The sequence below is a fragment of the Centroberyx gerrardi genome, chromosome 7 (genome assembly GCF_048128805.1).
Source record: "Centroberyx gerrardi isolate f3 chromosome 7, fCenGer3.hap1.cur.20231027, whole genome shotgun sequence".
Taxonomy (NCBI): domain Eukaryota; kingdom Metazoa; phylum Chordata; class Actinopteri; order Beryciformes; family Berycidae; genus Centroberyx; species Centroberyx gerrardi.
Window position 1 is genome coordinate 16,859,242 of NC_136003.1, and position 71,507 is coordinate 16,930,748.

General features: G+C 42.8%; 5 protein-coding genes and 1 pseudogene across 5 annotated transcripts in view; 4 read left to right on the top strand and 2 right to left on the bottom strand.

Moving 5' to 3' along the window:
- Window positions 1–3,041: 3,041 nt before the first annotated feature.
- On the bottom strand, window positions 3,042–15,997 carry LOC139928620 (uncharacterized). The gene is made up of 3 exons (XM_071921234.2): window positions 15,989–15,997; window positions 14,731–14,911; window positions 3,042–5,017 (listed from the first exon to the last, which is right to left on the bottom strand). The coding sequence occupies exons 1-3, from the start codon at window positions 15,995–15,997 to the stop codon at window positions 3,819–3,821; spliced, it is 1,389 nt and encodes a 462-aa protein (XP_071777335.1). The 3' UTR covers window positions 3,042–3,818.
- Window positions 15,998–16,782: 785 nt separating this feature from the next.
- On the bottom strand, window positions 16,783–19,303 carry LOC139928621 (uncharacterized). Its single transcript, XM_071921235.2, has 3 exons — window positions 19,275–19,303; window positions 18,943–19,121; window positions 16,783–17,978 (listed from the first exon to the last, which is right to left on the bottom strand). Exons 1-3 carry the CDS (start codon window positions 19,301–19,303, stop codon window positions 16,783–16,785), a joined length of 1,404 nt encoding a protein of 467 aa, XP_071777336.2.
- Window positions 19,304–23,609: 4,306 nt separating this feature from the next.
- LOC139928596 (methionine-R-sulfoxide reductase B1-A-like) lies at window positions 23,610–26,461 on the top strand. Its single transcript, XM_071921201.2, has 4 exons — window positions 23,610–23,767; window positions 24,549–24,691; window positions 24,993–25,107; window positions 25,924–26,461. The coding sequence occupies exons 1-4, from the start codon at window positions 23,713–23,715 to the stop codon at window positions 25,941–25,943; spliced, it is 333 nt and encodes a 110-aa protein (XP_071777302.1). The 5' UTR covers window positions 23,610–23,712; the 3' UTR covers window positions 25,944–26,461.
- A 955-nt stretch (window positions 26,462–27,416) lies between these two features.
- LOC139928597 (methionine-R-sulfoxide reductase B1-A-like) lies at window positions 27,417–28,346 on the top strand (annotated as a pseudogene).
- An 18,565-nt stretch (window positions 28,347–46,911) lies between these two features.
- Window positions 46,912–60,269, top strand: LOC139928598 (heparan sulfate glucosamine 3-O-sulfotransferase 6-like). The gene is made up of 2 exons (XM_071921203.2): window positions 46,912–47,774; window positions 58,596–60,269. Exons 1-2 carry the CDS (start codon window positions 47,233–47,235, stop codon window positions 59,212–59,214), a joined length of 1,161 nt encoding a protein of 386 aa, XP_071777304.2. The 5' UTR covers window positions 46,912–47,232; the 3' UTR covers window positions 59,215–60,269.
- A 7,076-nt stretch (window positions 60,270–67,345) lies between these two features.
- Window positions 67,346–71,507, top strand: part of narfl (nuclear prelamin A recognition factor-like) — a 5,887-nt gene continuing 1,725 nt past the window's right edge. Inside the window, exons 1-8 of the mRNA XM_071921253.2 lie at window positions 67,346–67,411; window positions 68,638–68,733; window positions 68,855–68,998; window positions 69,119–69,248; window positions 69,463–69,597; window positions 70,594–70,712; window positions 70,951–71,080; window positions 71,173–71,245. Of these exons, the coding sequence (XP_071777354.1) occupies window positions 67,346–67,411; window positions 68,638–68,733; window positions 68,855–68,998; window positions 69,119–69,248; window positions 69,463–69,597; window positions 70,594–70,712; window positions 70,951–71,080; window positions 71,173–71,245 (893 nt within the window). The remainder of the gene's footprint in view (window positions 67,412–68,637; window positions 68,734–68,854; window positions 68,999–69,118; window positions 69,249–69,462; window positions 69,598–70,593; window positions 70,713–70,950; window positions 71,081–71,172; window positions 71,246–71,507) is intronic.

A 71,507-nucleotide genomic window follows, 5' to 3' on the forward strand; every position in this document is an offset into this window, starting at 1 on the left:
CACCGTTTGCCATCGGAGTAAAGTAGTAGCCTGTGCTCCCCTCGTGCCTTCCCGCCTCTAGGAAGAGCTCGGTGTAGGAGGCGTCAGCCGAATACAGAATAATCTGGTTATTAGAGTCCTGGCTCGAGCCTGGGCCAAACTCTAATCCAGATTAGACTTCAGCAGTCTGCAGCTGACAGCGCGACACCATTTCTCTCGTCTCTGCACTCACAGCGTCAAAACACAGACGTGAGTTTGCCTGCGCTCAACTCTCCCTCTCTGCCACCGCAGTCCTACGCAGACTTATGTAATGTATGCCTGGGAACTTGCACGCCAGAATCACTGCTCAACAGTCTCTCTCCTATATAAAAGCGAGCATATCCTAATTTTTCATTGATCATAGGAACAAAGTGGGTACATGTTTCTATGGGATAATGAGATATGGAATAGTATGAGTACATAGGGATATAGTTTATCAGGGTTTTCCCACTAATTCCCTCATTCCCAATTTCATAACAAGCCATGGATCTAATCATAAAGTGATGACATTATGTTAAGACAGCATGTTACTCTGATCTCACTATTGAGGCCTTTACAATTAGACTTGCTCTTTCAACATTGTCCTTGCCTAATCAGAGAGATGTTGTTCCTTTTCTAAGCCATCAAGTTTCTGTGTGAGAGAAATACACGTAGACAGAGTGAGGGAGACAGAGAGAAAGGGAATGGGAGGGGGAGGCAGAGAACAGCTGGGTTTTAGAATATAATGGATTACACTACTTCCTGCTCATCTCATCCAGGACCATCGGGGCAGCAGGGGAGTAGTCCAAACACTGGCACCGAGACAATAACCTGACCTTCAGCAGGCAGGACTTTCACCTGCTGTCTGCACTTCCTCACACAGGCTAAATTTATGTACAGTTTTACACACAGGACGTCCAGTAACACCAAAAAATGTTGCTGCTATACATCTTATAAGCAAGAGGTCATGATATAAACAAGGAAATTGATGGTATTTGTGGTACCGTGCCCGTGCAGTTTTTGCTCTTACCATTTGTCTTTGTGAAATGCTTTTATTATCAATAGCAGGGAGAGTATCTGTCCTCACCTTCACTTTGAAGGTTGGTACATTGTGCTAGGCTCCTCGGTGAGAATGACAGAGAAAATAAATCTTACTATACTGAAAAATAATGTGAATAAAATGCTATCTTAGGGTAGATCAAGTTTAATATCATTGCATATAGAATGTAATGTAAACTCGCACACACAATTTTAGGTGTTTTGTTGTGTTATTTTGTCATTGTGTTTTTGCCTTTTCAAATGGATTTTGCCCTGTTCTGAAAAACCCAGCTGCCAGCCAGTCTATGACTTTTCCTAATATGGTAATCAGTATTTCACAAGATAAAAAAACCTGCATGTCAAAATTGCCAAGAAATTGTGTGCATTTATACTTATTTCAGCCACTAGGTAAAAATGAACCCCACCATGTTTAGATATACTTAAGAAATTAATGCTTAACCCTATGAACGTTTAAAATTTGCTTTATTTTAAAGAATGGTTTGGGAATTATAGATAAAAGTGACCAATTTTAAGTGATTCCTATTCATGGTACTATACAGTTACCATACAATGATTGAAGTTGATGAATAGTTTTTCTGTTGATAATCAACATGATATTTGTTGATTCTTTTACACATGCCCTGCTGAAACAAATATGTTATGTTTTGGGGGTAATCTTGGCTTTTCTAGAAATAAGTGTTTTGTGTCACCTACAAGGCTGAGAAACACTGGATAATGGAGGCTCATGGTGACCAAACTGTCACAGAAGCTGGTTTGGCAGTGGTGTATTTACATTACAGCTTATAATTTTTTTTGTCATTCATTTATTCACTGTCCTTAAGTTTATCTCTTTGAGGAGTCTTCTTTGGTGCTGATAACAAATGACACAAAAGATGGTTTCTCACCAGTGTGGGAAAATCAGTGTCTAAGCTGTTACAGACAAGTTGTAGATAAAGATGTGGCTTTTCAGCTGTAGCGCATTAATTATGCAGTTTGTGGCAGAATGTCTCTCCCCCACACTACAATGATATGGTTTCTCACTTGTGTGTGGCATTTAATTAGATTGATGAATCTGATTCGGAATTAGTTTCCCTAGTGAGAGTCCTTAGACACACAAATAGATACAGTACTTTCCCAGAAATCTTTTCAAATGGCAAACAGTAAATGAAATATAACACCACTTGACATCACTGCTATGAATTTGCGGTTAAGACTCTTCACTCTTCCACTCTGGTAGATCTGTAAGGCCTTTGGTGTCGTTTCCTGAGACTCTTCATCTGTCTGGAGAATCTTTGTATCATTGCACACTTTAGCAGTGCAGTGATATTGCTAGCGGTAGTCTTTAAAGGTTTTCTTGCCCTTTTCTTTTCCACCTCAGGCAAATGTTAGGGCGGCATATTCTGCCCACTGATTGCTCCAATTATACTGGTCCTTCCGCTGTTAGGGAACAAGGATTATTTCCTTTCTACAACCTTCAAAAGGGCAAAGCTTTCTGGGACACTTTCCGCTCTGCCCCCAGTTGGGCTTAATCACACACACTCCATTTATGTATCTTTCCCGTATCAGAAACAGAAGGAATACTTCTTCCAGAAAATATCCGAGACATAAAATATTTAAATCCCTGTGAGGGGTTTACATTCAACAAGCACTGACATTATGACAGCATTACAAATACAATGTGTAGCTCAACTGAATGTACATACACTGCATTTGAGCTGGTGTTCGCTGGCCACTGAGCACCGAATGCCTTGGAACTGCATCTTCCCCATCATGCTGTGAATCTCTCAGGCATTCATGCCACATCAGTGAAGTTAAAGAAGATCCACATGTACCACCAAGAATCTCACACACAAAGTAAAAACATTGAAAAATTGTATTCTCTGATACAATGAAAACTGATACTGTTTTATTAGAGTATTATTATTATTATTATTATTATACTAGAGTAATAAACAGTGCACATCCACAAACGTACACACACAGAGTACATAAAAATTCTTCCACAGTTCAATAGGAAAATTAGTTATCTATATCTTTAAGTTCTACATAAGGCCTGCAGTGGTAGCTCAGAGACTAGAAAAATAAATGAAAATATAGATATGGAAAATGAATAATAAACACTCACGTGCCTTAAAAACTATTGCCAAGCAAGGCAGTGAAGCCCTGATTGCTCCAGTGGAATTACACAATTATATTTGGTGTAATTGGAGATAAATATAATGTTAACATGAAGTGTCTGGCTGCTGAACATTAGATTATGTTATCAATAGGTGAACCACAGGTGTGAGCAACATCATGTAGCTTTCAATCCAGCTTTCATTTAGACCTTCTTGGGTAATTTGGCCTCCAGCTCTCAGTGATATTGAAGGATAATTTTGGCGTGGATATTGCCACCTGCTGGACTGGCCAAAAAAGAAGGAACTGACTATAACAGTGTAGTGTGACAGGGTGGTGCAGTGAGTACAGAGCTTCATCTGGAAGACCTGGGTTCATACAGAAAAGAACCTGGAGTGATTTCGGAACATGCTTAGTTTGTAGTTAGTTGTTAATTGGTCAAGAACGTCTTTCATTTTGTAGAAAAGAAAGAGTCATTTTCTAACTAACTTTCTAACTTCTAACAAATGCTACTTAACTACTACAGTATGATTAAAACAGAACATTTGTCACAAAAGTGTTTGTATGCTGAGAAAAAAGAAAAAAGCTTCCCTAAAGGTTCATGTAAACAGCTTAACCTGAATAAGACCTTAACCAGAGTATGACCAATAGCTGGGCAGCCATTGTTGTCATGAAGTAGTTTCCCTTTCGTGGCTTTTCAAGTGTGCCTTCAGATTTGGAGCAAATCTGTATCGCATGCCACAAACATGGCAGCCGTACGGCCGCTCTCCTGTGTGTGTTCTCCTATGTCTTGTCAATTGTCCACTCTGCCGAAAATGTTTACCACAAATATCACAGGAGTAGGGCTTTTCTCCTGAATGGTATCTCATGTGTATTTTGAGGTGACCGCTAGTGCTGAAGAGTTTGCCGCACAAATCACAATGATATGGTTTCTCCCCTGTATGACTTCTCTTATGAATTGTAAGATTCTGGCTCTGACTGAACGCTTTGCCACAAATATCACAGTGATACGGTTTCTCTCCTGAGTGAGTCCTTATATGAACAATGAGATGTTCCTTTTGGAGAAATGCTTTGCCACAGTCTTGACATGTAAACTGTTTTTTTAACCCTGTGTGCATTTTTGAATGCAGTCTCAGAAAATGGATTTTGGCGAAAGTTTTGCCACAAACATCACAAAAATGGTTTTTGCTGTGAGCACATTGTAAATGACTTATCAACTCTTCTGTAGACTGGCATGTTTTACCACAAACACCACAGTCAACAGTCTTGTCATGCATTTTTATGTGCTTCATTAAAGAACCTATGTACTGGAAGGCTTTGCCACACAAATGGCAAAAGCTTCGGTCTGTTTGGCTTTTAGCAGAAGAATCTTCATAAGGCAACACTGTAAGTCCCCCCTGCTTACTTTGTCTTTGCGCTATCTTTGCTTTCCGTTTCTTTTTCCTTTTTGCTGCTCCTTTGCTCTTCACCCAATCCTCATCATTGTCGCTGTTCTCACTCTGAGCTTCAGAACAGTCTGAAGAGAGAGGCTGCAATTCATGTGTAAATTCTGTCTCTGGTTGATCTTGCTCACTTTTTACAATATCAGGAGAAGGAAAAATAGCCTCTTGTTCCTGACTGTCAATGCCAAGTTCCTCCTGCTCTTCTTTTATCTGTGATATCTCGAGGTCTGTCGGAAGCGTGCAATAGCTCCAGTCTTTATTTTCTGTATCAGCATTGGTTTGAGAAGGTCCTGGGACCTCAAGCCTCAGACTGAAGTTCGACTCTTCTCCCATCTCAAGTGGTGTTGAGGGTCCTGGGTCCTGCAGCAGAGTCGGGTCACACTCCTCTCCAACCACGGTGCTGTTGGCCTGTGGAGGCTCTGCGGCTACAAAGGAGATGGAGGCAAAAGTTACCCAACAGGCTAATGAGGGAAGCGATGGAAGTGAGGTTGTTTTTTTACTCAATATGAGCACAATTGGCTGGCCAGTAGGCCTAAGCTAGGTGGGAGATGAAGGTATGAGCGTGGGTGGGCCCACTGGTGGGCCTTACATTAGCGAGGCAAGTTCATGGATTTCGGTTGGTAGGTCTGGCAAGTGTATCTAAAAAAACAAAACAATGGATATTCGGAAATGGCTAAAATCAGAGAGCACTTCCAATTCCTCTAACACAGTGGAGAAATCAGATTCTTCCTCCAAATCAGAGACTGCACCCCAACCTCATGTTAATGGAGATGATGGAATGCAGTCTGACGCTAGTGCTAATGCTATTGCTGGCATTAGCTTTACTACTAACCTTGCTGAAACTGCTGGGACTGGTAAGTTCTGTTTTATTTTTTTAGTTATAGCCATTGTAAGCATGTGTGTGTGTAGGTCCACTGTGGTATTTTAAGAGTTAACCTTGTTGACTGCTTTGCACTTGTCTGGTGTTACGCTGGAATTAAATATTGTGAAGCCTTATTTGACATTTTGGCTGTCTTGTGTTTAGACTGTGCATTGTGCATCTGCCTTTGTTCACTGCTTTAAATTATAAAGCCTCATTTGATATCTTTAGGCTGGTTGTTATGCATTTAAGGAGGACATGAGGAGGCATTTCCTACCTTCAAGTGCAGCCATTGTGGTGCCAGCTTCTCCTGTTTGGTTGTTGTAGGCCTGGCATCTATTCATTTTCTGAAGTCAATTGTTTGCAAAAGCTTGTAAGTGCGCCTGATTGGTGCCAATTTTTCTCATCTTGCTGTACAAAGTCTGTGCTGTGAGTGAGCCAGTTTTGATGCCACCTGTTAGAGCGTTACATTAACCATAACGTCCTGCATTCTAATCATTACTTATAATAATAATAATAATAATAATAATAATAACTTTATTTGTATAGCACTTTTCTAAAAACAATGTTTACAAAGTGCTTTACATACAATAAAACCCAAAAGCAGCAATAATAGAAAATAGGAATAAAAGGTAATATATGAGGTAAACAGGTACAACTAAAAACACACAAACAAACAGATACAATTAAAAACAGATCGAACTTTACATAAAAGTGTGTGCCGAATTTTTTTTAAATAAAAAATAGGAATAAAAGGTAATACAAGAGATAAACAGGTACAACTAAAAAAAACAAACAAACAAACTTTAAATAAAAGTGGTTAGAATCCCCCATGCGCCGCAGTGACAGCCCCGCAGACCCCAGGCACTCCAGCCGCCAGGCCCCCAAGACACCCAGCGAAGCCCCACCCCACGCCCCCTGTAGCACCCGCCACTGATGCAAACAGCCCACAGGGCATCCCCCACAGACCCCACGATCAAGCCGCCCCCACAAAAGCCGACAGGTCCCAGACCGGGCAACTGCACCGGCCAACCCACCAGAGACAGCACCCGTCTCCACAAACCCGCCAGCCGACTGCCGCCCCAAGAGACGAAAGCCACCCCAAGCACGACACCGCCAAGAAACCGAAGACCGCCACACAAAGGTGCATGAAATCCCCAGCCTCCCGGCAACCCCACGCACGGAAACAGCGCCCATCCCCCAAAACAACAACCAACCGCCGAGTCAGGAGAGACGAGCACCGCCTCCAACAGACCGACCAGCAAAACCGCCCGATCCAAACCCCATTGAGCCCCCCCGTGGGAAACAGCCCGAACGCAGGGCCTGTGAGAAATGCCCCACAAGCCAATCGCACCCATGGCAAGCGCCGCAGGAAGCGCGTGGCGAAACCCCAACCGAGAATCCCGAAAGCCCGACAGCCAGAACGCCCAAGGCCAGCAAAGACGTCACCGCTGCAAACGGAGGACTCCCGATGAACAGAAAGTCCGAAGAACAGAACAGCCACCCGAAAACAGAGGCAGCAGTCCGCAACACCATCAATACCCAGGCTGCACTCCCCGACCAGTTCAATGCCACCCCAGCGAACAAAAGCACCGGCCTCCCCCAGGAAACACAAAGACCCCTCAGTGATTCCAAACTCCCGAACGGCAGTGCATAGGGAGTGATTCACATAAAAGCCTGTTTATATAAGTGTGTTTTTAGAAGGGATTTAAAAGATGAAACTGATTTAGCTAGCCTAATTTCCTCAGGCAGGTAATTCCAAAGTCTAGGCGCCCTAATAGAGAAAGCGCAGTCACCTTTAGTCTTGAGCCTAGACTGTGGAACAGCCAAAAGGGCTGCGTTCCGGCTCATAAAGAGTTAAGAGGTCAGCAATATAGCTAGGGGCTAGACCTTTCTGTGCTTTAAATGTAATCAGTAAAATCTTAAAATCAATTCTAAATCTTACTGGTAGCCAGTGCAGATGTGCTAAGACTGGGGTAATATGGTCTCTACGTTTAGTGCCAGTTAAAATTCTAGCTGCAGCATTTTGAACAAACTGGAGACGTGAGATTGATTTTTTACTGAGGCAGGTATAGAGAGAGTTGCAATAGTCTAGACGAGATGAAATAAAAGCATGAATTACCTTCTCCAAATCAGCATGAGATAAAAATGACTTGATTTTTGATACATTTCTTAGTTGAAGGAAGCAGGACTGCACGACTCTCTTTACCTGCTCCTCGAAAGTCAGGTCACTGTCAAAAATTACTCCTAAGTTTCTGGCCACAGGCTTTATATTAGATGATAAGTCACCTAGATCATGTAAAATAAGATTTCTTGCGTTGGGCTGCCCGAATAAGACTACTGTAATTCCTCTAATAGTGGCCCGGGCCTTTATTTACCTCAACTGCAGAGGGTACCAGGCCTTTATTGGAAGCAGGCTTATATTAGAGACAGGCCTTTATTTCTAATTCCCTCTGATAAGTATATTTGCTCATATTTTAGTAGGAAGCCTCCTTGTTTTCTGATCTGCTTCTGTTGGGGTACGTTAGGTAGACGTTTTTTTTGTTACTGCAATGCATTACGATAATTACGGTAATCGACGACGGCATGCTCCAGAGACTTCCGCCGGCCGAGCCATCTTGTGGCACTTGTACGTTACTACAAACTACAGTTACAAACAGGCAGTTTACCGGTATCCACCGTTGTTTGCATGTAAGCTGAAGCTAACTGAAGCTAACTGAACCTGGGTGCCGATGTGTTCCCGGTGATCCGGCCAAGATTTCGGCAGAGGTCCCGACGCCGATGCGTCACCGGGCGTCCGGGGCTTGGATTGGGAGGATCAATGCGGGCCGTGGGCGCGGTGGAGAGGCAGCGGCGGAGAGAGGAGACGGACACGGTCCAGCCATATACTAGGTTTTGACCTAGTCTTGTTTCCTTTGTTTTTTCCCCCGGCCTGTATTTGAGGCCGGCCTTTATTTGTTTGTGTTGACCACGGCCCCGACCATTATCGGAGACCCGGCTTTTAATTGACTACCGGCCACTATTAGAGGAAATACGGTATTTCAGTTTTGCTTTCATTTAACTGAAGAAAGTTTTGTGACATCCAACACTTAATGTCCTTGAGACGGTTTCTGAGAGTATTAAAGCAGTTGGGATCATTATGTCTTAAGGGTAGATATAACTGTGTTGTCAGCATAGCTGTGAAAGGAAACATTATGCTTACGAATTATATGACCAAGTGGAAGCATGTAGAGGGAGAAGAGGATGGGGCCAAGAATTGAGCCCTGTGGAACCCCACAGGTGATGTCTGCTGTGGTCGACGATGATTTGCCTATTGTGACAGAGAAAGTTCTATTAGATAAATAGGATTTAAGCCAACTCAGTGCTAAGTCTGAGATACCTACCCACTGTTCAAGGCGCTCAATTAAAATAGCATGATCTACGGTGTCAAAAGCTGCACTCAGGTCTAGAAGGATTAAGACTGAGCATTCTCCTGCATCTGCTGTGAGGAGGAGGTCATTAGCTACTTTGACAAGGGCTGTTTCTGTGCTGTGTAATGCTCTAAAACCTGAATTTTTCAAAAATATTATTATGCTTCAGATAAGATAATAATTGGGTAAAAACATTTTTTTCTAAAACTTTTGATAAAAAAGGCAGTTTGGAGATGGGTTTAAAATTACTAAGATCAGATGCATCAAGGCTGGGCTTTTTAAGAAGAGGCTGAACTACTGCATGCTTAAAACTAGAAGGAAAAGTTCCTGTGGCCAGAGAACTGTTGACAATAGACAGAATACTAGGACCTACTGTGTCAAAGACATCTTTGAGAAATTTTGTTGGAACAACATCAGAACAGCAAGTAGAGGACCTCATTTGAGAGACAATATCCTTTAAAAACAATAAAGAAATTGGTTGAAAACCATTTAAAACAGCTGAATTTTCCAACATAACAGAGGAGTCCCTGTCAGCAGGTGAAATCTGACATCTTATATTTTCAACCTTGTGAGTAAAACAAACTAAAAATTCCTTCAAGGCTGTGGCTGGGGGAGGGGCTAATGACAGAATCTATGGCTTGGAACAGAACCTTAGAGTTGTGACAGTTTTTAGATATAAGGTCTGAGAAAAAAGCAGCTCTTGCATCCTTAACCATTTTCTGATATGTGAGCATTCGATTTCTCAAGATATCATGGAAGATCTGTAATTTATTAGCCTTCCATTTACGCTCAGCTTTTCTACATTCTCTTAGAGAGGCCAGAGTTGTATCGAGCCACGGAAGAGCTCGAGGTTTTGACCTCCTGTTTTTGAGAGGAGCAATGGAATCGAGTACTACTGACTGTGGGATGCCATGACAGATATATCACTGTGAGTTGCCAGGAAAGCCTCAGAGAATTTGGTTGCAGAGGTTGCATTAAAAATGCGAGAGCTGAGTGGAGAGGATGGCTTTGAGGTAGAAGGAAGTAGCGAAGCATCAAATACAATTGCCTTGTGGTCAGACACACACAAATCCTTTATCTCAAGATTATTTAGGGGCAAACCAAATGAGAGTACAAGGCCAAGAGTATGGCCCTTTACATGAGTAGGCTCAGTAACAAATTGAATAAGGTTAAAAGACTCAATAAGCTGCATAAAATCAGTGACAAGTGCATGTGATGGGCAACACACATGGATGTTAAAATCACCAAGTATTAAAATTCTATCGTATTTAGGCACAATGAGAGACAGAAGGTCAGAGAATTCCTGGATGAAGTCTTGGTTCAGTTTAGGGGGTCTGTAGACTAGGACACATAGCAAGGGAGCCTTACCATTTACTAGGAAACTCAGTGATTCAAAAGTGTGAAAAGTGCCATTACAGATGGGGGAACATTTTATATGATTTTTGTGAATAACAGCTACCCCGCCACCACGACCAGATAGCCTGGGTTGATGGAAATTAATAAAACCAGGGGGTGTAGCTTCAATCAATGGAGTGAAATCACCTAGACCCAACCAAGTTTCAGTAATGATAAAAAAATCGAAATTAAAAGAGTTAATAAAATCATGGCAGATAAAGACTTGTTAGAGAGAGAACTAACATTCAAAAGTCCAAACCTGACAACTAGGTCGGAGGTGGGAGTGTAAGATCTCTTCTTATCTGAAAGTGAAGTGCAGACAATTGATAAAAGAGAGTTGACGCCTCTAGAATTGCTACATGGCTTCACTGTAAGTCTTTCCCTGGTAATAACAGGAATATTGGTGGGGGAGAAATTATCAATGGGACTGTTTTTTGATAGAACAAGCACTGTGGGATATTCTAATTTTGACCCGGAACCAAAGTTATAGTTACTTGGCCCATGGGGACGTCAATTGGTGACGGAGATGTCCACTCTGTTAATGGCCACAAGGTGGTCACAGGAGGCAGAGTGATGGTTGTATGTGGTTGAATAAAATATGTTACCAGCCAGCATTTGTGAGCCACGGTGGTTAAGGGTGGAGACCATCCCTTTTGAAAAGAGCAGACCGTTCCCAGAAAAGATTAAAATTATCAAGAAAACCATAATTCATGAGTGCATTGGAATTGAAGCCAACTGTGGAGGCTAAGCAGTCTGCTAAAACGCCCATAGCCCCGATTGATTGTCGGTAGGGGGCCGGAGATAAAAAATATCCTGGACTTTAGTACATTAAAAAGAAGATAAAAATCCTGTTTCAATAGTTCAGATTGTCGACGTGGGATGTCATTAGTGCCAGCGTGAATGACAACCGTACATACAGAGGGGTACAGACTTAGTAGGCCAGTAAGTTCAGTAAGTTAGCTCCAGGAAGGCAGTGGGTCACCGCCGACCTGGACTTGACGTCCCTGATGATGGAGTCCCCGATGATGAGGGTTGTTGGCTGTGGCTGTGATAAGAAAGTGGAAAGTGGAAAGTGTTGTGTGTTGTGTTCACTCCCCTCACTCTTGGGAGGGGAGTGAAATCCTGCTGGCTCGGAACGAGGAAGACCTCCAGAGCGTCAGATCACGGCCTCCTTCAGCATCTTACGGCGGGAAGAGGAGGTCATTGCCCGGGGAGGGGGCCGCTTATTTGGCTTTCCCACGGTGGAATGTCGAGCCGCCCGATCGATCCTAGCCACCGGTGGTGAAGAAGCAGCAGTGTCAGCAGGTGCCATTGCAAGGGAGGGGTCCAGGTCAGGTGGGATCGTGACCGCAGGGGCATCAGCCTGGTGAACCGGAGCCTCATCAGACAGAATCGCATAGCGGTTCGAGAGATTTAAGCGAGGTGGTGGGGCAGCCCTGACCGGATCTCTCTTTCCGCCGCAGGCCACCACCTCTGCCCAGGACAACTTATGTTTGGGTGTTGAGCAGGAGGAAGGTCGTGGACAAGTGGAAGGGTCCCACAGGACTGTGTCGTGGATGGCTGAGCTGAGGGTAGCAATCCGTTTAGACTGCCCAGAAGCCATGTCCATAAAGCTGGACAGAAGTGAGTCTTTCTTATGTAATTCATCAGAGAGCCGTCGAATGTCTTCCTTGAGGTTAGTAATATTCCTGTTTGCTTTCTGAAGCAGTACACAGTCCTCACAGGGCATAGTTGAAGTTAATTTTGTTCAGCTTGGCCACAGGCTAAAGGCGAGCCTAGCCAAGAAAATAGCCAGGGTGGCTTGGCTATCGAGCTGGCAGAACAGTCCAATAAAAAGAAAACCCAACTGGGAAATCTCGCAAAACCAATGGAGCTGTGATAAAATAGTGTTAAACAAATAAAACCGCTAAAATTGATTTCAATGGGTTAAAATGTTAAGAAATGTAACGTAGAGCCAGCTGACAGAGCTAAAAACAAAACACGGTGGCCGCCATGATGCTATCCCATGATGCAGTAGAGCCCCAATATAAGAGCGCAAGCCCTGAGTGGCTTGCGCTCTTATATTGGGGCTTCTGGGTCAGTGCTGCACTAATAAAAGATACCAGATTGTCAGTTTAAAATTTAGCAATTTAACATTAGTGCCGATCCATATATAGAGCTATATCTCTCCTCAAACAAATCATACGTAAACCCAATATTGTGAAATGATTCAATCATAAAAAAGTAATTTGAAAACCAAAAGTCAGCTCTGTAAATCTATAAACTGGATTGTAACCCATGTTTTACAAATGAAATCCTTTTGTTACGGCTACGAATAACTGTAACAAAATATAAATAATAAATAATAATATATATATATATTTATATCTTTTATTATATATAATATATAAATCATAATATTGCAATTATTTCCTATCAGACGTTGTTGGACAAAATGGACTACTTGGACAGCTTAAATCTATTCATATACATGTATTATTTGTTATTGATTTTCTGAACTTAGCCACACAATTTCTCTAATTTCTCGGAGTTGTTCGCCGCTTTCATCCCGGTGCAGCTGTACCGGCTGGAGTCTTGGCGGCGTGTTTATGTTTCAAGGCTGTTAGACAATATTTAGGCCTATATCACTCACACACACACACACACACACCTAAGAAGCATGTGACATCCAATTGCACATAAATTTTGACTTATTTTACATCCATTCGTCTTGAAAAGTTTGACTTGTACATGCATGTATCTACAAGCCTACTCCAAATAGAAATAAAGTTCTACATAATAGGCTAAATATAATTTCAAATAATCAAAACTCATTGTGGGCATTCAGTCGGAACCAATCAGAACACGGCTTCGCTTCGCCATTCTAACCGATTATGACATCATTGGATGGAGCTGAACTGTACTCTACCAATCAGAGCCTGTCTCAGCTGCACTGATGACATCGCAATCAGAATTCTGACGTGTTTGGTCGCAGCAGCCCAGGGCATAAAAGGCCGCGCTCGAGGTCTTGAGCTTCAGACCTTACCACGGTAAGGTATGCTCCCCTGGGCGCTGGTAAAGCTGATGCTTGGACCGCGGCAAGAGGATCTCTTTGGGAACGTTGTTACATGGTCCTCATTTCAGACCAGTAGCTATTGGACGCTTGGTGGGCGTGTTTGGAGACTTTCTCTTAATTTTTTTTCTAGTTAATTTTGACAGTTTGGACCAGGTGGCGTGGCGGCTAGCAAACGCGGTTCGTTGAAGAGGTGGTGGTCGGTACGCTGAAGCCAATCTGCCAGCCACTCTAAAGGAGTGGTCTGGCGGTTAGCGATGGCGGTTCTTTGAAGAGCTGGTGGTTGGTATGAAGAAACCCGGTTCGTTGAAGAGCTGGTGGTTGGTATGAAGAAACCCGGTTCGTTGAAGAGCTGGCGGTTGGTAGTGGTACAAACCCGCCACCCAGTCCAAACTATCAAAATTAACTAGAACAAAAACTAATAAAAGTAGCATCACCAGCTACTTTTCCTGAATTTCCCCAAGGGCATTAATGCTATCTTATCTTACCTTATCTTATAGAGTTGTAGGCCCTTGTCAAAATCCACAGTAACAGCTTTACCAGGGGCACCAGGGAATGCGGTGGGTGCCGCTGCTGCTGCTCCTGCAGCAGTAGCCTACTTTTAAGCCAGGTTAGTCAGTAGTAGTAGTTAGTCAGTAGTGGCAAGCAACAAAACTGCTGCTGCTGCTACTACTACAGCTGCTGCAGCAGTATAGGCCTAGCAGTGGTAGTTCCAGTAGTTCTCATTACAGATATCTGAAATATTTTAAAGTAGCATTTTCACTAGTCATAATGTAATGGGAGATATTGTAAATTAGCATTTAAGATATATCTCATTACATTAAGACCAACCGAAATGCTAATTTAAGATATCTCCAATTACAATATGACTAGTCAAAATGCTAATTTAAGATATCTTTTATTACATTATGACTAGTCAAAATGCTAGAGGTATCAAACACAAGGCAGAGTCCAGTTTGGGATGAGGTTGGGATATGACTGGCATGCTTGGTGATTGCTGACATATGTGGTTTCGATAGTGATGTCCCGTATCACAAATAAACTGAATGAGATTGAAAATTAGATCCATTTTGTTTTGTATTGCCCACATTACCACGATTTAAGAATGAGACTGTTTAATAAGACCAACAATCTCCAACTTTTTGCTGTGATTGGTTCTAGTGCCGCGACCCCATGCTCATTTGCATTGTAGCCTATAACGTTAACTGTTTCTTAACTTTCTGATCGCGGGCCTGGTTCGCGTCGCCATTCACTTCTCGTAGACAACGAATGGAGAAATTCCCGTGAAATCGCGGTTGGTGTGAAACTTGTCGCAGGGATACAAACCTCATCTTTCCCGCACAAACAGCCAGTCGTTCAAGTGGTAAATTGCCCTTATTACTCCATAACGAATAAGCTTGGTAGTAAATTAGGGTCCCACACCTGATTTGTCGCGGAGAAGGTCCAGCTGCTTCCGCAGATTGTCGACCTCATCTCTCGATCGAGTAACTTGGACTTGGTACAATGCTATAGTTTTCTCAACCTCTCCAAATATCTCCACGGCTGCTGCAGAGAGTCGCTCGTTCACAAAGTCCCTCAGTTGAAACATCGTTGAACACTGTTTCTGAATGGAAAGATGTGTTGCAAATCAGTGCTGTTAGCAAGATAGCCTCGGCTGTAGCTGCTTCGCTGCTCGCGGCACATCGTAGCGGAAATAGAGTCAGCATTAGTCACGTGACGGCCTTTGACTTCAGCAAAGATCGTATGTGTTACAAAAGAATAATCATGCCTGCTCCGTAACTCTGTGACCTTCTGCGGCTTCTCTACACTCTAAATATTACATGATTGTTGCCTTGTGGAAAAGTGTCTCCGTTTATTTTTCCAGTTAATTGCTCGTTTCCATCTCCGTGTTAACACCTCATAGTCAATTCTTCAAAATGAATCGTAATGGAACCTGTGTTTGCTTGTGTTAGTGCCACGAGAGTTCGTCATCTTTGACTGTCTGATGTTTTGCCTTGATATGTTTCTATCACTTTGGATGTGACACATACAACATTGAGGTTACACTGCTTACCAGGGATGGGACGATATATTGAAATTCAATATATCGCAATACAAAAATGTGACAATACGAATTGTGGGGCAGAAAAATGAATCGCAATGTTAGTTACATTTTATTCTGCTGTAGTAATCACAAATTCTAGCAAGCCAATGCCATTGCTAGAAAGATTTGTGGCTCAGAAATTAACATCATTCTGCACAGTCAGACTTTGTTGTCATTGAACTTTTATTTATGTTATTGTGTCATGGTTGTATCGGATCAAATCGTGAACCCCATATCGCGTATCAAATTGAATTGTGAGATAAGCATACTGTCCCATCCCTAGTGCTTACTGTCATCTTTAATTTGAAGTTACATTAGTCTATAGCATATGATCATTTCAGTGTCAAAGTATTTACACAGATTTACCTTTTTAGATGCTGTCACATTTTCTAAATTCTACCCCCCTTGGTCTGATGAAGCTCTTTCAAACCCAATTCAATAAACTCAAAAATGAGTGGTGGTCAAGCTGAAAACACAGCTGTTTTTCTTAGTTCCTGAAAAGTGAACATTTTGCAGATACTAGGTTTTCACCCAACAGCAGCAATATTGAATATTCAAACAGGGCAAACTGACACATCTTTGTTTTAACTAAGTTACCACTTCCATGATTAGTGTGGAAAGCTCAGAAGCAGTCTGGACACATACTTTGTTCTCCTCACACATGCTTCATCGCAACATCACAATTTTCACATCAACACACCATGGCCAGTAGTTCCTCACTCCATCCTGAACTTGAGGTGTTTGTTTTTATCCTAACGTTATTGGTTTCTGACTGGCACTAACCCCATTATGCTGTGAATCTGTCAGGCATTGATGAGGATCCACATGCACCACCAAGAATCTCCACACAAAGTAAAAACATTGAAAAATTGCATTCTCTGAAACAATGAAAACAGCCTGTTTAATAAAGTATTGTGTAATAAACAGTGCACATCCACAGAAGTACAAAAATAGAGTACATAAAATTCAACAGGGAGTTCAATGGGAAAATTAGTAGAAGAAAAAAACCCATTGATATTGCAAATGCATATCTTTAGGTTCTACATAAGGCCTGCTATAGGGTCATCATTTCTTTGCCCTGTATTAGAAGTAATCTCTGAAAAAGGAAGAGGTAGCCTTTTCATACTTTTTTGCTGGTGGATCATTCAATCTTATGGATGGAACAACACAGGTGGACTGGAATATTTTGTTAATTGGCTTATTCATCGCAACTGGGATACTCAGTTGCAGGGTGTCAAAGGTTCATGTAAATAGCTTAACCTGAATAGGACCTTAACCGGAGTACAGCTGGGTTATTCCATGCATGTAAGCGTAGCCACTGTTGTCATGTCTTGTCCAACTTATGCACAAGCTGTGACATAGCCTGTCCGGTCACTTTGACAATATTGTTGTCATGAAGTAGTTTCCCTTTCGTGGCTTTTCAGGTGCACCTTCAGATTTTCAGAAAATCTGTATCGCCGGCCACAATCATGGTAGCCGTACGGCCGCCCTCCTGTGTGTGTTCTCCTATGTCTTGTCATTTGTCCATTTTGGCTAAAATGTTTACCACAAATATCACAGGAGTAGGGCTTTTCTCCTGAATGGCATCTCATATGCACTTTGAGGTGACTGCTAGTGGTGAAGCACTTGCCACACACATCACAATGATATGGTTTCTCCCCGGTATGACTTCTCTTATGAATTGTAAGATTCTGGCTCTGGCTGAATGCCTTGCCACAAATATCACAGTCATACGGTTTCTCTCCTGAGTGAGTCCTTACATGCACATTGAGATAATCTCTTTTGGTAAATGATTTGCCACAGTCTTGACATGTAAATGGTTTTAAGCTTGCGTGTATTTTTGAGTGCTTTCTGAGAAAACGGATTTTGGCGAAAGTTTTGCCACAAACATCACAAAAATGGTTTTTGCTGTGAGCACATTGTAAATGACGTATCAACTCTTCTGTAGACTGGAAAGTTGTCCTACAAACACAACAGTCAACTGCCTTGTTATGCTTTTTTATGTGCTTCATTAAAGAACCTACGTACCGAAAGGCCTTGCCGCACAAATGGCAAACATTTCGGTCTGTTTGACTTTTAGCAGAAGCATCTTCATAAGGCAACACTGTAAGTCCCACCTGCTTACTTTGTCTTTGCACTTCCTTTGCTTTCCGTTTCTTCGACCTTGTCTGTACTCCTGTGCTCTTCACCCAATCCTCATCATTGTCGCTGTTCTCACTCTGAGCTTCAGAACAGTCTGAAGAGAGAGGCTGCAATTCATGTGTAAATTCTGTCTCTGGTTGATCTTGCTCACTTTTCACAATATCAGGAGAAGGAAAAATAGCCTCTTGTTCCTGACTGTCAATGCCAAGTTCCTCCCACTCTTCTTTTAACTGTGATATCTCGAGGTCTGTCTGAAGTGTGCAATAGCTCCAGTCTTTATTTTCTGTATCAGCATTGGTTTGAGAAGGTCCTGGGACCTCAAGCCTCAGACTGAAGTTCGACTCTTCTCCCATTTCAAGTGGTGTTGAGGGTCTTGGGTCCTGCAGCAGAGTCGGGTCACACCCCTCTCCAACCACGGTGCTGTTGGCCTGTAGAGGCTCTGCAGCTACAAAGGAGATGGAGGAATAAGTTAACCAACAGACTCCCGTTTCCATTACATGTCGGCGAGTCAGCTGCCACAGTTACTGTATGTACTGCACATGCACACGCGACCACTTTGCTTTGCTCTATCAAAAGTTGTCACTTGTAGCCGTTTAATTGTGTGTGTTTTGGGGACAAGCATCTGAGCAAATTCTGTTTTATTTCTTTATTTCATTTTGCCCAAATATAATCCATAAGCATACATATGGAAAACACAATCTTGATAATGTGTCTTTCTCTAGCAAGTTAGCTAGCTAAGTGGCTACTTGGATGTGATGGAAGCATCAACATATCTCGTTTGGCTTAATTTCACAAAAATTAATTCAATATTATTTACATGAACGACAAAATTAGTTATCGAACTACACTACCCAGCAGGCTTTTAGCTAGTTGGAATGTTCCATCTCCTGCAAAGGGAACGAGCTACAGGTTCACAGGCTACAGTGAAAAAATGCCGGCAGCTAGTATCGTGAACCTGAACTCATACTGTAACGTCCCAAATTGCATCTCAAGAGGTGAAAACCTGCCCATTCGCGACACCGTCTGCTACACGGAGGTCTCCCCCGCTAGCAACAGTTGGTACATTCTTCGTTGTAGTTATACATCGTTACAAACATACAAATAACAGAAACGTGCGAATAATCTCAAAGCTCATGCTACAGTACGTAGTGTGCCGTGAGGTGAATCTCAACACCATTCGTTGCTTTGTATAGTTGCAGTGGAAAACCGCGTTAGCCACTTAGCCGCTAGTCAACTGCTGGAGGCTCGGCCTACACCGCCGCTTCGGCTCCTATAGACAATGAATGGAGAGCTGCTGAATTCCCGTGAAATCGTGGCTGATGTGCAACTTGCCACACCCGTTTCTAGTGGTAAGTTGCCCTTTATTACTCCATAATGAATAAGCCTGGCAATAAATTAGGGTCCCAAACCTGATTTGTCGCGGAGAAGGTCCAGCTGCTTCCGCAGATTGTCGACCTCATCTCTCGATCGAGTAACTTGGACTTGGTACAATGCTATAGTTTTCTCAACCTCTCCAAATATCTCAACGGCTGCTGCAGAGAGTCGCTCGTTCACAAAGTCCCTCAGTTGAAACATTGTTGAACAGTTTCTGAATGGAAAGATGTGTTGCAAATCAGTGCTGTTAGCAACATGAACTCAGCGGTAATATAGACGGGTAGCTGTTGGCGACTCCTCTTCTTCTTCTTTAGTTTTGAGGCGGTTGACATCAAACTGAAAGCTGTAGGCTATTACCGCCACCTACTGGCCTGGAGTGTAGATATCTACAGCCATTCAGCGTCTGGTTTAGGGTTCATTTTAGGATTGGGGTTAATGTCAGAAATAGGGTCAGATTAGGGTTTAGGTTTAAAAATGGGGTCCGGTTTAGGGTTAGGCTGAGGTCAGGTTAGGGTTACATAGTCTGTAGAGATGCAGCAAATATGGGCTATGAGGAAATGTTCTGTGTCAACACTGTTGGCACTTAGTCTTGGGGAAGAGTTGTTTATGCTCACAAATACTGATTGAACTTCCCATGATAATAGGATAATAACATGTGAATTGTATTTGGGGGTGTGTTTTGACTTGAAAGAAATCTTGCTACTGCAAAAACTGTCAGGTTACTAAGTACTAACCCAGTGACAAGCTTGCTGTAGAGACATACAACATAAGATCTGTATCAAAATAATTGTCTTGTCCTGTACAACAGAAGTCAGAGTGAACACACGCACATCTCTTTTCCAGGTGCTGAGTCGAAATAGTTACTTCATGCAAATTCAAAAAGACTCGCAACACTGTGGCAGCTCCCAATATTTTGCTTACTTTATTCTACATTAAAAAGTACAACGTTTCGAGCCCAGGGCTCGAAACGTTGTACTTTAACCCAGACCTGGGGCTTATATGGTGCTATCACTATAAAAAGGATTTACTTTGTTTGCCACTTGAGTCCCTCAGAGAAAGAGCAATATAAATTGATCTTCATTTTTTGATCAGCCAGCATACAATTTCATCCTTGTTTAAATCTTGTGGGTTGTGCGGGTTTACATCTCCTACTGTACGTTACGTTGTAGCTAGTAGCTAACCCTAACCAAACCATAGAAAATGTTGTTGCTGAATGCTGACTCGGTCATGTGATGTGTTCAGGTGCTGTGTGGGAAGTGTGGAAATAGACTGGGCCATGAGTTTGTGAATGATGGACCAGCCAAAGGACTCTCTCGCTTCTGAATATTCAGCAGCTCAGGCAGATTATATCAAGATATTGCAACAAATGTTCCTTCTCTATTAGTTTGGAGTTCATATTTTTTGTTGTATGGACCCTAGGAATCCATTGATATCAGTTTTTCATCACTGATACTACTTTTCATTGTGAATACAGATTTTAAGTACACAAATGTATCTGCTTTGACCATATCAGTCAGATACAGAAGTATTTTTCCCTCTTCAAAGGTCCCATATTATTCTGTTTTCATTATTTTGTTTTCAAATGTAGCATGGGACGGGATAAGAATCATGTTTTTCATGATGTTTTTAAATAAATGTAATTTAGTTAAAAAGGTATTGAATAGTTTTGAAGACTATAGGGCACAGAATACTTCTTCTCACACCAGCCCCCACTGTGTGATCTTGTGCAGTTGGTCTAAATATCATGATTGGTTGTGTTGCCTTGTGGAAAAGCGTCTCCAATCCTTTTGTTTACGTACATCTCTGTGTTAACATCTCATGGTCAATCCTTCAAAATGAATCATTTGGAAGCTATACTTGCTGAGCTTGTTGGAGGATATCTGCACATTTATGACTATTTGTTTGCAGTGACGTGTCAGACTGTGTTTCTGTTCCAGGCAAGTTTGACTTTGTTGTAAGTAAATATACCGTCCCCGTCAGTCCTCACAGGCAGAACAATTATAATACTGAACCCTGACTGGCAAACAGACAATATCAGCTCCTCCAATTCAAATGAGGCAAACCTGCCGAGTGGAAGCATTCCAGGAGCGGTGTCAGTTCAGATGCTGAAAACTTGCATGATTGGGCTGATTTTAGTAATTGTTTAGTGAGGGGTGTCAGTCGAGACAAAGTCCAGTTTTGATGTGTTGACTGTAATTAATATGGAACTGCCTATAATTAGTCAACATTGTGTTCAAGCTGGAAACAGATTGCAATGTTAGTTACATTTTCTTCTGATGTAGTAATCACAAATGAGTTGCTTGACCATCACAATTTCACAAGCTCTAAAATTGGTTACATTCTAGAAAGCCATTGCCATTGCTTGAAAGATTTGTGGCTCAGAAATAAACATAATTGTTCTTTTGTTGGAAGAGGAAGAGGTAGCCTTTTCATACTTTTTTGCTGGTGGATCATTCAATCTTATGGATGGAACAATACAGGTGGACTGGAATATTTTGTTAATTGGCTTATTCATCGCAACTGGGATACTCAGTTGCAGGGTGTCAAAGGTTCATGTAAATAGCTTAACCTGAATAGGACCTTAACCGGAGTACAGCTGGGTTATTCCATGCATGTAAGCGTAGCCACTGTTGTCATGTCTTGTCCAACTTATGCACAAGCTGTGACATAGCCTGTCCGGTCACTTTGACAATATTGTTGTCATGAAGTAGTTTCCCTTTCGTGGCTTTTCAGGTGCACCTTCAGATTTTCAGAAAATCTGTATCGCCGGCCACAAACATGGCAGCCGTACGGCCGCTCTCCTGTGTGTGTTCTCCTATGTCTTGTCATTTGTCCATTTTGGCTAAAATGTTTACAACAAATATCACAGGAGTAGGGCTTTTCTCCTGAATGGCATCTCATATGCACTTTGAGGTGACTGCTAGTGGTGAAGCACTTGCCACACACATCACAATGATATGGTTTCTCCCCGGTATGACTTCTCTTATGAATTGTAAGATTCTGGCTCTGGCTGAATGCCTTGCCACAAATATCACAGTCATACGGTTTCTCTCCTGAGTGAGTCCTTATATGCACATTGAGATGATCTTATGAATTGCGTTGGCAGTTAAGGGTGTGAAATTATTTATCCAGGAGTAGTTGCAGTGCGCACCAACAACCACTCAGTGGCACACGTGAGCAGTCCAGATGCAGTCTCTCTGTCTCTCACATTTGTGTTATATTTAAACCAACCATCTGTCAACACAGTTTAGACTTATCTATCAGAGACAGTTTTAATAATCAATAATAATAAAGTTGAAAGTGAACTATTATAAGAGTCTGGCCGCCAGAATGTTATGTTAAAAAATGAAGTGTTGTTTAGTGTTTATCTTTTACAGTGTTGATCTGTAAAATTATTGGAAAGCATTTCTTTATCATATTCCAGAAACAACATTTAATCTGATTTATTGACATTTAATTGAAAGAAACGGTTGAAAACTTGGGAGTGATACACTTGAGTTTAATCTGTTATCTGTCTCCACTCCGTTATGAAACTGCAGTGCTGTGTGATCAGATCAGTCTGTCTGAGATTCTGTCCTTTTTTCAGTTTGTGGATTTGGGCGACACAACTCAAGAGTTTCATGACAGAGCAACAGTGATGCTCAAACCTATCTTTAAATCATCTCAAAAACTTGTATTTGTATTATTTTTCATTCAACTCCTAAAGATTAAGGTTTGGATTGATTACAGAACATTCTTATTAAGTAAGCTCACCTGTCAGGCGGCAGCAGCAGGGGGCGGTGACAAAAAGCTGAGATGGACTGTTATAGAGCTTAATTAAAACTATACCTCTGTCATGTATGGTGTAAGATGCCTTCCAAACAAAAATAACTGTACCATAGTGTGTGTTAAACTGTGAGCATTCAAGATCTGTTGCAGACAGCCTGTTTCTAGCCATCATGTAATTGTGATACAAATGTCTACAAGAGAGATTAATTAATAAATAGGCAAGTGACATTTTGCTGAATTTTTTGTCAATTGATAGTTGAGTATCAACATCGAACTATTCAAAAGTGATGAACCTGTGTTGCACTCTGTTCAAAGTTGACAAATAACCATAAATTGCTATCCATTGATGTATTTGGGGAGGGCGGTTTGGTAACACAGCACTCTGTGAATTGCGATATACCAAACCAATCACCTATTGCGGTTCAGGAGGAATAATCAGAGTGGGTTGTAAAGTCTAGGGCAAAGCCTCTTCAACAAGAGTAGGCTATAACTGAATTCATGCGTAAGTCATTCAACTTATAAAATAGTTTAAGTCCAATGGTTTCATTCTCCGAAAATGTAGGCTATTGCATATTGTATCTAAAAATCCGGAAAAGTAGCAAATGATTACTATGAATGTCCTCTTCAGCTTCAATCAGTAGCTTGATGGCCTCGCGCAGGGTGCGCCAGTTTATGGATAAACACTCCACAATACACGGTATCACAAGCCAAACCTACTGAGAAGTGTTTTGGGTTTACTGTTTAATAGGTCTGGCTTGTCTTATAGTGTACAGTGGAGTGCTCATCCCTCCGGGTGTTTGTCTTCAGCCCTGTGCTCTTTGTTGAGGTGTGGCCGCCTGTCGCCGATGTTTCACGGCGGGCGGGTCGGGAGCCTGCCGGTGGGAGGACCCGCTTTATTTATTTAGAGAGCAAACTCCGCGCACCCGCTACGTCACTCACTGACCGACCCGGCCGGCCGGTCGAACCACATGAACGAGCGCACGACAGGCAGAAGCTGTTGAGAGAAGCTGGAATAACACTGCAGTGAAAGTAGAGTCATGTCGTTTTGCTCCTTCTTCGGCGGAGAGGTCTTTAAAGACCACTTCAAACCAGGTTTGACTTCTTGTTCAGTATCCAATGTTGCTATATAACGATGACGTTGCTATTTATGGACTTTTAGCTAAAGTAGCTAACAGCTAGGTAGTGTTAGCGAGCTAAGTTTGCTGAATGCAAAACAACCGACATTTGCCTCGGTAATTACAGATAGCCTTAGGTCGGAATAGATTATCAATTTATATAAACACTAAACACTGGGAATACTCAACGTTAGCTAGCACGCCAGCCTCTGCCTCTAAACTGGGAAACTTTTGTAACCTGCCTTTTGATTACACAAGACCGTTACAAAACCGGATGTAGCCGGTGATAAGTTAAAGTTACATTTTAAAACAAAAGTACACCTTTTAACAAAAGCTAAACGTTATTTCTATGATATTGGTCTAGTTTATACAAACTCTCTAAAATCCCAAAACAAGAGAGCAAAGTCTGGGGTGTCACCAAGCAACAACTTTTCAGATGCTCCATTTGCAAAGAATAGGAGGAGATTGTGGTGATTTGCGGGAGATATGAGGAAATGTTCTGTGTCAACACTGTTGGAAGAGTTGTTTATGCTCACAAATACTGATTGAACTTCCCATGATAATAGGATAATAACATGTGAATTGTATTTGGGTGTGTGTTTTGACTTGAAAGAAATCTTGCTACTGCAAAAACTGTCAGGTTACTAAGTACTAACCAAGTGACAAGCATGCTGTAGAGACATACAACATAAGATCTGTATCAAAATAATTGCCTTGTCCTGTACAACAGTCATCATCTCCAGTCCTCTCCTCCGCAGGGCTTTATGTGTGCACCAAGTGTGATCACCAGCTGTTCTCCAGCAGGTCCAAGTATGAGCACTCGTCTCCCTGGCCGGCCTTCACAGAGACCGTCCTCGAGGACAGTGTGTCCAAACACGAGGAGAGACCTGGGGCTTATAAGGTGCTATCACTATAAAAAGGATTTACTTTGTTTGCCACTTGAGTCCCTCAGAGAAAGAGCAATATAAATTGATCTTCATTTTTTGATCAGCCGGCATACAATTTCATCCTTGTTTAAATCTTGTGGGTTGTGCGGGTTTACATCTCCTACTGTAAGTTAAGTTGTAGCTAGTTGTTACCAATTTACAGTCCTTAAAGAACTTATATGATTTTTCATCTGAAGGATTGATATAATGTACTGAACACTGAATCCATAGAAAACATTGTTGCTGAATGCTGACTCGGTCGTGTGATGTGTTCAGGTGCTGTGTGGGAAGTGTGGAAATGGACTGGGCCATGAGTTTGTGAATGATGGACCAGCCAAAGGACTCTCTCGCTTCTGAATATTCAGCAGCTCACTGAAGTTCGTCCCTAAAGGTACAACAGGCAGATTATATCAAGATATTGGGTTGCAACAAATGTTCCAGCTCTGTGGAGTTTATATTTTTTGTTGTATGGACCTAGGAATCCAGTGATACTAGTTTCTCATCACGAATACCACTTTTCATTACAGCATATCAGTCAGATACAGAGGTATTTTTCCCTCTTCAAAGGTCCCATATTATTCTGTTTTCATTATTTCATATTAGTTTTCAAATATAGTATGGGACGCGTCAGTCTTTTACTGCAGCTATTGTTGTTCTGAGTTTTTGTCACCACTATTTCCAGTTTCCCTAGATTACAGTTACCTCTTAAATCTTCATGCGCCCCCACTAGCATGGAGTGTAAATAAACAAAAAATATGTAGCAGCGAATATACACTTACACACATTTGTTTGCAGCGACGTGTCGACTGAGCGACTGTGTTTATGTTTTGGGCAAGTTTGACTTTGTTGTAAGTAAATACACCGTCCCCTTCAGTCCTCACAGGCAGAACAGTTATAATACTGAACCCTGACTGGCAAACAGACAATATCAGCTCCTCCAATTCAAATGAGGCAAACCTGCCGAGTGGAAGCATTCCAGGAGCGGTGTCAGTTCAGATGCTGAAAACTTGCTTGACTGGACTGATTTTAACAATGGTTTAGTCAGGGGTGTCAGGCAAGTCCAAGTCCAGTTTTGATGCCTTAACTGTAGGAATCTAGAATCTGGAACTGCCTACAATTGGTCAACATTGTGCTCAAGCTGGTAAACGGCTCCACCCCTCTTGACATAATTCCGTCCTCCATCTTGCTTCCTCTCCCCTCTCCACAGATAAGGTTGATGGACAGTAAGGTGAGCTGTGGGAGGGAAGTGCCAGTAGAGCTGTAGACAGTTCTCCGTGCTGCTGAAGGTGCGGACAGTGGATGAAGTGCTCTGGGACAAAGCCCAACCTGGGACCTCCAGGGCTCTGATGGACGATGGCCTCACTGCACAGCAAGAACAGAGGACTCTGAACAGCTTTTTTATGCAATAAGCACAGTGATAGCTAACAGATTTGCACAAACGGTGACCAAGTTAACCTTGTTGATTACACACAATCTTTATATAGACGTTGTCTCATGTGGGGGAGAGACAGACTACTCATGATGTTTATATCAGGTCAATGTTGTTATCCATTTTAATGACAACGGCCTATACCTGCATCGTTTGGTGTGCTGGATGCAGCAAATGAAATTTGAGTAAATATAGTAGTTTTTTAAAAATCAATATTGCTAATGATATTGACATCACTATTATGAAGCTTTATGTAAATGGTTTACAATGTCTGATATGCAAAAAAACTGCAATAAATACATTTTCTATTAGAATAATATAATGCTTTATATATTTTGAATAATGGTTGATGTAGCTTTATCAAATATCTTGTTCATAATCTTGTTGAACTGTCAAGCATTTTAATCCATGTCTTGCTTATGAATTGGATGCCGCTGTGTCAGAAATGCGACCAGGCATTAGACAAGTTAGAGAGAGGCGGCGTCACTTGATCTGGACATGTGCCACAAAGCCTCAAACTTTTGAGAAAGTACCTTTCACTTTAGAGATTGATTTGACATGGATGAAATGTCATATTGCTGTTTCTGATGAAGAGGTAGAACCACTCCCAACCTGGTGCGCTGCAGTGGGTCACCATATATTTTCTTCAACTGGCCAAAGAAAGTGGTCAATGCAAGAAACTTTGCAGATCTGAAAGAGGTGTCAAATTGAGTGTGAGTGTTTAATGAGACACTCAATACATGCACTTTTATTGGGATCATTCTTATCCATATACACATAGCATGTTTATTTCATGTCAGTGTTGAAATTTAAGGTCATTTCAGTGATAATGGCTTTGGATTGTCAGATACAGAAAATGAAATATGACAAACATAACTTTTTTAAAATCCAATATTATTGACAACAGTGTTACCAATATCTGATATGCAAACAACAGCAACAAATATAATTTTCTATGAATAGCACTCTGCTTTTTTCCTTATAGTTCTTGAGTACTGGTTCAATGACTGATCCATGTAGTTTTATCAGACACGTTGTTCAGCCTGTCATATTGTTCAGCTTCTTTTAAATAATTTACCATTCAGGAAGCTAAAAGTAAATTTGTCAAGGAATGGTAAACTTGATTGTCAAGCATTTTAATCCACATCACTGCTCAGTGATGTAAGTACTGCCACCATGTGTCAGAAATGAGACCAGGCATTACACAAGCAGGACAGTGTCACTTGATCTGGAAGTGCAAGTTCATTCCAGCTTAAGCCGGGTGCCTCTCTGTAAACAAACGCTTCAAACTTCAGAGAAACTACTTTTGATTTCAGACACTTAGAGTTATTTGATATGGATGAAATGTCATATTGCTCTTTCTCTGGTGGGGAGGAATATAAGAGCCACTTCCAACCTGGTGAGTGTGAAGTTGCATGTCAAACGCACCTAAAAAAAATAACACACATCTTCCTGCCTGTTGTTTAACTACTTTCCAAAGAGTGTGAAGGAGCAAGTCCCACCGCAGTGAAAATGAAGGTATATGATTCTTAGTTGTCCATAATACTCTTTCCTCTGTCAGGTATATATGTGTGTTCTGAGTGTGGACATAAGCTGTTTTCCAGCACATCAAAGTTCGAGCACTCTTCTCCTTGGCCAGCCTTCTCAGAGACTCTCCAAAAGGACAGTGTGTCCAAACACCCAGAGGCATGGGGACCCATAAAGGTGGGTTACCTCTGCAGAACTGCCTGTTGTTTACTATAACATAATAAACCTATACAACCCAAGCTGGGTTTCCCCAAAACATGTGAAGCTCTAAACATCTAAAAACTAAATTCATCTTTCTCTCAGTCGGCTCCGGTCGAAAGTCTAAATGGGATTGACTCAAGCACTCTACCTGTTATTAATCATGTGATCTAGGAATAAAATGTTGATTTGAGCACTCTGGATTTTTGGTGCGATCCCAGGTTTGTTGTGGGAAGTGTGGCAATGGATTGGGCCATGAGTTCTTGTACGATGGACCAAGAGAAGGGCTGTCGCGCTTCTGAATATTCAGCAGCTCACTGACGTTCATCCCTAAAGGTGGGCCATCAATGGAAAATTCATCAGTTTCTTTCTTTCAAACACATACAGTACACTGATGTACTGATAGCCTATACCTTTATCTCTAACCCCACCTTTTGGCCCCTCCCCTCTCCACAGATAAGGTTGATGGACAGTAAGGTGAGCTGTGGGAGGGAAGTGTCAGTAGAGCCGTAGAAAGTTCTCTGTGCTGCTGAAGGTGCGGACAGTGGATGAAGTGCTCTGGGACAAAGCCCAACCTGGGACCTCCAGGGCTCTGATGGACGATGGCCTCACTGGACAGCAAGAACAGAGGACTGTGTACAGCTTTCTTATGCAGTGACCACAGTGTTAGCCAACACATACAAATACACAACAAACAAGTTAGACAAATTCAGCCACATCAATTTTTATACTTAAAAATAGGCGGTACTTCTACATTGTTCTTCCCTGCCTGGCTCTTATATGCAGTTGTCCTAATGTGGCTCTGTAGTTCAATGGATAACACATTGACGTCTAGGCAATGAGGGTGAAATGTTTAACTGTTATGGGTTAAAGTCTCACTAGAATAGTGAATCTCAACGGTGAGATTGTTCTACCTTTCTTAGTTTTACATCAGCCACATTGCTTGCAGGATTCAATGCAAATTTCCTGTCTTGTGCTAAAGACTAAGCAGTATAAGGAGGATAACTTTACAAAATTGAGGTTTCTATGATGAAAACTATATTTTTAGATTGCCAGGAACAAACAGGAAAAACTTGCTTTAAAAGGCTCTTCTGATTGGTCATGCAATCGCAGTAGGTCTGTCAACCTCCCCACCCCAGATATCTCTGTGCTGTGTCTTGAGGCAACAGTTTACAAATCACTTTTACAACAAATGTCCTTCAACACTTATAGCAACAGTGAGAACAGCAGATTCACCAATTGTGATGCGCAAGTCAGAATCAGATTCGGAATCAGATTCGAGAAGTTATAATCACAGAGTTGTACTTGTTCTTGTGCTTGTTGAGCAAATATCATATTGCACATTTGCAGCATTTATTCCAGTCATTCAAATATTTACTTCCACATTTGTAAATCTCTTCTGTGAATTCAAATTTAGGACACAGGTGTGTGAATATTTTCTGTGAGTGTAAATGCCAACATGCATGTTTGTATTTGTTTTGCTACAATAATATGTTCATATAAACATCTTGGAGGCAAACCTCCTGGGCTTTGACACCAACTCATCACCTCCCATATGCCAAACAAATGATGCAAATTAAGCCAGCTCTTAAGATACATCAAGACACTAACAGCTACCTGTTAAATAGGCTATTTTATCTTCCACACAATATCCCAAAAGGGCAAGTTGTGTGTATCTAATTTGCAAGAAATAAACACAAGAATGGGATTTACTCAATATATAAGTACTTCCAATAAAGAAGGATAATGGAAATGGATCATTGTTTTTTAGAGCCAATGAGACAGTAAAATGTAAAAGTACCATCTATACATTTGGGAACTGATGTGGCCCAATTCTTCTGGTATTAGGATGATGGCCAGACTGGGATGCTCAGAACTCTGATGGGCTGAACAGTCAGGACAGAAAAGTTGTATAGTTGTAATAGAACAACTGAATTCCATGTCACTGCAGTTGTTCATGACATTGTATTGAGATCACTGAAATTAAATGTTGCTGTGGCTTTCTGAATATTTATTGACTTTTTTGGACATCATGACTGTAGATGTGACCAGCAGGTAACCAGACAGAGGTTTGTTGCAGAAAAGAATAAAAAGTAAAACTTGAATTTGAACATGGTCCAGTATGATTCTTGATTCTTCCACTAAAGTGTAATGGCATGATTTCATCAGTTGATGGTGCTGTCTTCCCTACAAAAACTTGATATGAACTACAGTAATAACTCACTTAATGCCTTACTGTGTGTGCATGGTTGGTTCTTTCTGCAAAAATGTGTAAAGAATATATACACAGAATTGTCACTTCTGAATAAAGGCTTGATTTCACCTATATCATTCTATATCTGTATACATCTTATTACTGTGAACAGATTGAATAGAGTGAATTGAACAGAATATCCCTCTATCAGCAGTCCATATATTTAGAGCAGAAGCTATCAGCCAGTTTGGCTTGTGGCCAACAAACAATACAACAAATAATTTTTATATTCCTTTTTCAAGCTAATTTGCTTGATTAATCATTGGAGGAGGCCTAGAAGCTGTGAATGTTTGTTATTTCACAAGAAAAAAAATGCTTTTATCGCAAACAATGAAAACAAGAAATGTGTGCATCATATTTTTCATTCCTTAAATCATCTTTAGAGAACAGTAAATAACTCTGACTAGCGTGTCTCTGCCACGTAGTGCTGAGCATCAGATGTGTGTCTAAAGGCCGCCTCCACTGCCAGGAGTGCTGGAATCGTAAACAAAGCAGGGATCTGGGGGTACGTTCAAGTGCTCTAGTGGTGCTTAAACCTCTGGGAGGAGCAGGTGTGGAGCCGCTCATTTCAAAGGCTGGAAGATCAGAGGGAGAGTTGAAAGGTTCATTGTCAGGTAGAGGATTAGGACAGGGAATGCAAACATACTGCTCCTGTCGTAGATTGTAATGCTGGTTTTTATTGAGTGTTGTGTTAAAAAGTGTTTAATACAGCACATACTATTTGATGCGATGATGATTTTGTCTGTATCTGGATATTATCACAACTGTTCAGCTTGTCCTTCTTTGCTCAAAGCCTAATGCCCGTTGCCACTGACCTTACCGTAAGCCTCTCATTAATTGAAAGAGTAATATGTTCCTTATGACTGCTCAGATGTCTTTGCCTTGCATTCGCTGTAGTGTCACCAAACACAGCCGGCACACAGACTAAACAGTCCTCAGGGGTCAAGTCAGGAAGGGGGGGGGGGGGGGGGGGGGAGTGAGAGGGGAAGAGGGTCCAACTCAACGACGGGCAGATAGAGAGGAAAAGAAAGACGAAGATGAAACAGATATGGGAAAGAGAGATGAAGAGGAAAAGGAAATTGTCCAAAACACAGGACTGTAATTAAGTAACTGAGAAAAACAGTCTGTCAAGCTGGCATGGGCAGGGCATCAGAACACAGCTGTGTGGCCAAGAGGAAGCAAACAGGAAGGAGGAAGTGGTAATCCTCCGATAGAATCACGAGACAGACTCGGATTGTAACCGCTGTTTTCTTCCGCTGACCTCCGGGGCGCATCCTGCTGGTAAGCAAGAGGGATCCTTAATTACATTAAACCACTACTACTCCACCCCACCCCACCCCCATCCCCAACGGCCAAGCCTAGCTGCTCAACTTAACATATGTCTGACTCATTCTCATGACATCTTGTTTTAATTGTAACTGATATGAGCCTCTCGGCTGGATGTCGGATGTTTCTGGGCACTGCACCTGCTTCTGTTTTGAGCCACGCAGAAAAAGGGTCGATTTCTTTGTCCGGAAGCAATGACATTAACATCCCGTTCATCAAGGTACTATCCCCTAAAAACATCCATCACTCAGTGGCTCTGCTTTGCACACCGCAGAAGCTGTGATCAGATACGTTACGTGACTGCATGCGCATGCGAAGAATAAAACTCCCGGATGCGTGACTGTAACAGTAATAGACAAAAATCCTTTCATCATGGGGTAATATCTGCAGTATGTGAGTTGCCCCCCATACACATGGCATTGTGGGACCTCGCCATACATGGTGGGGCTGCCCTCCACATGTTTCAGAGGGCATACATGTGCGCTTTCCCCAGCCCGGCCAAACATCTGTCTCCCTCTGTGTAATGAATGAAAGGGTAAACAGGGTTTTTATACATGATACTGGAATGTGATTTCCCCTCCGGATCAAAGGAGAGTGCTGGAAACTGAAGGAAACTCCAGGTTGGGTATTGTTCTAGTTCAGTCAGGACAGCATGTGTTTGAGAAGACGGGGCTTATGAAAACCAAAATAACGAGAATGCTTTGCTCTTCCTCTCAGAAAGGCCCAGCAGTGAACCAGAACATGAAATGATGTGTAGTTTACTGACTACATAAACAGATGGTATGCGGTGCTTTATTGAATGCATATTTTGATGGACCATACATGCAGTAAACACTTTAAATGTAGAATGAAGAGTAATAAAAATACAATAAAAGCCTCAAAGGGAGTTGTCCGTTGAGGGAGAAACAATGGGAAACCCCATATGTCTGATCATTCCCCCGAAAAATTCAACAGTTTCAACATGCGAGGGATCATTTTGCAAAATGCAAACTAGTACAGCGAAGCCGAAAAGCACTATGTGAAATCCCAAGCATGAGGGTTCCCGGTGTGAAAATAAACAATATGCCAAAATTTCAAAGAAACTATAAATCTTCAGTGGCTTTTCCTGCTTTGTTGTCAGCTTTATCAAATGATCACATTCCTGTTTCTCTGGCACACTGAGCTTGAATGGCAGAGGGGGTTTTGAACGTATATGTATGTGCAAACATCAACTGCTATCAGCGGTCTCATCTGTCTCATGGAGATAGGACCCTGAGACAGCAGCACGGGGCGGCCTGAGAGCTTCAAAGAGACAGAGGACAGAGGAGTACACACTTGTATAGTACGGTGCCTCACACAGATCAGGGAGAAGTGTCCCTTTTTTTTTTTAGGGGATGCTGGATTGACTGGGGGATAAGAGGGAAGGTTTAAAACAGGAGAATAAGACTGGCTGATTGTTTGCCCACATGTCTGCTTTCATCCTCCTCCTTCATTGTAGACTATAGGGGGTTTGAAAGAACTCAGAGGTGGGCACAGTAATCCACAAGAGAAAAAAAAAAACAGGCTGCATATCAGTTTGGAGCTCTTGTTGTGTGTGTCTGCATGTGTGCATATGTACAGTGTGTGTATGCATTATCCAAAACTCTTCTCTTCTCTTCTCTTCTCTTCTCTTCTCTTCTCTTCTCTTCTCTTCTCTTCTCTTCTCTTCTCTTCAGTACAACATCCAGCAAGAGTCAAGCTGGTAAGAATGATCACATGGAACCACAGATAAAAGCGCGCCAGAGGCCAGGAAACATTTATCAAACGCACCGGCATTCGGAGTATGGAAATATCAGCAAGGTTTAGGATTTCAGCGGAATGATTTAAAAGTGGGGGGGGGGGTTTCAAGTTTTATTTATTTATTTATATAGCCCTTTATCACAAGCATGTCTCAGAGGGCTTTACAGAGAGTGTGTCTAGCTAGGTCTAACTAAACACAATCAGTGGTAAACAAAATTTTGTAGGACAGCATGATGAAAAACACAAGGTAGGTATGAGCAGATTTAGCGAGACAAACAATCTACCTATTCTATACAGCCTAACCAACCCGGCACCCCAGCCTTAGACCCTAAATGCACACAAGGAAAAACTCCCAGGAAAAAATTTGGAAGAAACCTTGGGCGGGCTGAGGCAGATAGGGATCCCCCCCCGGGACGGCTTAGCGTGCAATAGGTGCCGGGCAAAACATTGACAGAGTCATGGGCAACAATGATGACAAGAGAAAACAGAGAGGGACAAAAGAAGGGGAGGAGCATGCGGCGGTGGGGGGGGGCTGAGGCCAGCAGTAAAGGAGCGAGGGCAGCAGTCGTAAATCAGCGTCCAGGAGGGAGCAGCGGAAAGGAAGAGCAAGGCAGCACTGACGACGAAGAGCCAGGGCAGCACCCGTCACTGCCAGGTAGAACACTGACCTGGAGTCAGAGAGGAGGAGAGAGAGGAAGCCGCGTACACACACACAACACACCCAGACACACACACACGTAAAGAAGAAGGGGGGAAACAGCTGCAAACAGAACACACAGGGTCAGAGACACACAGGGGGCAGCAGCATCAGGGATGTGGGAAGGGACCGAGGCCGGCGCTGACGACCACTGGACTGCACCGGAGTCTGAAGGGGGGAGAGAGTAAGGGGAGAAGCAGCAGCAGCAGAACACAAGACAGACACGTTGGGTGGGAGCAGGACCAAGGCCGGCGCCAACGACCGGCGGGAGCAACACCTGTCCACTGGCAGGTGGAGCACTGGACCGGAGTCTGAGGAAGGGGAGAGAAGACAGCTGCACACAGAACACACGGAGTCAGAGCACATCGGGTGGGAGCGGCAGCAGGGATGGGACTATGGCATGCACTGGCGACCACTGCACTGCACCGGAATCTGAGAAAGGGGGAGGAGACAGGTACACACAAAGACAACGAACACACGGAGAGAGATCCAGGTGGGAGCAGCGTTAGGGATGGGACTAAGGCCAGCACCGAAGACCATCAGGGTCAGAGGAATCTGAGAAAGGGAGGAGAAAACCAGCCGCGCACACACACACACACACACACACACAGAGCTGTGCAGAAGCAGCACAAGACCCAGACGTATTTGGGCACAGACACGCTCATACAGACAGCAGATAGGAAGTGATTAGACACAGTGTAGCCAGAGGGCATCCCTATGCTTATGTTCCCAACGGCAAATTTCTATATAAATACTATCTAGGCTAGGGTAAGAGAGAAGACTGTGACGAGCCCAGGCCAGCGGTGCTAAGGTAGGTCGTAAGATTGCGAGAAAAGATAGGTTTTGAGTCTAGATTTGAAGATTTCGACAGAATTAGCTTCCCTGACTGTAAGAGGTAGCTGGTTCCAGAGATAGGGAGCTCGGTAGGAGAAAGCTCTACTGCCTGCTGATTTTTTCTTGATTCTAGGGACAATAAGGTAGCCAGCGTCCTGCGAACGGAGGGCACGAGGTGGAATATAAGGGATGATGAGGTCGGATAGATATGATGGTGCAAGCCCATGTAACGATTTATAAGCTAACAGAAGCACCTTAAAGTCAGATCTGGCTTGAATTGGGAGCCAGTGAAGGGAGGTTAGGATAGGAGTGATGTGGTCAAATTTTCTAGTTCTGGTTAGTATTCTGGCAGCAGCATTTTGCACAAGTTGTAGTTTTTTAATACTACAGTTAGGTAGGCCAGAGAGTAAGACATTACAATAATCGAGTCTTGATGAAACAAAAGCGTGAATTAAGGTTTCAGCATCCGCCGTGTTTAGTAGGGAGCGAATTTTCGAGATATTACGAAGATGGAAAAATGCTATCTTAGTGATTTCCTTAATGTGAGCATCGAATGAGAGAGCTGAGTCGAACGTAACGCCAAGGTTTTTAACTGTGGGACTCTGGGTAATTAAGCAATCCCCAAAATTTAGAGTAAGGTCTGAAACAAGAGGTAGTTGGGTTTTTGGGCCAACAACTAGCATCTCAGTTTTGTTGGCGTTTAGTCGCAAGAAGTTTAGTGACATCCAATTGGTGACAGCGATTAGGCATAATTCTAGGTTTGAAAGTTGTAAGCGGTCGTCAGGTCTAATTGGGATGTAAATTTGAGTATCGTCCGCGTAACAGTGAAATTTAATACCATAACTGCGAAAGATTTCACCAAGAGGTAGCATGTAAATGGAGAAAAGCAAAGGTCCGAGCACGGAGCCCTGCGGTACGCCAAAGTTGACTTTAGAGTAATCAGATATAGTATTTTTATGTGAGACACAATGTGTTCTGTCAGATAGGTAGGAATTTAGCCAGGAAAACGCAGAGTCGCGGATGCCAACGTCGCTCGCTAGGCGGTTTAAGAGAATATTATGATCGACTGTATCAAATGCCGCACTCAAATCAAGTAAGATAAGAACAGAAGAAGAATCGGAATCTGAGGCGAGGAGTAGGTCGTTTACCACTTTTGTGAGAGCAGTCTCAGTGCTATGTAGAGACCTAAAACCAGATTGAAAGGGTTCGAAGAGACTATTACACGAGAGGTAGTCAGTTAGTTGGGTAGAAACTATTCTTTCCAAGACTTTAGAGAGGAAGGGGAGATTGGAGATTGGTCTAAAGTTATTAAGATCATCCGGATCAAGGTTGGATTTTTTGAGCAGAGGTTTAATTATGGCTGATTTGAAGGACGAGGGCACAATGCCAGAGGAGAGAGAGGTGTTAATGATATTGAGTAGGGAGGGGCCTAATATTGGGAGAAGTTCCTTAACCAATTTAGCAGGAAGAGGGTCAGATAAGCTGGTTGTGGATTTAGAGGAAAGTACTAATTTAGAGAAGGTGTCTAAGGAGACAGTCTCAAATTGCGAGAGTACGGCGGTGGTCTCTAATGGAGCTAATGCACGATTAGGAGAGGGATCAACGCCCTCGGTGGGTAAAGAATTGCTAATTTCATCTCTAATAGAGTCAATTTTGTGATTGAAGAAATTAAGAAAGTCATTCGCGGTAAATTGAGAGCTCGCTACAGGGGAGGGTTTACGAGTAAGTTTTGCTACCGTGTCAAATAGAAACTTCGGGTTATTTTTATTAGTGTTAATAAGATCTGAGTAGTAGGAGGCCCTAGCGGCGGAGAGCGTACGCTTGTAAGTCAATAGGCTATCGCTCCAAGCTAGTCGAAAGACCTCGAGTTTGGATAACCGCCATTTGCGTTCTAGCTTTCTACACGCCTGTTTTTGTGCACGAGTTTCATCAGTGAACCAGGGCGACGGTTTCTTTAGACGGCGGGTTTTTATGAGTAGGGGCGCAACAGAGTCAAGCGAGTCAGTTAGAATAGAGTTGAAGTTATCCGTGAACTCGTCGAGGGAACCAATTCGTTCAGGGAGAGAGGCAAGAGTTTTAGGTAGGAGATCAGCAAGTTTTGTAGTTGTCGAAGTATCAATACGGCGGATGCTGTAGGTATCAACTGGATTGGAATGCCGACAGGGCAGAGCAATTTGAAATTTAATGAGATAATGATCTGATAATGCCGGTGGATACGGCAAAACTTCTAAGTCTGACACGTTAATACCACGAGCGAGGACCAGATCAAGAGTGTTGCCGCTAGAGTGGGTCTGTTCGTGAACCAACTGAGTAAAGCCAAAAGTGTCAATTAGGGACGAAAAAGCTTTGCTAAGTGGATTAGTTTTACAATTTAGATGAATATTGAAATCACCGATAATTAGGATGTTATCCGTACGAATTACAAGGTCAGAGAGGAAATTGGAAAATTCTTCTAAAAAAGATGAATAGGGCCCAGGAGGGCGATAAAGGATGATTAGGTAGAAAGGCAGGATACCAGAGTGGTTGAGGCCCATGCTAACTGGAATGGACGGGCGCATAGTGAGCATCTCACAAGATGAGAGTTTGTTACTTAGATCTGGAGAAAGGTTCAGACTCGAATTTAAGATTAGGCCAACGCCCCCACCTTTCTTAGATGTCCGAGCGACATGCGAGTTGGTGAAGTTAGAGGGGGAAGCTTCAATTAATGGAAGAGCATCATTTGGCTTTAGCCAGGTTTCACATAATCCCATTATGTCAATACTATGTTCTTTAATTAAGTCATTGACCAGCAGGGCTTTGTTAGCGAGTGATCTGATATTGATGAATCCGAGACATATGCGCTTTGTGTTGCTAGTAGGTTCGGGACGCTCAGCAATGCGAATAGGTTTAATCTCAATTACGTTACTATTTTTTGTTCCAAGCGGCGGCCGAGGACGACGGTAGGAGAGACGAGGAAGGGATACAGTGCTGATTTGCGAGTACGCAATTGAGTTCGTTGTAACGTCAATGCTGCAGCCAGAAGGGTTGATATGAATAAAGTTATGCTGAGAACGTTTGGCTCGGCGATGGCAAAAGGTGGCATGGCGAGGGCGGGACACAGTCAAGATTGGATACACTAAGCTACCTGAGCTATCAGACTCCAAACCCGCACTAGGTGAAATCCTAGCAGGCTGTCTAACAACCTGAGACCCAACATGCTTTAGGGGAGTGTGTCATGCCTGCCTCAAGCACCTGTCCATGTTCCTAGACAAAATGTGGGCACCCAACCCAGTAGGGTGTATGCCATCAGTCTTAAGCATGCCAGGTTTACCCCAGAAGGAGGGCCAGTTATCTAAAAACATAAAACCCTGTTGCTCACAGTACTTGGCCAGCCAGCGGTTAAGGGCGACTAATCTGCTGTAGATATCATCATTAAGCGTAACGGGGAGGGGACCAGAGACAATTAAGCGATGCCGACTCATCTTGCTGGCGAGGTCACATGTCCTAATTACGCTGTGTTTAGTGACCTCCGACTGCTTCATCCTAGTGTTGTTGGTGCCGACATGTACTACGATGTTATCATGAGTAGCCTGGTTAGCCTGGTTGTTGTGTGCCTTATCCACATGTCTATGCCTGTTTGTCAGCACCCTAAGAGTAGCCTCTATGTCGGGAACTCTGGCCCCTGGTAGACAGACTATTTCGGCTGGCGCTTCTAGCCTAATGTTACGGGTTATGGAGTCACCTATAACTAGGATGCGTGGTTTAGAGCGGGGCCGAGGAGCCGGGGCGGCAGGCCGGCCACAGGGACTACCAAGCGGAGCAAAACGATTCTCAACCGGGGGCGGCGGTTGAAAATCGGGCCGTACAACAGACGGCTGGCTCATGCGGGCGCTCCGACGCCTCGGGACCGGGATAAACTCATCACCCGTTGCCGAAGGGGCTACGCTATCTGGGGAGTCCTGGCTAACGCTAACACTAGCAGGGCTGCTAGCCAGCCCGGACCGTAAACTATCTGGAGTGCCCGTCGTATCTAACGTGACTAATCTATCATCCTCAAGCTGACGGACACGACTCTCTAATAGAGTGAGCTTATCTAAAAGTAAGGAACAGACAGAACAGGAAGTCATACTTACCAACGTTGATGAGGGTAGCAGAGGAGATTAAATAAAGGCTTAGCTGAGGCTAGGAGCTTAGGCTATGCTAGCGGCTATCAGAAGCTATTACACTAGTCAAGCTAGGATACAAAGCTAGGCTAAGTAACGTTATGTAAAAGGCTAGAGGGTGCTGGGCTGTGCTAACGGCTACCAGACACTATAGTATAGGGCTAGACTGAATAGCTTTAGGCAAAAGGCTATCTAGCACAGGGTGCCAGCTTGCTGCGGGTAACTAAGTAAGCAGGAATTACTAACTAGCAGGAAACAAGCCCTCAAGACAGGGCTAATAGCGAAAACTGCTAACTAGCTGCGGCTAGGTAAACAAGCAAGGCTAACAGATGATACAAAATTGCTACAGATAAACCAACAGAAATCGAGAGGGGAGATGCAGTTCACAGGTTGAAAGGGAGGAATTAAGGTTAGGATGTTAGAGGGAAAAAACGAATAATAAGAAAAAAACGAATAAAACTCCGGGACGACGTCGGGAAGATGCTAGCAGCGTGCTAACAGCGTGGCAGCGGAACCGGAAGTCGGACGATCGGTCGATTCAAAGATGGTCGAAGCAGTGATATACTGTGGAAAATGCAGCGTTTGTGTGTCAGCGTGTGTCCAGAAATGTCAGAGGCCCTTTTGACGTCGAGAGGTCTACGGCATGCTGAAAACATCCTTGTGCCGACATAAACTGAACCATACTGGGGAGAGAAGAGAATAATTACCTCAGTATTTTCCCTGGGTATGGTGCCACAGACAGCTCCGCCCCCCCCGCCCCTCCCCACCCCCACCCACCCACCTAACCCCAGCTCCCTCCAATTTGCGGCTGCTCATCCTCTCATCTTGGGTTAGCGTTCCCAGTGTGCTCCATATGAGATCCAGATCATACTGTGTGTGTGTGTGTGTGTGTGTGTAGGAGAGGGAGACAGTGCGATCGTGTTTGTGCGTATTTCTTTTTTTTCTTTATGTGATCCCCCACCCTTGTGTGTATGTGTGTGTGTGTGTGTGTGTGTTTTGTGCAATACATGTATACATATGGTCTGTATAGAACTTTCGTGAACCCTGTGACCCCCCACAGGCCCCGGATGGGTGGTCTTAATAGTCAAAATTGCTCCTTTGGTAGTGCTGATTGCTAACTCCTGTGCAGAGAAGGATCATCGGAGCCTTAGCTGGATACCGAGCCCTTTATTCTCCTCAGTGATTATAACCCCATCGGTGACCTATAATCTGCATCATTCCCAGCATTATGAGATGTTACGGAGGTGTTTGGACTTTGGTCTTTCTCAGTAGATGACGTGATAGATGGAACGGGAGGAGAAGCCTGCGTCCTTTCTGCTCAAGATAAACAACTAAGGAAGGGGGGAAATGCCTATGATCTGATGGAACAGGTTTCCATTTGTATTGTGTGTGTGTGTGTGTGTGTGTGCGCGCGCGTTCGATCCTAAAATGTCCTCAAAGCACGTTCAACTTCTGCAATATTTCTCTCCTAAAAATAATAATTACCAGATTTAAATAGAGCATTTGACACGTGTGTGTTTGCGTGCGTGTTTGTGCACATGCACTATACGTACGCATATACAGTATGTGTGTGTATGGCTGCTTGCGCATGTGTTTGTGTTTGTGTGATCACATCTGGATCCCTCTCTTTGAATGAGGGGAATTCCACACACCTCTACAGCTTTATGCCCCTCAGCTCCTCTTGTGTAACACACTCACACACGCGCGCACACACACGCACACACACACACACACACATAGATTTTGACCTTTTTACAGAAACCCCTAAAGTATTCAATAACAGAGCCAACAGTCTTTCTATAACCCCAATTTATCATTCATCTGCCTCCTTTATATATAAAAAATAATCCTTGAATTCATGATTAATATCCCTTCAGTGTCGACATTCAGCCCAGGCAAGGTTTATTTCTCTACATTTGCACTTTTATTCTTTTACTTTTGTGCCAGAAAAGCAAATACCCTCTAATCCCCCATGTCAGTCACTGTACAGTAATTGTTTCTCTCTATTCCTCAGCCTCTCCCTATTGATTTGTCAATGTCCTGGCCATGTGTGGAGAATACTCTGCTATGCCAATACTAAGACACAGTGACAGCTGAGAATGCATTTTGTCTTATCATCCATATTCAAACTAGATATCTTCATAGGAGAATGGATATTCACGTTGCCACAGTTTCTCCCATTGCCAATCTGTAACAAATACTGTAGGAATTGAATGATTGCTTGTTCATAACAGACTCTGAATGCATTTTGAAATTATTTGGGGAAATCCACAGAAAACGCTTCCTGCTGCCATTAAGTCCCCACGCTCTATTGTGTCCCCAAAACCCAGACCTCAAAACCTAAAGTGAGACCAGATGAGTGCCACAGGGAGGAGAGGAGGATTTGTGTGTGTGTGTGTGTGCGTGTGCGTGTGTGTGTGTGTGCATGTGTTGGGAGAGGGGTTAAAAAAGAAGATGAGGTCAAAGACTCCAAGCACATTCCCACAGGAATGAGGGTCACAGTCAGCCCCATATGATTATCAGCTTTTCTACAAAGACAGGGTGTGGGTGTGGTGGTGGTGGTGGATGTTTTAAAGAAAGAGAGGGAATAGATAGCCAGCTATGCGGCGACCTCGGCTCAAAATCATGAACCTGCGTAGATCTGTAAAGGAAACCTTGATCCGAATGATCTCCTTGTCTCATAGCAGCAACAACCTCATTCACTTGATCCTCGTTGCTCTTGCTTGGGTCTAAATAGATTTCCAGAACAACCAAACCAAAGGATGAAATGCACTTAAAGTTTGTGACCAAACACCATGAATTCGGGCTCATTTAACTTTAGAGGAGACACATTTTACATCAGAAAAAAGTGATCAAAATGCACTTTTTGATTCAAATAATTGACACACAATAATTCATTGACCTCTAATGTGTAATATACCATTTTAAGATCAATCATCTATGAAAAACAAAAAAACAGTCTCCCACAGTGCCTGTTTTTTTCCATGTTGGGTCACATATTTGGTATACTCTTGTCCCCTTTGGCCAAAACAACCATCAACACCTTAGCTAATGGTTTTTGAGTAGCACATCAATTCACATTCCTGTGAGATCCAGACTGGCCCCATAGGGTAGAAGCCTATCTCCTGTTTCTGTAGCATGAAGCAGCTTGACACACAGCCTCTGGCCTGCAGAACCCACCAGCCAGGTGAGATCATTTTAGTCAACCTGACTCAAGAGAGAGGCGGTGGACATGACGCGCTTTCAGGATGACAGTTCGCTATCAAAGCTCTTGTTTCTTACAGGCGATGTGAGAGGTTGGCATTCCTAAAGCGTGGGGAACTCCAGACAGGCGAGAGACACGCTGCTGTGGTTTTACACCAGTAATTACAGACAGTTAACTCCCATCTGATGACTGTTTGTGTTTTTGTTTACTGTGACCGTACAGGTTACAGGTACGTCCTGTTAGTCTGTTTTAGGGAAATGAACGCATAGGCGCTGGCTGGACGAAGAGACGATCACCCACTCACACACACATCTTTTCTCCTTACATCGAGCCACACACTTGCGGATTGTTAAGTGTTGTGGATACACTGAGTGAGTGTGAAAGTTAAAGAGCTCATCCATTTGGGTGGCGGTTCTGGCCCAGTAACAGTAGCCCAGTGTTCGAACCAACCGTCCACGTCCACGTCAGTGGATCCCAGACAGGGAAAGAGAGTTGTTTTTCACACACTGGGCGGAAATACATGGTGACAGTGACACATAAAAGACATGGCTGTGGTTAAGAGCTGACGTCATGGCAATCAGCGTTTAAGAGTGCGAGGCCTTGAATGAAAGAAAGCCGCAGGAGAGCGTGCCGCAAGCATTTCAGCGACCGTCTAGCATCGGGTACCACAAGCGGTACATGTGCACGCAGACAGGAACAATAGGCCTACACAGGCACACGGACGCACACATAACACCCGGAAGGCGTAAACACGAACAAATAAAAGTTTCCGCACGCACGCACACTTGCGTTCGCATATACACAAACGCATACGCACAGACACTCGCTGCAGTTTGCGGTGTTTCACCTTCACGGTTCTGTCAGATTTGCAGCCACACGTCTTGGTTAATCCCCCAAAATGAGCTGGGAGGCATGAAACTGTATACTGAACTAATCAGAGTTGTCTCTCTGTCTATTTTAACCTTCTCTCACTCAGTTTCTCTCTCACACTCTTTTTTTTTTCTGTCTCACACACACAAGCACCCCCCTCCCACCCCTCTACACACACACACACACACACACACACACACACACACACACACACACAAACGCATAGGCGCATGCAGTTACCTCACACACATTTAACCCCCCCCTTGCCCCCGCCCTTCCCAACACACCCAATATCACTTAGGAGCCGACCAGCAGAGCCCACTTTTCACCACTGAGCTGCGGATTAGAAGAGAAGGCATTTCCCAAATGGTCTGTGGCTTGTGTGATGACATGATTGTCATTCAGTTTAATTCCCTCTCTACTCCTTAGATTCCTCCGCGCCTGATTCAACGGCTACAATAAAGCACCGAGAGAAGGTAAATAACAGTTCAGGAAAATGAGACTCCTGTTCAGACTTGTTCCCTGGAAAGACATTTTACTTTTTTTTTTTTTATCGCCGAGATGAAAGGCACATTGAAAATGTTCTGTGCAGCTGGCTTCTGGTCGTCGGGTAAAGCCTTGCATGCATTGTTGTTTATGTGAAAAAAAATAGCTGCGGGCTCATATCTTTACACATGTACATCGGTTACGTAATTGTATCTCCTGGCTCTGAGTGCTGCCCAAATCTAACCCTTATGAAGTTGGAATGAAACACAGCAAACTCTTCTTCTGATATAAATTACTCCCATCTTGAACTTGCGGCACAATGTGGGTCTTTACGCTGCTCAGTGCTTTCAAGGCCTTTGAGGCTGTTGTATAAGCTGGAAAGGTCTGCCCTCTCTCCTCTCAGATCTCTGCTACACTCATCCTTTCAGTGATGTTCCTTATAAAGCTGCAGGGCCAGTCTGGAAGTCTGGAAGTTCTCCTGGAGGCAAAAAAGCATGATGCACCTGTGTGAGCCTGGCATGGGTGGAGGGACAAGAGGGAAGAAGGGAGGGAGGGGGGGAGGATGGAAGATCTGGGGGTCGAACACTGTGCTGGATGGAGAGATCAGAGTCGCTTTGTCCATCCCTCCGTCTCATTGTCCATCCATCATTCTTGCTGACTTCACTAACGTCCTCTCACACGGTGCTCAGATGAAAGTTGGGAAAGCTGGGCGAGAGGGGCGGGGCTTCACAGTGGCTTTGTTGTTGGTTTTTGTATCCTGTCCTGTGATCCTGCCTACCTGAGGGCTTGGCCCGACGGGCATCCTTGGCCCGACGGGAGTGTGTGTGTGTGTGTGTGTGTGACATCTTTTATTTCTTCAAAGGAGCTGAACTTCAGACACTATATTTTAACAAAGTAAACCTGTGGCTATTGTGATGAGCTGGTCTCTTTTGATGATGTTAAACTGGATTGTATTGGGATAGGCCACCCTGTTTCTAATAACCACATGATCGCATGTAAAACAAAATGAAAAGCGGATTTGTTTATAGATCACCAAAGCTATTCAATAGAAGCCAAAAGCATGAACAGCAGAGTGATCTAATCCAGAACAGTAGGAAAAATACGCTGATATACATCTTCAATCTGGAATTCATTATTCGTAAATATCTCGATGCTATTCATTCTAGACACAATAAAAGCATCAGGTTCCATTTGTAAGAAACTCCAGCGATGCCTCTGGACTGCTAAATGGGCATCTCATGGGTGGTGGTTTCATAGATCTGTCGTAATGGTTTGAAGGATTCTGCCGGGTATCTTGCGGCTATCGCAAATGGCCCGAAAGCTTCTTCCTCGTACTGGAAATGACAAAATGAGAGTGGAACATTCTCCTTTTGGTGGGGAGGATTTGCAATTTGCTGTAATGGCTGACACATGGACACACCATCTGCAGGCCTCTGGCTATGGAAATCAGTAGCACACACAATGATGCAGCACAAGCGCACACCTGCAGACACAAGGATTGCATATAGAGTATACACTGCATATATACATGCATGCACATACACACACGTGTATGGACACACATACACATGCATACGAGCACACACTCGTCTACACAAAGACAGAGAGACAAACGAACGCACACCTACACAAATACATCAACAGACATGCACAAACACACACACACACACGCACACACACACACACACACACACACACAGTATCCAAGCCCAATCCTATACATACAGACACACTTCACAACATGCATGTGTTATTTGTTTCTTCAACATCACCAGCGCCTGTTTGTTTCTTTAATCTCGGTGTTTATATTGCTGAGTCCAAACCTGTCAGTATGGATCCAAATGGAGCAATTAGTATGGGGGAAAAGCAAATAAAATGTCTGATGAAAGCAGGGCTGGATTCTGACCTCATTTTGACTCCGTGTCTGCCGCTAGCGAGCAGACAGTCATTTCCAAAGCTGTGAATTCCACAGTGCCAGGCTGGCCTCTCTTTGGATGGATTTACAATGGCTGTTTGTGCTTCAAAACATATCATTATTCTATATTTGCCTGGGACATGTCAGTATCCACAGAGACCTTTGTTTGAACACTATTTTTCAAACTCCCTTTACAACTCAAAGGATGGAAATTGGAATCACAGGCTTTGTAATGCTTAACTTTGAAAAGTGTATTCCTTTAGTTTTTTTTGTTTTTTTTTAATTAAGTAAGCTCAATTTGTTCTATGGATATTGAGGCAGACAGCAGAATTTTAAAAAAGCTTCATAAAATCCTCAAGTAAAACAGCGAGTTTGTCAACTTCATTTAATATTTTTGACCGTATATTGTCCTCCTCTCTTAAATGCCCCCATCTGTATCTTTCACTCTCTCTCTCTCTCTCACGCACACACACACACACACACACACTCACTCACTCACTAAGCTCGCTCTAGACTGCGTCCCCGGGGTGTGTATGTATGTGTGTGTGTGTGTGTGTATTTCTGTGCAGACAGACGATCTCCTCTGGTCTCCCTTCACCTCCCTTCCCTCTCCTCCCATCCATCCCTCTATCCCCTCATCCATTCAGACGGTCGACTTTGGTGTATTCAGTCAGGTTCAAAGGAGAGACCCCATCTCTCTGTCAGGAGAAACTCTATACATGCTCGAGCTGTACAGAGCGAGGGGGGGGGCATCCCAGTGCTGATCCTTCCTGCATAGCCCCTAAGGTGACATACACAACCTCATACTGTATTTTTTTTAGGAGGGGGGGGGGGCCGCTGTTGGAGGGGCCCCTCCTCTCTGCAGGCCTATTGTTTGGAGGCTTGTGTCAGGAGGCTTGTCAGGAGGCCGTACGTCGGGGTGCTGGTGCGGTGTTGAGTCTCAGGGTGCAGGGAGAGTCCAAGAGGTTTGGATAGACGTCCTCAGGGCTTCTCTCATTCACCGGGCCGACTGAGCCATCTATCATTTGGGTTCAAAGGGCCAAAGAGGATTTTCCTCTGTGGGGTCGGCTTACATTTGGAGAATTGGACGACGAACGTAGATGTATGTGGAAAAAATCACCTAAATCCATTATTAATTCCATAAAAAAGGACAACCTTAGTTGTTTGTGTTGCAAAAAAGAGCCAAAGTAATTAATTATAAATATCATAGCAATATACAATCTATAAGTCCCCACAAACTAAATCCCTACAGGAAAATTGTAAGGATTTTATAGTGATTTCTCATTAGGGTTACATATATGATAGACAGAATGGATGTTAATAATGCATAATGATATGTAAATATAAATAAGACATAAATATGAATCTTTTATCTATGGAAATGAACATTTTACACGGGCCTCTTCAGGAAGTTTACATTCTCATGAGGCATGTTGATCCTATAGCTTAAGGAGGGAAGGGTGGAGACTTGTAAAAAAAAAAAAAAAAGGGCGTATAGGAGAAGGAGAGGAGAAATCTTGAATGAGAGATTAGAGACCAAACCAGAGCGCAGAGAGACGTTGTGAATTCCTATATGACTGGCAATTAACGAGTCATGGTGAATGGCAAATGTTTTCTCGACTGAAAAGATAAAATTAGATTTTTTTTTTTTCTTTTCTTATAATAGTAGGCAACGATTATGAAGATAAGTTTGATACATTCACTGAGCCGTTCCAGTGCTGCGACTCTACTGTACCTCTCCGTGTGATGCCGGACTTTTAGGATACGCAACATGTTTTGCGAAATAAATTTAACAGTATAGACTCAATAAATGTAGGAAAGAAGAAGCATGCTGTCACCGTTTTGGCCCTTTGGCATCGACCTGGAGATCAACTCATGGGATGTAGCGGATGCAGAGTCAGGTTCAACTTTGGGAAGGCGCTGTCCAGAGTGTCAGTGTTCTTCACCATGGTCCTGATCTTCACCTACTTCTTCTACTGTCTCACCGGGCTTTGCGATTCGGCTCCGAGAACTTTATACAGCCAACAAACCTTAGACCGGGACTATGACATTTTGGACGATAATCGCCGCGTACTGGACGACCTGCGACCGTCGCCGCGTCTCCGCACGCAGCTCCCCGACGCGCCGTCTCACCGGAACGGTACCGACTCTGCGGACACCGAGCAGGTGGTGGACGCACCGGGACAGCTGCCACACCAGACTTCGGACAGCGCCAAGGAGAGCGCCCAGAGCAACGGCATCCCTGTGTCCAATACATTCGGGACCAAAACGTTTCCTCAGGCGATTATAATCGGCGTGAAGAAAGGCGGAACCCGCGCGCTGCTGGAGTTTCTCCGCATCCACCCGGACGTGAGAGCGGTCGGCGCGGAACCGCACTTCTTCGACCGGTTCTATGACAGAGGACTGGAGTGGTACAGGTATGTAAAATAAATAAATAAATAAAAATCACCCGTTGTGTATCGTTGCCTATTAGCTTAGTTATGCCAGCAAAACAGAAAATAGAGGGATGACTTTTTACATCTCTTATGAAAAAGAGCTATGCTATAGTAATCCCATAATAAAATTTAGAGGGACACTATATAAATAAAGCAGCAAGTAGTAGGCCTATATTACTATATATGAGATAGAAACTCCATAAAGTATGATAAGGTCATCATATAAATTCACTATAATTTGCCACAGATGCCCTATAAGCCATAAGTATATTATAGAATAGTATAGCAATATAATAGTGATTTCGTTAGAGTTTCTTAATCTACAACTGAGTTAAAGGTTTGCATGTCAGCCACAGAGGATGGTATATTGCTACAGGTTGAAAGGTCAGATGAGCATCAGTGGTGAGAGCCAGTCAGCTGTGGAGAGCTGCTGATGCCTCCTGTCAATAGGCTGTAGGGCCAGTCTAATACACTGGCTGGGCGATGTATGCAGATAACCTTGCCATTAGCCGATATTCTCGCTGTGTGCTGCTATGTAGATCAAGAGGCTAGTGAGCTCTCTGGGGAGCAGTTTATCATCATGACATTCATAAACACCATTTATACTCTTCAAAATGACACCCTGTATTAGCATTCCCTCCATGTTAGTGAATGGTGCATCCTCATGCTGTTAGAAAAGCCAGAGCTACATGTGATGCACACAGCATAGTGATAACTCTGTTGTTTATTATGCATTTTAATATGTTTTATGAGTGTATAGGCTTTAAACCTGATTGATGTATTCAGCTAATATTTGCGTGGTGCCTTGACTTGGCTGAGAATAATATCACAAATGTTTTATGATTTTACACAAGACACATAAAATGTCCATGGGCTACTGTCGTAGTGGCAGCTGATTTGGGGTGACCAGGCTGACCAGAGCTATAATTTGGGTGCAGTTAAGGCCCTACAGAAGGAATGGGACTGGATCAAGCTGGTCCTGATCATCTCCAGATGTTCCACAGGCTGCTGGACAAGGTCCCAGCTGAGCCGAAACCCCTCAGCGGTGTCAGAATAGCATTTTGGATCTGTGAGCATGTGAGAGGTTCCATCACCTGAGAGGAGAGAGTGGGATGTGGAAGGATGGATAGGTAGAGCGCTGATAAACAAGAGTTTTGATAGCAAGATGGAGCAAGAGCGTGAAACTCTCAAGTGTAATTTAATCTTTTTATGACTTTTTTTTCCGTAACCCCCCTAGCTGTGTTTCAACTGAGAACATAAGGACACATGGAAACACTTTTGCCACTGATAATTTTAGCATGCTGCTAGGCCTGCTCTCTCTCTCTCTCTCTATCACACGCACACACACGCACACACACACACACACACACACACACACACACACACTTTGGCACGCTCTGCTCCCTGATCTATTTCCCCTTTTACACTTCCCTCCTCTGCTGTCTCTCTCTCCTGGTTACCCCATTTTTAGCCCATCCTTCTTCCCACATCCTTCTCTCTCCTCCCTCACTGTACTTTCTCACTTCTCTCTCTCTCTCTCTGTTTTCTCTCTTCTAGCTACTCTTCCCTCCTCACTATTCCTTAAGAGTAGTAGAAGAAGTGTTTATGAGGAAATACCTGTGGCAGACCTGGTGTTTCCAGGATATGTTTTATGCGTGTTTCTGTGTGTGTTTTAATTAGTCTGACTCACACCGTAAAGCTGTAAGGCTTTAATGCTGTAGTTTTGTTAGTGCTGCAGTGCCGTAGTGAACCAACATGGCCTGCGCTCGCCTACAGACTGTGAAAAGTTCAAATCAGTCCTAATGTCTCCAAAGGGAAAATGGCACGTTTATAAAAGAAAGACTCCACATGCAACACCTGTTGGAGCTGCATGTTTTCTACTGTACAGCATGATGCAACTCTGGAAAGGCAATAATGCAAGTCAGTCAACACAAAATCATCAGTGTTCATTTCAGTTTTCATCTCAATACTTAACGCTAGAAAATTTGGGTCCGATCTTGATCTTGAAGTCAGTAGTGATGCCAAATCATACCTGCAATCAGCATAAAAATCATGTAAACAGGAAATTTTCCAGCATTCATGGGTGTTGATTTTTCATTTCTTTGACTTTTCATTTATTTGAAGTTGACAGGCTTTGATTGGAGAGTTATGGTCTCTCATAGAGCTGATATGGCTGCAGGACAGGTGGTCAAAACTATCTAAAGTGTTAAATCAACTCTGATGGATGTGGACTGATAGTGTTGATTTTTAACACTGACGATTTTGCTGTGAAGTGAACTTTGAGGCAGCTGAAACCGGAGGTGGAAAGGAGCTGGGGAGATTAACAAAACAACAGAGAAAGCAACGTGATAGTTTTTTTTTTTTTTTTTACATAGCTTCTTGGGTGACATCATTGAAAGGTGATTCCCCCTGTCTGAAATCAGTGGAAGCACCTGCTGTTGTCACTGAATTTCTGAAAAGGGGAGAATCTGTTTGCTGGCATCTGCAGTGAACCACAGAGAAGCTGCTGGAGGTGGCAGCGTGTGTGTGTGTGTGTGGGTGGGTGGGGGGTGTTTAGTGACAGGATGAACTCACCCATGTGGATCATCATCATTTGCATCTGACTCAGTACCAGGCTGGTGTGTGTGACAGGCTCTGGAAAGCCACTCTGAGCTTTGACATTCTATCTTGCTGAAGTTCATCTGAGATCTGACAAGAGTGTAGAGCCTTCAGTTCAAGAGGACCATATTTATTATATTTCTAAGATATATATGGATACAGATATTTCATCAGATTCTTACTTTACTTAGCATAGTTAATCTGCATTGTCCTATTACTCTATTGACTGCCTCTTTCAGCCACAGATGACCTTTGAACGCTTATATTTCAAAAATAATAAATATACACTACCAGTCAAAAATTTGGATGCACCTGATTGAATGTATTCTGTTATTCATTCTCTTAAAGCCATTTTGATCTAAAGGCTCATGCTTAAATGCTCAAAATTTGTTTCTTAGACAAATATAAATAGTGAAGTTGATGCCTATGTATGAATTTCTTTCCAAAGCCTTTGCCTTTTCATCAAGGCAAAGAGTGGCTACTTTAAAGAATCTGAAATATAAGATAGTTTGGATTTGTTTAACACTTTTTTTGGTCACTGCATAATTCCATTTGTGTTATTTCATAGTTTTGATGTCTTTACTAATATTCTAAAATGTGAAAAATAGTAAAAAAAAAATAAAGAAAAATATGTGTGTCCAAGCTGGTAGTGTACTGTAGGAACCTTATTTAAAATGCTTCCAAATAATAAAATTGCTAGTTGTTCATCATTTTGTGGTTGATTCAGAATCTCATAACAGGTAACGTAAATGAATGCACAGCCATTGCCAAAGGCACATGGCCTCAGATTAGCAGATCTGACAACAGTTTGTGCCTTGTGATAATCTGCCTGGTTCCACATGTCTTGGACGGGGAAATGAGCGCGGCCTGGATATGATTTTAGCAGATGGATGAGAGAGCAGAGGCCCAGTCATGCACTGTCATATACTGCGCTCCGTCTTCACTGTCAGATGCTGGAAGGAATCAGAGGCAATCTGCATACTGGAGGCATTTCACAGACACGGTCGCGCGCTCCCATGCGTGTCGTTCCAATATCATTGTCTTCTACGAGACGAGCTTAGATGTCCTTCATGTGTGTTTTCCATTGCGTTTATATCCAAGTGATCCAGGCAGCCACCAGTTTTCATTTTTCTCTCCCCCCCCTCACTCCTCTCAGCCCCCACCCTCACCCCCGCCCTGTCTGTCTCTCCATCCCTTTCCCTCGTTTGCATGTGTGCATATGAGCCCATTACTGGAATGGAAAAGCCGCAAACTGCGTTCAGAATCAAGCAACGATTTAATGATTTTCTGTGTTGTTTTATGGCTTGAAGGGGACTTCATGGAGTGATGGGTTTCATATGGGACTTGAGAGCCACCACAGAAAACTGAAAACCTCAGCTTTCCATGGCACAATGGTCCTGATTGTCATGGCTTTGTCACCATGACGTGGGTCGGACTGAGTAATTCGTATGTTGTGTTCTTGTGTCTTTGGTGCCTTGATGATGTTAAAATGAGCACATTTGTTTTGTTGTCTTGTAGTGGCATGAGCAATTGTTATTTTCTTCTTTGCAGGAAAGAACAGTGCTCTTGCAATGATGGCAGTGTTGCGTGTGTTATGTTATGCTGCTACGTTTCTTGCCATAGTTTATAGCAGAAATGACATTCTAGAAACACAATGATCAGCCTCTATTATATGATTTATGAAAAGATCATTTCTTAATTTCTATTTGAGGAAAAACTCCAATCCACAAGTCCTATCATCGATATTTTGACAGCTTATCAATTGGCTGACCTACGACCCTGTCACCAAAGGCCTTCCCCAATCGGATTGCAATTAAAATATAGTATAAATCCTTTAAGGGCAGCAACACAAGGGCATGGGGAAATGTCAGCACTACTGATAAATTCCATTGGTTCTTAAAAAGGAGAAAATGAAGGGTAAGTACGTTGGTCTTTAGGATACTTTCAATATGCTTTTCTTCAATATACATCAATGTATTTGTGCATGAATTGTTGCACAGAGGTAGCCATTTTGAAAAATAAAGTCACAAAATATTCTTCATCCTATCTGTCCCTCTTCTATATTCCCGTTATCAGTGAATCCAGTAACCAAATCCATTGAACTGAGTAATATAATTACAGTTGCTATGGGATTATGTTCCCTTGGATTTTTTCCATCATGACCTGCTCAGATTTTTTTTTTTTTAGGTTTTTGTCTTTTGTGCTATGATGTGACATTTTTCACTATTTCATTTGAGTACATCTAGGAGGCAAGATTTAAATACATACCATGTCAGTCTGGATTTGTTTTTTAAATGGTGAATATGGACTCTATAATATAATCATGCATATGGGGCATGTTTTCCAGAGGGAAGGTGATTTTCCCAACACCTCATTCTGTGTCCAGCCCTGAGGCCATTAGTGATAAGTAGAGGCTGAACACGCCTGATTGGTCTAGCAGACCAGGAAGTGGGTTTCTATAGTGTTGAGTTCTACTGTGTTTTAATGGTGTTGGATCAGTTGGGTTTGGGTGGTGTCATGAGGTTTGAAAAGGCCTACACTCACACCCCGTATGGTGGGAATTATAATAATTTGAGGTGCATTGCGGTCCATTTCGGGGAGCCTGTAAAATCTTGGGGAAATTTCAGTCATGTCGTTTTAGCTCAGTGCCATAGTTAGCTAGCAGGGAAAACAGTGTGAAGAAATAATGGCTTGGCTTCAGTTGGCCAAAATGAAATGTTTCAGATGCTTGGTAGTCACGCTTGGTTGCACTGCCATTTCCAGAAAAGAATAACATGAGGTTGAAAACAGAGGGGAATATTCAATGGAAATACAGCAACATTACTCTTGGGAAATCAAAAAAACCGATTGGTTTATCACACATAATCAAACTATTAAATGGTTCCAATCAATTCAGATCTACAAATGGAATCATGAACAAATCTGGGTCTGCCACGGATAAATTTAATAAAAGGGCAAGACAGCCACCAACATAATGTTCTGTTTAGTAACATCCTGCAATATCAGCAAACCCTTTGTAATTGCTACTGATACTTTCATGTGCCAAATGTTGAAGCCATTACCGAGCCTCAGACCTCCCCAGCAGAGCATCGCTGACCCCACATCCTGCTAATTATGACTGGACACACTAGTCACTAATTAGTGCTTGGCCAAGAAGAATTTAATCTCTATAAAGAAAAGCCCACACACATGTACATGGATGTACTCACGCCCCCCCCAAACACACACACACACACACACACACACACACATTGCAACGATGTCCTACTGCATCCTCCATCACATATGATAATACAGAATGCTCTTCTTGGGAATGTAGCAGTACAGCTAACCCCTGTGAAGAAGTAACCCCCTTGCATCATTATTCATAGGAAAAACTCTTCTGATAACAGTGTATTTCAAATCTGTGTTACCAGCCTTTCTGCTACTTGTGGTCTTTCTAACCCTCCACTTCCTCTCTCTGTCTATGGAGAGATGTGTGAACTTGCTGGGTTTGGGCAACAAAGGCCAAAAGCACTGTACATTATGCATCAAGTATTTTTTCAGCAGCGTGCGCTTGTGTCTGACTATTACTATAGCTTGGATACTCACTGTGCCAGCATCCCCGTATAGTATCAGATCTCTGGCTTCCCTTGTGGAATGTGGAAAGTTTATTGCGTTGCTACTCAATCTCAAGTCCATCCTCAGGCCATGCTGTAGCCTATACTCATTAATTTGTTTTTCTTTCCATTTTTGACGTCCATGACACTTTGAGGCCCCCTCACCTGCTCAGGTGTCCCGTTTAGACAGAGAATATTGAGACGCCGCGGCGGCAATGACCCTCCATTATCCCACAGACAATGTGGGTGACGAATCCTCTCTTGTGTGTGCGGAGTCTTCTGCAGCTTCATATCAGTAGTGTGAGTAGCGTGTTCATGTGCTCTCATGGTGACATGACGGTTAACTTGCATGCTTTGTCATTGTACAGCACAGTAGGCGAAGGTAATACTTAAACTGCTCTATCTTCTGCCCATCGATCAGAAGAGTGACAGTCCATTTCACACACCAACAGATACACGTGTGACGTCTCAGCTGTTGTGTGTCATCCATCCATCACGCCAAAAACCTTATAGGATTTACAATTTTTTTTTTGTGGAAGGAGAATAACAGCATATGTTTCACACAGGCACGGAGGCGTTAAGCGGTGCGCGGCTGCTGAGGTTCCCACACTCAGCCAGTCAGCCTGACAGGCCGTCCGTGGCCCTCGGGCTCCTTCTGACACCCTCTGTGCACGGCACTGCTGGGAAATGTTTTCCTTCAGCTCCTTGTTTGTTCTCTCCTTCCTTCTCTCTCTCTCTCTCTCTCTCTCTCTCTCTCTCTCTCTCTTTCGTTTTTATGGGCTTGATTTTCCACCGCCTCTTTAATTGGGTCTCGGTAAAAGAAAGTGTTTGGGCGTAGACACGACTGCCAAAGCGGAGCGCTCGGTGGCTCCTTCTACCAAGTCAGCGTTTAGCGTGGATGGTCCAGTAAATGAATATAATAACCCGTGGAATGTGTATCTGTTTTCGGTTTCGGAAAGCGACACGTGGTGATTTGGATTTTGAAAATGATTTTGTTTTTAAATTCAAAACACTCACATGCCAGAAGTTGACATATAACATAACATTTTTTTGTCAGCGCGCTACAGGAAATGTAGCTGCGGCACTTCAGCAGGAGAACCCGCAGTCTTGGGGGGGCAGGAAATCTCTTGGCCACATCCTTGTTGCCGGGGTTAGTATTTAATCTTCTGATCCAGACTGCCTGGTACATATCGGTTGTATAATCAGCGCTGCATCACTTCAGGGAGGAAAAGCGCTACATCCTTCTAACAGCGGGGAGCTCCAGACTAATGTGGCTAGTCAGCACGGCTTTCCAATATTGGGCTAAATAGAAAACATCTTCATGCCCTGAGTTACTCTCGCTGTACTGTTTTTTAGATGCCAGGGGAACAGTCTGGACTGCGTTTGTTTCGTTACGGTTATGAAGGGAAGCTTTTGTCACACGCTCCTCATAATTCTTCAGGTTAAATAAAAGCCGTATATTTGTAGATGATATATTCAACAATAGATCTGTGTACACAAGCAAATTCTCAAACATTGTATTTACCCATTTCTGTGCACATAGTTAATTTTGCCCGACACCACATACACAAACAGATTTATGATCGAAAAATGGCTATTATTGATTCGTTAATAATGAGACAGATTGTGATGGGGGATAGGGATCCAAGGAGAGCAGGGGGAAAAGCCACATGCCATTAACTATTCATGAGTATGGAAAGACAACTTATGGTCAATTACTGAAGTGACAAATATCACTTATGGAGTGAAGGACAAACCCAAGGCTGTGGAGGAGAATGCAGACGAGAGCGAGGGAGAAGGCTGCTTCAGTTTCTCACCAGTAAACACTGACACCTCCGTACTCTCATTCATGCACGTGTACACACACGCACAGACACACACACACACACACACACACACACACGCACACACACACACACACACACGTATACACACACTGTGACCATATCCGACGGATAGAGACAGACCTATCGATTAGATGGAGAAAAACAGGGGACAGACAGACAGGGATAGGCCATTTGCAGCTCTTGTAGTTGGATAGTAATCAATTAATGGTCTTTTATTATGGGGATCATTTAATGGGGTTTTGACATGGCTCAACTTTAAGTAAAGGGAGAAACTAGAAATTTACTCAGGAACAACGCTGGAGAATTTTATTCTGCCTTCACGCCTTGACTAGGAGTTTTTCTCCAGACTCATGGTTGACTCCATGTGAGCACAAGAACCTTTTCCATGATTACAGACTGTTTCCTCATAGTTGCAGCACTATCTCCACCTCTAATTACTTAAGTTACAGTGCTGCCTTCGACAAGACTGCAGTCAGCGGACCTGTACTTTGGCTACAGAGGCCTGCTGCTTTGAAGCACAGGCAACCAGTGCTTACTTCAAGGCTATTAGAGGGTCAGTTTCATCACCCCTCTCTTGCTCACACATTGAGGCTTTGCTGAGTGCTAGCTCTCTCAGCTGCAATATACAGACCTGAAGGATGTTTACACACTGGACTCAGGGAGTTCATTTTAACTTTCAAAGCGAGGTTCACTGATCTTTTCCTTCCAGCCGTTTTTTTCTTCTTCTTTTTTTTCAGTTTTCAGCATAAACGATACGCAGGGTGCACTTATTTACTGACGTGATTGGTTTTAAATAAATTCCATACTCTTGTCATTGTTTGGTTTTCATCCATTTCGCCCATTTCCATTTCATAGCCGTTCTGCTTCCCACTGTTGTTTTTGTACCATGTCAAGTTGTACAGGGAAACACAAGGACTAATGAACTGTTATTTTATCTAAAAGATGTCTTGAAGCAATCATCAAAGTCAATGAAGCGACCACAGAGAATCTCACTAGAATAACTGGCAAAATTAAAATAAATTTCCCCTGGACAGAAATCATCATGAGAGACGTGCTGTATTTGTCTGAGCTGTGTGCATTTCTTAAAAGGCCGCAGCATGAATGGCATGTCCATCAGTCATCTAAACTTTTGAATGGACTCCCATCTTTGACATTTGGACTTAATGCAGACTTTCAATCTGAAACAAATAAAGCATACAGGCTCCTCAACTTGTTTATTTTATAGGAAGCCACAGCAAAGCTTTCCTTTTCCAGTAACATACTATAAGATGTGGCGGGTAAATGGACCGCAGAGAATTAATTTGCTGTTTTGAGCATTACTCATCATCCATTTGTCAAGCAAAACAATTTGTTTCGGAGATCCATGTTCACCACAACACTGCCCGACACAGTCTTTGGATGTAAAAAGTAGACATATGAGCGAGCGGATACCACATGTTACCCACGATTCCCACAAGGCCAGCCTTTTGCCAGATAGTGTGAAATAAGAGCAGTCTCAGGACAACTACATCCATCTGCAGAGAGATACTGTTGAATCAAACCAGCATGTCAGAACAGAGATGAGAGGAGAGCAGGTGCACAGGAACATGCACACAATAATGTACAGAAGAAATTACAAAGATAAGTATAAATAAGCATAAATTAGTAGATTAGTGATAGTTTATAGATTACAAAATTTTAGATCAAGTTGTAGAAGGACACAAAAGGACTAATGAACTAATGAATTACTTATTTTATCTAAAAGATGTCTTGATAAGCAAATAAAAATAAGCAAATAAGCAATAGAAGTAGACAAATCAGTGATAGTTTACAGATCTGTGAACAGGTTTATAGTGATAGTTTAGATCACTGATAGATTACTATTAATGCAAAATGTATCTCTACAAGATAATTACACCTAATTCAACAGACTCCTTTTCGCCAACGTGTATGCTACACAGCATCTCTCACCACTGCCTCCATATGTTTAAAACACTAGCTGAGCTCAGCAGCTTACCATCCCTGCTGTGCTTCCTATAGACTTTGGTCTGTGAGGTCCTTGTAGGAACACGTGGGGGTGGCGTGGGGTGGTGGGTGGGGCGGTGGGGGGGGGGGGCACTTTGCTCTTGCAGGAAAAAGGGGGGTGGAAGTCTTAAGGAAATTGCTGTTAAGTGGGTCTTGTGGCTTTGTGGCTTTGACTCATCAGGCCCGTTCTGAGTGGATGGCCTTCCATCCTGCAGGCCCTGCAGTGAGACTGGGACGGGCCGTCTGGGGCCCTGGTGTGTAAACATGCTACAGTATATGGAGCTTTAATCACACATATTTTGGGGTGGGCTGTTTTAACGTATCGTATACATACTCAAATGTGTTTATGTTGTCTTTTGACATGCTGGAATAGGTGATTAGCATGATGTATTTGTCCCCCACATGATGAAACTGGGGAGGGGGACTATGGATCAGACTGTGTCCGTACATCTGTCAGTTTGTCAAACATGATTTCTCAGAAACCACTGGTCTGATTTTCACAAAACTGCGAGGGATTTTCGCACTGTGTCCCAGAGTTTACACTGATTGACCTGATGGGGGCACTATAATTAAAGTTCTAAATGTTTAACTCAAACGTGATATCTCAGACCCCATTTCACTCCTTTAAACTGTAAGACATTTATGAATCAACTTTAGCTTATTATATTAGAGTGAGAAACAGTCTCCACTCTTATGTCATTGAGTGTTGAGTCATACTCTGATGATGACCAGTTCCCCCTCGTCTTCTCTTTCAGGAACCTGATGCCTCGGACGCTGGACGGCCAGATCACCATGGAGAAGACCCCCAGCTACTTTGTCACGAAGGAGGCTCCTGGCCGTGTCTGCACTATGAACTGCCGCACCAAGCTCATCGTGGTGGTCAGGGACCCTGTGACGCGGGCCGTGTCTGATTACACCCAGACGCTGTCCAAGAACCCAGGCCTTCCATCCTTCCAGAGCCTGGCCTTGAAAAACTCCTCCACGGGTCTGATCGACACCACGTGGAGCGCCGTGCGCATCGGCCTCTACGCCAAACACCTGGAGAACTGGCTTCAGCACTTCCCCTTATCTCATTTCCTGTTTGTCAGCGGCGAGCGGCTGGTGTCCGACCCGGCCGGGGAGATGGGCCGGGTCCAGGACTTCCTGGGGCTGAAGAGGGTGGTGTCGGACAAGCACTTCTACTTCAACCAGACCAAAGGATTCCCCTGCCTGAAGAAGCCCGAGGGGAGCAGCAGGCCTCGCTGCCTGGGGAAGTCCAAAGGCAGACCGCATCCCCAGATCCCCTCCGAGGTCCTCCAGAGACTCAGGGACTTCTACAGGCCCTTCAACCACCGCTTCTACCAGATGAGTGGACAGGACTTTGGCTGGGACTAACGGAGGACAGGTTCCTGTCATAGTCCAGATGCAAAGGCTAGTTTTGTTTCTGGAGAGACTGTCCTGTCCAGTTCAATGCTCCACAGGGCCAACAATCTCAGGGAGGGGGTAGAGGAACATGGTGTCTCAACTTTGAACCGTTCTGCCTCAGTGGAATCGACAGGACACGCAGCACATAGGAACTGTCGAAACTCAAGGCAGTAAATAAAAGAGCCGGCCTGTAACATGGCTCAAAATTCAACCATTCTCTTGCTTGTGTGTTTATGTTTATATAACATATGAGAATTAGAAACAAACTAGCTACCAAAGGGAAAGAGAATAAAAAAGCCTAAGACTTTTGATATTAATTTTGATTTACATCATTTTATATTTTATTTTTGTTTGTTTGTTTATGAAATAAGCTGATATTTATAGTTTCTGTTGATTTAAAATACAACAGATACAGAGATTTTTAATGGAAAAATGTATTTATTACATGACAAAGCAACATCGAGACATAAAACTGACGAAAGGGTCTTTTACTGGGTTATACACGCCAAGACAAACCACTATTTCTCTTTACTTATGAGCAGTATTACTTTGACTGCATTTATGTTTTCATTATTATACGGTTATGTATTATATTTCATTTGAACTCAAGAGATAGCAAAGCCTTGTATAAAGGTCATGATACAACTCCACATGTCTTATTTTGATGTTGCAGGCTATTCCCCTGTATTTGACAGTTGATATGATACCAGTGATACCTCATCTTTAAATGAGAATTAAACTAACAGTTATGTGAAATCACACATACATACATTCCATTTACAGAAACGTATATGTACATATTCCTCTCTTCAGATGTACATCACTATTGTTATTGCCAATTGGACAGTACCAACTGGGTATGAGTAAATATCATTATTGAAGGTAACAGTTATCAGTTATGTACAAGAAATTCTTATTTTGATCTGTGATGATTTTGAACCATTTCGGAGCTCCATATGTGGAGCGCATAAAGCATAGTAATATGTATGAAAGCTTTATTCTGTGTTGTGAAGTACTAAGTAAAGTTTTATCTGACATGACATTCATCTGGAGTACAGTGTTTCATCATATTTCATTCATTACTGTAAAGTCATCACTCATACTGAGGCTCGTCATACGAAGGCTTCCTAGAAGGCTTGTTTATTTTTTGACCCTCCAAAGTGAATCCTAATCCGACCAATGTAATAAATTTAGCAGCAACCCACACCTTGTCTAATCCCTTCGCCTCAGTAAGGATCAGCCAGAACCCACCAAGATAACCCCATTAGTGCTCCTGCAACAAAGGAGTTCTCTCTCTCTCTCTCTCTCTCCTTTTCTCTTTCTCCCCCAGTCTCTCACACTCCCTTGCCTCTTGCCACTTCCACACAGTAAGACCACATGTACAGTCTGAGGCCTGTGTGCGCTGTGGCCTTTAATTATGAAATATGTCAGCTAACTTAGAAAGCCCCCTCCTTCCTCTCTGGGCTCAGAATTAGCAGCGCTCCTCTCTTTCATGGTACACTATTCCGTGTGGAAGAAAAAAAAAAGAAACCATCTGCTCTGGTGGAACAACCAAAAAAGGAACCCACTTTAGCACTGAAATATACACTGAGCTGCAGATGTTTTTTTCACAATGCACAGAGACATGGCTGACCGGCACTTGCAGCCAATGGATAAACCAAAAATATTCAATCAAGTCGATTGACACTACGTTTCTTTTGTGGAAACGTCAGTGGTTTGTGAATGACAAAAAAAAATGTATGTTCATGTGTGCTTGTGTGTGCATGCGTGCAAGTGTGTATACACACACACACACACACCCATTGCCTTGGCGCTCTCCATCCCCCTTCCATCCATCTTGCCTCTTCTACTTTCGGCCAGTATTGCTGTCACATTCCTCCTCTGTTTTATATGTCTGGCCACAGTGTATTAGTGGGCCTCACTAAAATTTAAATGTCCTTGGCTCACTTAATCTGTGCCAACTTTTATTGCTCTCTATTTAGCAGTCTTTCTGATAGCTGCCATTTCCCTGTGCCAGCCCAGCAGTAGGCATTAAAGATAACTGATTTCCCATGCTGGCATCTGGGAAAAACGTTAGTACCAGTGTTCACAGTACTAGCCCAATAGTAGGTTTCATTAAATCAGCAGGACATTCAGCATAGTCTACAGTAGTTTGGGTGAAATAGATACAATCATAGTGAATGAATAAAAGTCTCAAGTCAAGAAAATCTGAGGAACGATTGAGAATACAGTCTCTAAAAGCAGGACTGGAACTAAAGATGTATGCTGTCATTTGGGCTTCACAAAAAAGAGCTAGTGTACATGCAATAAAACAGAGCTTCATCCAACTCTGTGCTCTTGGCAAACAAGCCTTACATTATTGCTTCTGGTCTGCGTTTGCACATATTGTCCCATATGAGCTCACGAACAGCCGACCTCCAATAATGGCTGCCATAGGAATCTGTAGACACTAACAGCATTTTTCCTGACTCATGTTGTCAATATCTGCAAATGTAGAGAATTGCTTTTGAAAATTTCAACTATGAAGTGCAAAACACTAGCAGGTCCAGAGGAGCTGTTGCATGAATTCAGAAATTGAGTTACACGCTAAAGGGTTAATTTTACTTCTACTTGTCCTTTCCCCATTGAATCCAAGCCCAGAGGGGACAGTTTAGATCCGAAAAGGTTCTTAGGCTGAAATGTATACATATACTAAATCTATAGAAGACAGGAAGACAATGGCTTCTACACTAGATCTAGTTTGTTTGAAATGCAGAATGAGCTGGACTACATTTGTTCCAAACAACTAGAAAGCTCATACAAGTGAAATTACAAGTTCATAAAACTCCACATCTTCCATTCTCATGGGGACAGCAATTTGTTTAGCTTTGGTTGGCATGCAGCTTCCAAGGATTTGAGCCCACAATTTAATGCATGCCACCAATTCCTACCATTGTGGATTTGTTTGCCTGAATGAAAATCGCCCAATGAGGATTGGGTTACACGCCACTGTAACTATTGGAGATTAGGCATGATGAGGGATGTATATTTTGTGCGGTGACTCTTATTTGGGGAGAATGGGCACATGGCAGACTAATCAGAAACACTCGTACGGAGGGATGAACCCCTCTGAGGGCTGTGATGAAGGAAAAGGGCTGATTTCTATGCAGCAGATAAAAAGCAGGATTAGAGTGTAAAAGTGGTTTCCCTTTGAGGAGCCACAAATGAAGACGGTTCATACTGGGGACTCCACACATTTTCCAGCCGTACCGCAGTCTCCTTCGATTCAGGGAAGAAATGCTCGGGGATTTTCTCTCTTCTCTGCGGTTTAGGGCCCACAGTATCTTGTTAAATAGTGACTCCAGCTTTAATTGAGGAGAGAGTAATTAGGGTTAGAGTGATTTTCAAATGGCCATAGTAACTCAACGCAAATTGGGGAACTTTTTAGGGATATGGATTAAGAACTTTTACAATAGGATTTTTATAACATTGTTTTTCTGGACACTTTTCAGCACTTGCCTCGTGTCATTAGCATTTCAGTCTACAAAATACCAGTTACAATCTGCTTATTGGGCCTTGATTGGAAAACTTGAACAATCAAAGTTTATAGAATGGCTTGCACTCTTCGCTGATGAGGTTCTGACTGAGCCACTGTTGCCAACTGGATGGAAACCCTTTGCACTTAAAAAACAGAGCATTCATTTTTGAAGCACAGTATGGAAATTCACACCCCTTTGTATGAAAAAAAAACACACACAAACCAAATACTGGGTTTAGTGGATTCACTTCCCATTTTGTCTTCCAGCTGCATCTTTAAATAAAATGTAAACTCACTACATGCTGTCAACCTGAACCTGTCTCCGAATGAAGGAGGTATGCACCTGGCCTTCATGCATGGCTCCATTTCATTTACCCCATTCACTATTCTGTGACAGTGGATTCCAGCCCCATGGTTTGACTTTGCCATGCCTATATAAAAGCACAAATTGGTTCTTGATTTGTTCCATGGTTTTATTAAATGTGGCGTAATATCGATTTTATTAAACCATGGAACAAATCAAAATTGTATTAATTCTTTATGATAGATTGATTTGAACACAAAATAATTATTCACATGTGCGGGAGATCATCCAGGCAAAGTTTGTCAGCAATTTGGGACACATGTGAAAAAGACACATCCACTGTAACTAGTGGGGTTCACATGCAAGCATGTACACACACACACACACACACACACAGACTGTACAGACGCACACAGTAGCCCTGCTGCCTTTCCAAAAAATACATACATACTAGCCATGTGAGTGCGTGTCTCCGTGATGTGATATGCCATATGCATCCTCTCTGACTCAGTCCTTCCACTGGTTGTGTGTGTTGGTGGTTTTTTGCTAAGAATGGCCACACCACAGCACCGTCTGGTGACATACTGTACAGCACGCAACGCGGAGCATCACGAATGGTCATTTTCTAAACACACAGACATGGCCAAGTCCTAAAACACTTTCACATGTTGGACCTTCTCACACAACTTCAATAAAAATGGATGTTGAGTGCTGGCATTTTAATCCTCCAAACAGAGAGCTTTGCAAGTCCATTTCAAGTTTTCACATGATTTTCAGCTATATAAAAAGGATTTGAGGATTCTGTGAGTTTTACAATTAAAAAACAGACTGTGCAGTGTTGCGTAATGTATAACATTCACAGTCTAAGTGATGTGAATAGAATTTACAAGTGCAAGTATGTTAGCTTTCCACATATGGATCTTCCTATGAAAGCTAGTAGACTGGAATATATGTATATAAATCTACGTGAAAAACAAAGATAGACTACAAATAAAATTATCCTTTTTTCATTATCCATATAATAACTGCTTTCTGAGCATGAACATGGATGGATGCTTTCCGTGTGAACCTGAGAGATTTGACCCAATAACCTCCGGCAAGATAGATACCTCTACACTGCAGTGATGAATATGTGCTGATGGCTATGAATAGATGTGGTTAGACTGTAGTAACATGCCACATACAAGCCGAGTGTAAAATGAACCTCACACCCTACTGCCTGCCTGTCTCTCCTCTCCCTGCTCTTGTCATAACAGCGAGCCTGTCACCTTCAGTCTGGGGGGAGGGAGGGAAACGTCTTCTGACAAATGTAAACGATACCATTATCTGAGTCATGTCAGCATGTGGAGGCTTATACTAGGCACCTATAGGAGAAACACTAAAAAGTAGACATAAGTGACAGTGGATTTACTGTTGTTTTTGGTCACTATTAGTTGGAATGGCTGTATTAAATTGGAAATTCATTTTTGTTTATAAGAGGATTCTCTCAAGGCGCTACTGTTTGGCTCAATTACTCCCTGGCTTGATTTCATGTCCTCAATGACATCATTGTTGGGCTGCATTTGTGTGTGTGTTGCTTGGGAGGGAGGGCCGTGGTCTCCAGGTAATCCGCTCCCCCTTGAAAGCGTCAAGCAAACCTTCTCAGGCTTCTCATCGATGACAACATACCACTTCATACGGTGAGCGCTAAACCAGAACTGCGCTCGAGCTTTGAAGCCATTGTTAAAGCCTGGGAGGGTGTAATACCCTCGGCCACAAGGGGACGATGAATGGTATGATTCATATCTCATAAAAGACGACACCTGTGAGCACATGCCACATCATGGTGCTACTCTAACCCCGTTCCAACATGGCGGCTAAAACGGCTACAGCTACACTTCCCAAATCCCAAATCCAATTGAATCTGTCATAACTGCTCTGGTGATGGACAACACATAACCCCTGTGTCTCGGGCCTCGTGAGGCTGGGTGATAAGATGCCCTAGAGGTGTGGGAGCATGATGTACACGGAGGCTCAGGTTACAGCAGACTGGCCTGGGACAGGCTGAGGGAGGCTCTGATTGATCCTGAAAACAGAGAGGCCTGTGGGAGAAATGTAATTGAACCTGGAACAGATGTTAAACACCCCTGGAAGAATGTGGTTACCATGCAGGTAGACCGCCTTCATGCACCACTTCAAGCCCCGCCAAAGTCACACTGGAGGAACGGAAATATCATAAATCATATCATTTTATTACATCTTATTGACAGGGAATGTGTCAATTGTATCAGATAGCTAAAAGCATGTGTTGAAGTGAAATGACAGACAGAATCAGATCATGTTTGAAAGTGTCACTGCCCTAGAAATCAGTTTCCATGAAAGAAACATACTGTAGATGCCACAGAATGAAAGCAAAAGCTGTGAAAGAGCAACATGTGAAGTAAAACCAGAAAAAAAAGTTCCTGACGGGACAACAGGGCTCGTTGATCAGTTACAATAACCCATCAAAGATTCTGTTTATACTGCAGTAGAGTAGTTTTCAAACTTTTTGGCTTGTGACCCCTTGATGCCTAGTCTCAACCTGCACATGCAGAGTGGTGAACAGTTCAACCAAACACGATTTTCCCTTTTCAGGTTGTTTCATTTGATTATCAGAAGAAGGCTGGAGGCTGAAAACTATTCAGTATTTCATACGAAAAAAGCAAAAAGTAGAGAAAACTTACACAATAATACATTTGTATTGTAGAAATGTTTTTTTTTCCTACCCCATAAATCATCTAGAAGCACACATCTCCACTAAGCCAGCTAGCAACTTAATGCGTTTCAGATTTAAGGGGAACACAAGGTAGCCGGTGCCAAACCTTCCCTGTCCTCTAAATCCCTTCACTAACATGACCAAGTCCTCAACTTTAACTCATCTGGGATATATTGGAAACACTATTTCACTGAGATGTTTAAGCCTCAGAAGGATATGTGCCAACATAAATTCAGTGTGCGGTGTTTGATGTGACTATAAGTAATATCCTCTAGGTTCAGTTGGCTTTGATGAGGAGCACACAAGTTACACAAAACATCACCATCATTCTTCTCCTGTTTACAGTGTGAAAAGTTTAAAATGCTATACATGCTGCTCCTCGTAGATTTAAGTGATGTGTACACATTCAGGTATGAATCTGTTGCTTTTCATGTGATGGTGGCTAAAAATGTGAGCGGAAAAAAAGACAGTGACAATGGGTGATGATCAGTTTTCAATTCCCTTGTTTTTAGTGAATGATAGAGTAAACTAAACAGATTAGAATTGTACTCATTTTATTTTGTTAACTCAGTTTATGAGATCAATCAATATAATTACAGAGTGATTCTGGCAGTATACTGTATTCACAAATACAGTAAATCTCAGGCAGCATAGAAAAGTCTGAAGGTGGGGCAGCACTGCCATCTGCTGATCCAGACACAAGTGAAAAGAGGAGGTGAACTTTCCAGTGAAATACACTTTCTGATGTTTTCTATCTCTTTTGCCTACTATGGGTCTTTTGACTCTCTAACACTTTTCCTTTCTCTACTGGCCTTGTCTGTCTACTTTGAAAGTCATATAACGTCCACTATCCCGGCCTCCAGTTCATCATGCTCCTGTACAGCGGAGACACCTTTCGGGGTCCAGTGCTTACCTTCATGAGAAGATCGTTCTCTTCAAGACATCTTGGGAAGCTGTCCTGATTAGACCTATAGCAGACATGAGAGTTACGTTGAGAAAAAACGCTGATGCAATGCGCTATTGAAAAAGAAAAGCCTGAAACACAGTATGATGAAAACCAACTTCAAAAGGCGTTCCTTCCAAGAACACTGCATAACTGTCATTTTTAGAGCACATTTTACGAAACATTAAAGCCATTCCAATGGGATCCCTTTCACCCATGTGTAACACAAATCTATTCAGAATTCCATTTCCACATATAGGCTACAAAACATGTAAATGTAAATTTTATACAAAAGTGTCCAAATTAACGTGCAATTAGTAGTCTTTGCCTGATTCATAACCTAGAAAATGAGAAATGGAATCACCTTCTGCCATTACATCACACCAGGCATACCATCTGAAATTCAATTTCACTTTCCTTCCCCTCTCACTAATGCGCCCATTTACAATTACACATTGAATCAGGCTTCTATAGCAAAAAAAAAAAATGCCACTTAGACTGTAAACATCTGGTAAACGGGATCCACGCCTGTCGAAGAAGCAACGTAAGAGATGGGGAGTGACGAATCTTCGTTCAGGGAAGATCTTTGGCAGTAACGTAAATATGGCGTCCCAGTTCAGCAGTGTGTTGCAGTTGACAGATCTTGATGACTTTATCACGCCTTCTCAGGTACTGGAAATTAATGTTTTTACTATGTAATCATTTGTCACCATGTCCGATTTCATTTTCCGATGTAACGTCATTGATTCACTACTTGCCACCTGTAAAAGTTGCCATAATCGCAATTCTACTGAAGTAGCTAACGTTAGCTTGCTACTAGTTAACGCAGGTGTAATCAACAGTGTGCCATGGACGGCAGAGAGAGTATGCAGGTTTTCAGTAGCTGATTTCACTGATTCCTCCTCTCCGGTTGAAGGTGTGTTAATCAGTGAAATCACCTGCTGTAGTCTTTGGTTGGAATGAAAAACTGAATTCAATCGGACCTCGATGGCACACGGTTGAATAACTGATGTAACGGTAGCGAACTACGCAGCAATATTGTACTGACGTAACCGCAGGCACAGAGAATTGAAGAGAATTGAATGGGTACGAATGCATTCGTGGCTACTAAACTCTTACAAATACTGTGTCTTTGATTCATTACTCGCCACATGTAGCTAATATAATATCAGAAGCATGCTAAAGTAGCTAGCTTGTTACTTAGGTAATGTTAGCCATGATGTAACTTAACGTCAGAGAACTACGCACAAATAATACTACTAACCGGAGTCACAGAGAGGGTTTAGTGGGCACGGATGAATTCACTTTGAATGTGCAAAACATCCAGAAACAAGAGTCAAATACTGACCAGAATTTGAAAAATAAGTTCCAGATTTTTCTCTTCTCTCCAATGTGATTTAAATGGCAGTAGTGCTTAGTGAAGAGAAAAACACTCTTGTGTTTGCTGGAAAGTTTGTCTCAGCATCCTACAAACTCAGAAATAACTATTGAATTATTTTGTTTCTTATTTAACCCCTTTTTATTATCTCTGTAGATAATAGCATCGTGATGTAAGTCGTTACCCAAGTTCTGCAGTTTGATTTCCTCTATGTAGGCTACCACTTCAACTCTTGTATTCACCGTTTTGTTTTTAATTTTTAATGGACTAATTACCTTGCCATGTACTGAAATGCTTTGGCAATATTGGTTATCTTCCATTCATGCCAATAAAGCTGAGTTGAATTGAATTTGTGGCCACTCTGTCAGCCACTTTCCGGCTAGATGCCCTCAGTTTTTTCTTGACCAGCGTTGGGACTAATGCCAAGTTGCTCTTACCTCAATGGCACTGATGGTTTTTTCTGCATTAGTATTATGTAGTTCATTTTAAAATTGTATTCTCTGTTTCTGTTTCATAGGAATGTGTTAAACCAGTCAAACTGGAGAAGAAACAAGGTAAATCTGTGGCCAAAATTCAGATAGAAGATGATGGCAGTTATGTCCAAGTCAACCAGGTGGGTGTGGAATCTTAATTCAAGTGTAATTCAGTACTCACACAACAAGTTATTATTGAACCACAACCACTCTCAACCCTTGAAGTAGTCCACCTAGAGCGTGACTGGTTTTTGTTTGTAGGACGGTGGGAAACAGAAGCTGGAGAAAGCAAAGATCACACTGAACGACTGTCTGGCCTGCAGTGGCTGCGTCACCTCAGCTGAGAGCGTCCTCATCGCACAGCAGAGCCATGAGGAGCTCCTCAGGGTGTTGCGCAACAACAAGGTACAAACACCACAGATGGACGTGTGTGCTTATACTTCCGGTCATGATCGGTTTTACAGTCTCTGGAATATGATGATAATGGTTTTGTGTGTCCGTGTGCCTCCCCGCCTCCCTCCGCAGACCAGTGCGACGGAGCAGCAGGTGGTTGTGGTGTCTGTGTCGCCTCAGTCCAGAGCGTCACTGGCTGCACACTACGGCCTCAGCAGCAGTGAGACAGGCAGGAGGCTGACTTCCTTCTTCAAAGGCCTTGGTGAGTGCAAATAAAAGTTGTTTTCAGTCCCATGTAAATCATACAACTCACAGCGATGCAGTAAATGAAGATGAGACAGGTTGTTTTAGAGAGATGCAGTCACTTTTCAGGATGATGGTTATTAAGAGGTATTAAACCTATAGAAAGTCAGTATGTTGAACACACTGTTGTAAGGAGATAACTAGGCCTTACTAACATGATGCTGCTGTTCCAGGGGTTCACCACGTGTTTGACACTGGCTTTAGTCGGACCTTCAGCCTGCTGGAGAGCCAGAAGGAGTTTGTAAAGCGTTTCCAGATGAAGGAGCAGGACAAAAACGCCCTGCCCATGCTGACATCCGCCTGTCCAGGTACTGCACTTCAACCCTTAACTCTTGTATGTCTTTCTCATTGCAAACACTAGTTTGCTTTTTAGATGACAGACATTTCACAAAAGGTGAACACACATGTAACATGTTACATAAGGAGGAGGAGAAAAAAGTAACACGCACGTGAGTGTATTATTAATTCGGCCTACACTGACATTTTTGTACTGAAGCTGCTGATATTTTGCGCTGATATTAAATGTTTTTAAATAAACATTAAATTAAATTAAATTTTCATGCAAAAATAATTAATGTATTCAGTGTTTTTTTTTTTTTTTTTTTACACTGATAGAATTTTATTCTTGTCAGGCTGGAAAAGCCTCTGAACCAGCATTTTGACCATCATGGAACACTAAAACTCCATTGAAACACATTCAACTGAAATAGTAGCTCTTTAAGGCAGGGTGACCCATCCCACCTGTTCAATGGCAGGGAAACTCTGGGATAGATTACACACTTTTAAATGAATTATTCATTTTAGAGATTCACCGATATATCAGCAGACTATCACTATCATACCGGATAGCGGTATCAAGTTCAAAAAACATATTGGTGCATCCCTAATTAATTTACAAAAAATATTATTGAAGTAGAAAGCACTCAGGAGAGCGTAAACCTCGACCAATGCTGAACAAATCTCCAACTTTCAAAGCTGCAGCCTCTGTAAGGGTTTATGTTTGTTTATCGTTTGTCTTCCGGGTTTGATTTTCCAACAAAGTGGCACGTGAATGCAATGCAACACATATCGTCAGTGGGCCACATGACTGGCTGATATCTGTTATTTAATAAACGGCCAACATTTCCCCAGTATATCAGCAAACTGATATATTGGTGTAACTCTAGTTTTAATACTCAGATGAAGTGTCAGTTGAAGTGTCAGTTGCTTGAGTTAAGTGATGCCTTCATCTCTTGTGATTTTAGTGTTTATTCAAGAAAGAAAATTCTCCTACTGTGTGTGTGTGTGTGTGTGTGTTTGTTCAGGGTGGATCTGCTATGCGGAGAAGACCCATGGGCAGTTCATTCTTCCGTACATCAGCACCACCCGCTCCCCCCAGCAGATGATGGGTTCCTTGGTTAAAGGCTATTTCGCTGAACGACAGGTATGGAGAGACAAATGATGAGTGACAGTTCACATCTGATATTCACCACATATTGGTGGTTGACTGTTTCTGAACTTGTATAGGTATGAGTATTAACAAGGTAGAAATATTCCCCCAAACAAAAATATTACTTTGACTTTTTGATTGTTATCTCATGGCTCTCATGGTAGGAGGAAGATGACGATGATGATGATGATGATAAGTGGATGATGAGCTGTGTGTTGTGCTTGTTGTTCAGGGGGTGAGTCCTCAGGAGATCTACCACGTGGCAGTGATGCCCTGCTTTGACAAGAAACTTGAGGCCTCGAGGTCAGACTTCTACCTGAACAAAGCAGAGACCCGAGAGGTGGACTGTGTCATCACGTCAGGTAAGTCCTCTAACATGCTCTTTGTGTGTTTGAGTTGTGTGGCATCCTCTCTCTCTTGCCATCTATACTTTGGTCTCTCTGTGTCGTTGCAGGAGAGGTTCAGAAAATGCTGGAGGAGAAGAATTTGTCCCTTAGTGATATGGAGCCTGCCCCCTTAGATGAAATGTAAGTGCTGTGCCATTTCATTTCCTTTCATTTACCCTCTAATAAAGCAGGCAACTAGAACCAGTTATTTTTTACCATGTTAGTCTGAGAAAAGGCAAACAACCTTTTGTGGGGGGTATAGATGGGGATTCAAATAACAAGACATGCAGGCATGATACAGACAAAATAAGAACTAGACAAAGTAACAGCAAAAGACACATGCACACATTCCTGCATAGTCAAGTGAGTACCAACATCATCAGGCCTATATTTTCATGTGTGT

What these genes read in the sequence shown, in the direction of transcription:
- LOC139928620 (XM_071921234.2), bottom strand. An exon ending in CCTTCTCCGCGACAAATCAG is followed by an intron (nt 5,018 to 14,730) that starts GTGTGGGACCCT and finishes TCTCCTTTGTAG; the next exon opens with CCGCAGAGCCTCCACAGGCC.
- LOC139928621 (XM_071921235.2), bottom strand. Translation starts at nt 19,303, where the DNA reads ATGGCTGTAGATATCTACACTCCAGGCCA. An exon ending in GATATCTACACTCCAGGCCA is followed by an intron (nt 19,122 to 19,274) that starts GTAGGTGGCGGT and finishes CTTTCCATTCAG; the next exon opens with AAACTGTTCAACAATGTTTC. An exon ending in CCTTCTCCGCGACAAATCAG is followed by an intron (nt 17,979 to 18,942) that starts GTTTGGGACCCT and finishes TCTCCTTTGTAG; the next exon opens with CTGCAGAGCCTCTACAGGCC.
- LOC139928598 (XM_071921203.2), top strand. Translation starts at nt 47,233, where the DNA reads ATGGGATGTAGCGGATGCAGAGTCAGGTTCAACTTTGGGAAGGCGCTG. An exon ending in AGAGGACTGGAGTGGTACAG is followed by an intron (nt 47,775 to 58,595) that starts GTATGTAAAATA and finishes CTTCTCTTTCAG; the next exon opens with GAACCTGATGCCTCGGACGC.